The sequence below is a fragment of the Chelonoidis abingdonii genome, chromosome 4 (genome assembly GCF_003597395.2).
Source record: "Chelonoidis abingdonii isolate Lonesome George chromosome 4, CheloAbing_2.0, whole genome shotgun sequence".
NCBI lineage: Eukaryota > Metazoa > Chordata > Testudines > Testudinidae > Chelonoidis > Chelonoidis abingdonii.
This window is the reverse complement of record NC_133772.1, coordinates 111,326,851-111,398,939: the sequence shown is the minus strand read 5'-3', so window position 1 is coordinate 111,398,939 and position 72,089 is coordinate 111,326,851. Positions and strand designations below refer to the sequence as shown.

Sequence of the window (72,089 nt, the reverse complement as noted above, 5' to 3'; positions counted from 1 at the left end):
GTATAAATAAGCTAGTTTGTGTCTTGTATGGTGCTCACATTATCTGGGTGTATTAGCAGAGGGCTGTGCTAATAAAACAGAGGGGTCTGACAAACTGTGAGTCCTGAGTCTAACTTTGACAATATCCTTCAAACAGCTGTAGGTAGTTTCCCCCTTAGTCATCATTTAGCCAAACTACATATTTAATGCTTTTGATCTTTCCCTCATAGAACAATCCCTCCAGCTCTCTTATAAGTTTTGTTCTTTAACTACTCTCCAAGATTCCTCTATCTTTCTGCCACTGCAGTGCATAGACTGGCAGTCTTATCAGAATTGTACTGAGAGGGAGTATTCTACTCCACTGGCTCCATGAGGTGCTACTTCTGTGTGCAAAAACAAATCCCATTCAAAGACTAAAATTCACACTTACATTTTTTGGGTCTCATGCTACAGTGCCAACTCAGATCCTATTTGCTGCTCACAATTATTGCCTACCATTAGACCTTTACTGCTTTCCACCCATACATCTGTTATTAGAATATTTCCCCTACACGTATGTATATTCCAAAAGAAAGACAAAAAAGCCTCCATTAAACAGTTATGGTTGACACCAACATAGTTATCTGTATCATGTACAAATCCAAGCACTTAAAAGCAAGGAGATGCATAGTTAAGGAAATAAAGGGCTGCATCCTAAATTGCTGTAATTTGGCATAGCTACACTGATGTATACCAGCTGAAAATCAGCTTCCATAAGTATTACACAGCACACATCATAAACAGAACCATGTTATTCAAAGAAAGTACAAAGAAAGACATATTCCATCACAACAGCCATATGTCTGACACATGCAGTTCATTTACATGTATTATTTTGGCTATTTTGATTTCAGGATTTAAGTATTTTCTTTTAAAGGATGTGGTTAAATGGGAAACATTATCAATTCAATGTGTTTATCAGGTGACAGATTTTTTTTTGTAGAATATTTACAATTGCTCCTTTAATGAACTGTAATTTAATAAAGAGAGGAATAAGTGTCAACTTATGATAAAACTATGAAGGTAAGTGCACCTGCATTGGAGGCTGATCAATAGATGTCATTAATGGGTACACACATACAGTTGGTTTTTGACTGGTCCTAATGCATTACCAAGGGGAGTAACCTCTCCCTTCCACTCCCCCCGCACATACTGCCCCTGCATGGCAACAGGATGGCAGCTTGCATCACAGCTTGGATGCGGGGTGGAGGGTACAAGCAGAAGCTGAATGGCCAAAAATCCATTTCTTGTGAGCAAGTGGATGAGGAGGAAGTGGAGCTCTTTCCTCTTCCCCCTCCTCCCAACCCCCCCCCCCGGGTTGACCTTTCCATACATATATAGGTGTGCTGCAAGAGCTGCCCAGGCACAGGAGAAAAAGCAAGCAAGCTGCACTGTAAGATGGAGAAAAGTAACTTACCTCCCAATTCTCCCTCACTGGGAGAAGGAGAGGAGCACAGGAGTTGTGACTGAGTTACAATAATTCTCCAGAGCTCTTCCTGGGGCTACTCACCTATGCGCTGCCCCCATATCCAGGGCAATGCTTCAAGCTGCAATCTGGCCTATGTTTTTGTTTCTTTTTCCAGAAGGGCTCTGTGTAGGATTTATGTTTTGAGTTTACTGATGAAAGAATCACATTTTCAGGGTCAGAGTTAGGTTGCTCTGTTGTAGTTTAATATGCATTTATTTTTCCTTGGTGTGAATAATGTACGTATGTTGTTATTTATATAGATAGCGCAAAATGCATTATGTCCTTCTCTCTTTATTTCCTTGTTTTTAAGACCTTGGCTTTTATAAAGTATGTGATTTGCCACTTCACTGTTGCCAGTTATTCACCTCAGTTGGTTTCTTAAACAAGGTCTTATTTGGGGGATTTCCCTTTTTTAAAACATTTTTTCTTCTTTCGAACAAGTAACTAAAGACACAGTTTAGATAAGAGATGGAAGGGTCACTAGATTATTGGATTAAAGGGAATAAGTGGCATTTACCACACCAACACTAGCTGGAAACCAACATCATTCAGTGAGAGATTTAAGAAGTTCAATTTAGCTTATTAAAGAGAAGGCTAAGAGGTAATTTGATCACAGACTATATGGGGGAAAGGTTGCTGATATTAGAGGGCACTTTAACAGAAAAAGGCAAAAGACCCTATAACTGGCAGTTGAAATTGGACAAATTGAGACTAGAAGAACTAAGGTGCAAATTTTATAGGGAAGGTAATTAACCACTGGAACAATTTCTCTAGGGGCATGCTGGATTCTCCATCATTTGAGGCATATCTGCGCTTCAAGCTGGGGGTGTGATTCCTGGCCTAAGGAAACATCATCATGCTAGCTCTCATCAAGCTAGCATGCTAAAAATAGTATATAGCCATGGGAGCTTGAGTGGTGGGACATGCTAGCTGCCCTGAGACCCAGCATGCTAGCTTGATAGTAGCATGAGTATGCTGCCTCAAGCTGGGAATCATACCCCCAGCTCAAAGTGTAGGCATACCCATGGAATCTTTAAATCAAAATGAAATGTCATGTTAGAAGATATGCTCTAGCACAACCAGAAGTTATACAGGAATTACTGTGTGATGCCAGAGGCCAGTCTAGACTACCACAGTGGGCCTTCTGGGCCTTGAAAACAAACAAACTTTGAAATTGTTGTAGAAAGCAGTCATCTGAGAGAGTGCGATGTGTACAAGCTATACAGTATCTTTGCTTCGGTCAGTTAAAGGATTCACCTACGACAAGGCTGTTGGAGAACATATCCATCATTTCTTTATTTTTCCATCAGCTTCAATTATGAAGAACCATGTCTAGTTTTCATATAATGGCAATTTCTTGAATATTTCACTATCTCTGCACTGGAAAATTGCCTGTTTATGCCAATGAGAATATCTGTCTAATCTATCAGCATTTCTAAAGCACTTGGATATCACACTGCTAAATGCTGTACAGTACATGGATTAAAAAAACCCTGTGAGACTGATCAGTAAAATTCATCCATGTTTTGAGTTTTGTGATGCCATTGGGCTGGTAAAACTCTGGAAAATATTTTAAATATATTAAATATTTTAAAAGATCTGCTCTTTTTACTCAAGCTTTTCAGAACATGTACCAGTGGTCAATGAGACTTTACCACTAAAATTAAAAAAAAAAAAAAAAAAGATTTTGTTTCCCTTTTAGTTATAAGACTAAAGTCAGCTTTATCACAGGACCTTAATTGTAAATCAGCTAATTCCATAACCTTGCCTCTCTGTGCCACAACTTCTCCCATCTGTCCAGTCTCTCCTTTCTTCTTCTTCTTATTATTATAATAGTTAATATTTATATTATGATAGCACCCAAAGGCCCCAAACTGGGATTGGGGTCCCATAGTCCTGGGTGTCATGGGCTAGGAATGGGAGCACGGACCCAGGTTCTGGGCAGGCTTGTACAGCCCAAGGTGAAGTCTGGGCCACCATGTCTTCACTTGCGGGGAAGGGAGAGGTACTGAGACTTGGCAGGGGGAGGAGGAGGAAGAAGTTGGGCAGCGGCTCCAGGCTAGGAAGGAGACTCCAGGGAGCCTAGATAAAGGCCTGTTTCAGCTCCTCTGGGTTCTCTCTCTATTCCCCGACACAGTCCCAGGCCCTGCAGCCGCTGCTCCAGCCCCTCTAGGCCTCACTCCCACCTTTGCCCAAACCCACAAGCATGCATGTGTCTATGTGGGAGCAGGGTCCCCACCATATTTCCACTGGAAACATGCACAGGCTTCATTTACTCCCTGCTTCTCCTACAATCAATAGTTTCAAAGACCCCTTGTCAAGGTGTTCAGATGATTTAAGGGGGCAGGTTATCATTCATCCTGGCGCCACCTGCTCCTGCCTCAACTTCACTATTTGGGGGCAGGTTATCCAGGCATTGGGACAACACTACAGATACAAGCAAGACAGGAAGGAAGCTGACCTTGTGTTGTAAGCTTCCGGGACAGCTCCTCCACTGGTGAAATACTGCTGCATCCCAGAAATAAGGTCCTACTAACAAATTAGCAACTTGGCTTCTCTCTTCTCAGAAACGAGTCTTTTAACAGAGATGCAGCAGCTCGCAAATGAACAGGAAAGCAGCAGCACAAACTCCCACTTGGTTGCATTTTAAGAGATGCCTCTAAAACATCTTCTAGTTTAAAAAATTTGTGTTTGTACAATAACAAATCAGCAGCTATTCATATTTACCTAACATTTCAGCTGGGCTCAGAAAAAGAGAGACATACGTGGCTTGGTATGGAGTATAAACAGTAGTGTGGCCCCCTACCACTCCTAACCTGCCAGGACCATATCAGGTCTTTGAGGACTCCAAACAGGATCTCACACTATTAGAGATTCAGCTTTTTATTCCAGTCAGGATGAGGGCCCAGATGTGCCAAACACTGCACAGACCCACAAAAGTAGAGAATGTCCCTGCCCTATAGAACTTGCAATCTAAATTTGAAACAAGATACAAGGTAAGTGTAACAATCAAACAAGGGGGACCATAGGGTTAGGGGGGAGTCAATTCATTCTGAAAGTGTTATTTTTCTTTTCTAATGAAATTAACTGTTCCTGACTGCTGCCCAGCCTAGGCAGCAATGGAGAGCTCAGACTCTGGACCCAGTCAAAGCAAAGGAGGGATAGCTCAGTGGTTTGAGCATTGGCCTGCAAAACCCAGGGTTGTGAGCTCAATCCCTGAGGGGGCCACTTAGGGATCCAGGGCAAAAATCTGCCTGGGGCAGGGGATTGGACTAGATGATCTCCTGAGGTCCTTTCTAATCCTGATATTGTATATGCCAGCGTTAAAGAAGTAGTTCAGGAGGTGCCTTATTCCCACAGTCTGCTCTTAACCTACCTATAGAGCACACAGTACTAAGCACCAAGAGACTAAACTCTTCCTAATTACCATTGCATTTTGCATAGAGAGCATTGTGAAGGGGTCACTTTTTATAGGAGCCTCATCTAATTGTTGGAATTTTTAGTTTTTAGCATTAGACTTTGCGACAATAAAATTAAATGTATTTATTTTCCATCGTTATATCAGTGCTTTACAGGGCCCAGTTTTCAAAAGGCCTTCAAATCTAAACCTGTAAAATTCACAAGGGCATCTGTTTGCACAGACAAAAACAGCATTTGTGCTTACAATTACACATGTACGTGCAAGTGAACAACTATGCATCCACAGTGTGTTACTGGAGAAACTAGTGTGCTTTAAGCATGCACTTCTAATAGGCCCATTTTAAAGCCTGGCCTTAAATGCTTATAGCACTGTGAGAGTAGCTGGATTTGTGGCTTGTCTCAGTAGTCAAGGTCCAGAACAGGAGGCCTGAGCTTCATAACCCAAATAGAAAAGCCTGGGGAGACTGAGTAGCCCTCATCTGGCCCTTCTCTCACCTTGAGCAACTCCAGTCCAACCCAGCTCCTTTTTCAGAAGCCATGCTGCCATTGGCCAAGTCTACCCTAGAGCTATGCAGTAAGTAACCCTTGGGAAAGCAGCATTAACTCCCAAGCAGAAATGTGCAGCATCAACCAGGGAGGACAGCTGGTTTCTAGCCTCATCTACAAAACAACACAGAGGGAAGACCCAGTGAAGCTCCCCTGGTGTCCCAGGCAATCAGAGGGGGTACGCTATTCTGTTGACACTTACCACCTCCATCCCTCCAGGCACAGAAGAGAAGGGGGTCATTCATCCCTTACTGTCTGTAAAGCAATTTGAAGATGAAGAGCTCGGTCAGTGCCTGAGGTCGGGCTACTGACACACACTCTTAGCAAGGGATGACAGCAGCAAAGACAAGGGCTGGAGCAGAATTAGGTGCTTACAAGTATTTGGGAAAACTCCCCACACCCTGCTATGCAGAACTGCAAGTCTGTGAGAGCCCTCCTAGACGGACCTCTTGAAAGTTGCTACATTTTGGAAAGTTGTCTCACTGATACCTGATCCATGCAGCAGCCTCAGCAATGTCATTTTAGAGGAATGACACTTGCAGGGTGTGGTAACAATGTGGAAAACACAATCCTGACTGCCCCGCCCCAGAGGTGGGAAGGGAGATGAGAGGGACCTTCACATACACAAAGATGCTCTCGCTACCCCGGCCGCCCCTCAAAGCCAACAGAAGCACCACCAGTCTTCTTCCCCTGACCAAGAGGGAATAGAACAGGCATCCCTTCCCCATCCTACTCCAGCCCCCAAAGGATTATAGAAGTGGTACCTTCTTACCACACAGCTGAATCCTTGGCTGTGAAGGTAAATTTTTTCAGCTGCCCCAAGACACTCCTGTTTTACAGAAGATGTAGGTATGGATAAGCAGCAAAAGAGCAGGAGATCATCTTCTGAGTCTACACAGGCTAATAGCAATAAGGCAGCTGGCTACACTGGGGAAGAGGAAACCACATGACTCTGAGTTACTATCTTCACCACAGACACAGGCAGTCACTAAATGCTAACCATGTGCGGGGAGAGGTTGCTTCCTGTGAACATTGATTCTGTGAATGTTCATGGCCTTCAAATTCTCTCCTACTGAGGCTCCCCTTCTTATGAGTGGAACCTCTTGTGCTCATCTGCCCTCCCTGAATCCCATTTCCCCTCCATGTGGCAAGGAGCCCTGGGCTGGGCTACAGCTAAAAGGAACATCTTTAAGCTTCACCATAGAGACAGTAGTCATTCAAAATCAAGCCACCCTCCCTCACCTGCATGCAGGAAGCATGCTTCCAGAGAACGTAATGCTTGAAGCTACAGGGAATAAAGATCCTTCCAGAGATAGGTGTTCACTTGGCTGACATTGTGTAGTTCACAGCTAATTCAATATTACTCCATGATATGTGATTCAGCAAAGCAATACACCTTGGCCACAAGATGAAAACCCATCAAGTGACTGAATCCTCCATTTCAAACCTTCTGTGGGCCTGTACAATGTGGAAGCGGGACATTTTTCATTGACTGAAGCCCATGGCTGCCATGTAACCTGCACGTGGGTACAGATAGCAGAGAATGCTGTAACATACCACCTTCATGCTTCTAAGCCATTCCTATAAATGGTTAACATGTAAGGAGAGGGGCCCTAGGATACATGTGCCCTCCAAATACCTTTGCAATGGCCAATGAAGATTCAGCCCACGCAGTTGAGGAGGGGAAGACACAGAGAGAGAACAAGTACGGTATACTCAGCTTAAACTCATAGTCTGTGCATAACCATCACCCCATTCTCACTCTGGGGCCCTGTACTGTTTACACCGTTGCAGCACATCTATACTAAGAGTTTTCATGGATGCAGGTACACTGCTTTAACTATACCAGTATAAAAAAAATCCAGTGCAAAGATAAGGCTTTGCCCTAGGATTAATGTATTGCAACTCTGTAACAGCACATCACATGTGCACGCAATAAAGCTATTAGCGTACGAAGTGATGGCCAATGTACTACTCTCCCAGAGACGTTAATAAGGGAAAAGGCAGCACTGTAGCATAGGAAAGCAGGGTTGGCACATGAAAGAGTTCAAGGACACAGAGAACATGGAAAGCACTTTGCTTAGCAGAAAGAGCAGAGGTGCTAAAGGAATTAGAACTAAAATAACTAGGTGATTCTACATAATCATGTCTTCCTGGCACTGTTCCCCTGATCCGCCTTCTCTTGTTCCTTCACTTTGTTTATTGTACCCTCTGGTTGTGTCTCCTCTTAAAATCAGAATGTAAGACCCTCAACCCCATCTTTTATTATGGCTTTGTGCAGTCCCCAGGGCAATAGGACCCCGATCCTGATATAAATGAATAAATAAATAAAAAACACGATGACATCAATCGTTGTGGCTTGTACCAATGGCCTCAGTCACAAGGTGGGAATCTTTACAAATACAAAGGAATGAGCAGGGCCAGAACACAACACGGGATTGAGCAGTGTTTCTCATTCATTTCTTAACATGTTATAACCATGGTGCAGTACTACGTGCTCTAGGAAACGCACTACTGCCAGCTCCAAACATGCAAATATCATAAGCCGCTGCCTGCCCCCCAAAAAAGTCACAATATTGTCATGAGATTTTTAAAAATAGATATTGGGCTGTTTTGTTTTGTTGCCTTCTGATTTTTGAGACTTTAAGATTCATGTTTTCTCTGCAACAAGTGCTAGCAACTTTTTTTTAAAAAGCAAAAACAGATTTTCCCATAATCACTTGTCTCCAGGAGCTGAGGCTTTAAATAAAATGTCCAATATTGCAATAACATCAAAGAACTGACAACACTGTACAGTGCAATACAGAGACATAATATATAGGGCAATTACATTTATTTTTAAAAAATGTATAGTGAGCAGCTGGTATGAAAAATTACAAAAGCACTTTACTTTGGATTAAAGCACTCTCTGGTTTTTGAAGAGGATTCTGCAACAGTCAAGGTCTCTGCAAATAGCACATATAACCGTCCAATCTAGCTATAGGCACTTGTGTGAGACCGGAGTGAGTTTCTTTATAACCCCAGGAGACCATTTGAAAATAAAGAGGTTACAAGTTGACAGTGCATGTGCAGGGAATAGAGGAGAAAGGGGTGCAATGATCAGTGCACAGGCCTTTCAACTCTGAAGACAAGAATTCAGCTCTTGTGTTAGGTTGCAAATGAAAGTCAGCTGGGTGGAGAAGCACCTGGGGTGGTTGCAAGTCAAAACTGGGGCACATTGGCAGTGCTGTGTGCGAGCTAGGACTGAGATGCTTCAGCAAAGCTGTGGGAGAGATGCCTTCACAGCCAATTCATTTGCTATGCCCTGCTCTCCACCCCTCACTTCATAAGCACTCACATTTCACCTGTGAAGCTTCTTCATAAAAACAGAGACAAGCAGCAAAGCCTGTGGCTGCCCAGGATGGCATATATCTAGGGGGAGCCAGTAGAGGAACAGCACTTTCTCTTCATTAACCTCAGCAAACAGAAGGATGGTTTTGGTACAAAATCCCCTAAAGTGATAAGAACAGCACTGTCACTTCAGTGCCAACTATTTCCTGAAGGATCAATAAGCCAACGCAATCAATTCTCTCAGACAGTCCTTATTCCCTAGAAGATGCCTTAGCCCTTATTTGCTATCATTTAACCTCTTCAGAGAAACCACAGCTTTAGAGCCCCTCCTGTGCCTGACTGAGGCTCTGACATCAGAAGGGATGAATACACTCCCAAAGTTCCTGCTGACATTTCATAAAAGGTAACATCGGGAGCAACAGCTGGGGTAGGGGAGCATCACAGCAAGCCACAGCACCAGGGCCAAAACTGGAAAGAAATTGGGAAAGAAAGAGCCAAAATTGACATTTATTGCCAGGCAGCAAGGGAGGAAGTGGGAAGGAAAAAAAAGTCAGGCAGAGAGGAAAAAGGAAGTGTTCTGGACAGCACAAAATGGGATACGTTATGATAGGCAAAACATACTGGAGAACTCAGAGTATAACAACAATGCTGAGCATTTCTATGGGGATTTACACCTCCAAAGTCCTTGTTCATCCTTACAGACTTCCTGGGAGATAGGAGAGTATTAATCCCATTTTATGGATGGGCAAACTAAAGCACAGAAGTGAAAGGACTTGACCCAGGCTGAACAGGGAGACAGTATCAGAGGTGTGATTAGAACTCAGGAGGTCCTGGTTAAGGGAACTGGACTATGGGAGCACACTCCAACAAGGGAGAAACTGGAAGGAAACTTGGGTACGAATCTGCTCTCCAAGAAGGGGAGCAAAAGTGCCACATAAAAGCTACAAAGGAATGCAACTAGCGTATAAAGGAATTCAAGAGTCATGTGGATTCATATCTGGAGAAGGAGAGGACTGAGGGTTTTGTTGACAAAGCAGAAAATGATGATTACGATCAAACAAATAGGGGAGGCTGGCTTGCTGAGCCAGGTAAATCTGTCCAGGCCATAATGCTGGTGAACATCACTCTCCTCTCCTGGCTTTGTGAGCATCACATAACTCCTCAGTGAAACACCTGGGCTGTAACTCTCAGCTGCCGGTCAAGTGGTGGAGAGAAGGGAAATGGCAGTGGTTCCCCTAATGAATGAAAATAAAGAGCCAATTAAACTTCCCTCTGATACATGTGAGATTCAGACCCTGGTTAGGCACCTTCTGTTCTGTATCCAAAGGAGGAAGTTTAAGCAAACAGGAGTGGTATCCCATTGAAAGGGGAAATTCCCAGTGGGACACTAAGTGCTTTCATCTAGATCTTGAGATTTCAGACTGTTAAATTGTGACATCTTCCTGATTGTTATTGCTCCCTCTTAATTCTGTACAGTTGGATTCATGGCAATACTGTACTTGGCTTTACAGAGGGAGAGATAAAAACCAGTCCCAATAATTTTTCTTAAAATAGTCTGTAACATATATGGCATACATACCTTGAGACTGTGTGTTCTGTAAAGGTTTAAGTGGAACTGCATATGTATTTTGTGAAACACTTCAGGGTGAAAGGCAACACATATTCCTAAATTCTTCACAAAATGTACACATGCACAGCTCCACTGAAATGTTGCCACCTCTCGGGTAGAGGGCAGAAAGCCATCCACAGAGTGCTGTACACAGCAGTGGAGGGAGAAAGGGAAGGAAAATTTTGGCTAAAGGACACCAAGGTAAACCCCTGCATTTACAGAAACTGCCAGGCAGGGATTAAAATGGATTGAAACAGGAGGGGAAGTTCTTCCTGCACCAGACAAGAAGCAAGGGTGCTGTGATGGGGAGAACAAAAGAAAATTTAAGACTTTACTGCAGTTTAGCCACAGAAATCAGCCTTAGAGCTGTGAAAGGAATACTTTGTAGCAGATCTGCCCTGGGTGCCAATACTATGGCGGGGACAGAAGAAGGCAAAGAGAATGATTATTATATATATTCAGAATACACACACACACGTATCAATGCAGCGTTTAGATGAATCTCAATATTTATTGTTACTTATGGTAAATACTGACATGGGCTTCACCTTAGTAAATACTTACCTCTTGGATTAATAAAGCTTGAGGTTCATCTTAACAAAAACCATTTGGACAAATTGTTGATCTCAGATCTCATGCACAACTCCACTGAGAGTTATACCAGGGCTGAACACAGCTTGATATCTATTTGCTTGTCATACGATGAATGTTTAGATAATAAAGTTTTTCATCTACCTATCTTAGATTATGGATCAGCATCATTATCCCTATTTTACAGCGAGGGAAACTGAGGCACGGGGAAGGGACATGATTTGGTAGTCAGAGCCAGGAAGCACACCTGCTACTAAAAGACCCCTGCAGACGGGAGCAGAGAGAGACTTTCACAGCACCAGCTCATTTCTTATACTTCAGTCTTTTCAGGTTTGGTTTTTATACCCAACCTAGGCCAGTGCCCTTCTGTCCTATTTTCCAACATACCAACACTTAGCAAAACAGGGTTGGGTCCTACCCCAATGAAGTCAATCAAAACACCTATTGTCTTCAGTGAGACAAGGCTCTATCTAAGCATTTAAACCCACCACCAAAGCATTGATTTGTCCCTGAGGCAGCGATTCTGATTTCTTAACTATACTATTTGACCCAAGATTCCTGCTAACCTGAAGAGTCAAATATGGCCCACTAACAAATCTGCCTGGAGAGGTAGCACAATTTAAGAGTTGACCAATCCACGTTTTTAAAAAACAAAGGGTTGGTGAAGAGACAAATGGGACCAAAACTAATCCATTAAAACATTCAATCGAGTCTTCTAGAAACTGATAAAAGGACAGCTTTGCCCCTTCTCATAAACACATGGCCCCCACCTAACTATACATTAGAGGAGAATTTATCTGGAGTTTTATTAGGTCTCTGCATGCACTCCATACATCTTGCCTACCTACAGGAGAGCTGTTCTGAAGCATCACTTGACTTTGTTTTAAATAGCTCGCTACAGTTTCCATTTTAGCTTTGTGAGATGATTATTTTTTTCTTACAGAATTGAAGTTGTACAGCAGCTGAAAATGTTGATGGCTTAACTGATTTCATTTTTTTTCCATAGCAGCCCTAAGGGGTTTTAACTCTTTCTGTGGCACTGAAATCCTGCTTTGGAGTTCAATGTTTAACTCGCGCTGGGAGACTCATAAATATTCGGAGTCACTCTCTCCCTCTCTGTTTGATTAGGAAATGAGCCTTTAACTCAATGTAATCCCCAAGCCATTAACAAAAAAGCCCTCAACAGCTCCACTATTAGAATTTCACTCCTAACCCACAGAGGATTGAATTAGATTAACATAACTACCCGCAATCTGAGTTTATTTTCTGTGCCAGATAGAAATGTGTTTTCAGGAAAGAAAAAGAGAGTGAGCCAGAGAGCAAGCATGAGCATAATGAAATGTAAAAATAGAGGGATCAGAAATAGCTGGACAGATGCACAGGTGAAGAGAGAAAAGGAGAGAGAGAGAGAGAGAGAGAAACAAACAAAGATAGCTACATAATAACTATTAACTGGCTGCTGACTTTTGGGCATAGGATTATTAGGAAGGACCCTAACAGCACAGAATTGTTTTAGTAAGGACAGAGTTTCCCCCTAGGTGTTTATTCCCAATTTGCAGAGATTTACAGGTATATACACCTGGTATGCTGCATTTCAGACACCTGTATAGCCCGTTTGGCACAGGTTTTATTCAAAATTTCCAGGAAGTAGTATACACAACAACAACAAAAAATAGAATGTACGTGTCAATTACTTTGCAGTCAAATGAACAGAAAAGGGTGTAATGAACAAGATTTTTCATTCCTCAAAAATCACAAACAGGCCCTGACAAATTACGTTTAAGGGAATCAGTTTGGAGGAGATGAGGTTAATGGGTGCTTAGTCCACATAACCTTAATTGTTAGTGAAGCAGAAACTAAATAATAACAGGCTGCATTCTTCCACACAATGCATCAAAGTTTTTTCCAATCACTTATCTAACCATGCATACAGATAAGAGAGAAAGATGTCCCATAATCTATTGATCTACAAGCTATACAGCAGCAGGCACTTGATCATTTTTCCAAATGCAAGAATAAAACAAAGAATATGCAGATTATACAAGAAAAGATCCACTGTAGCGAAAAAGGGAGTAAAGTCCACCAGTTTCATGGATACAGTCAAGAAATATTCCAAAAATCCTTAAGACTAAAAAGATAGAGGGTTTATTGGGAATACTTCCTCAGGAATGTTGGGATCTCTGCAGAAATGTTTAATCATGGATATTTGCAGTCATGTCTGAATGTAGGCATGTTGGATTTTTGCTGTGTACATGGTGGAGAAAGAGGTTGCTTTTTTAATTTTAAATTTTTAAGAGGATCTAAAACTAGTTGTAGAGTACCTTCTTTGTTTAACTAAAACAATCAACAATTTTGAGTTCTTCAGTACATTTTAGGATAACCTGCTCTCTCATTTGAATAATTCAACTATAACAGGAAATAAACAGAGAAACAATAAATGTAATATTGTGCCAAACAAATGTTAAAAAAATAAATTAAAGAGCAACAGAAAGTGAAAAAATCTTACCAGTCAAAACTGAGCTTTCTATACTGAGCATTGTCATGCTGAGAATTCTATTTGATTTGCTATTTTGGAGGAAGCTTTGAGTTACAATTATCATTTTAAACATTACTAACCTATGGAAAATCAACATGTTTATCAATGTTGTCCTTCTAGCTGTGCCTCTACAATTCCAGTTTGTTAACTTCAGTCATTACATGGATGATTAAAAAACATTGCATATAACAATTTGGAATAAGTTCCAAAAGAAAACAAAAAATACACTTGCAAGTCAAAGACTTCGGGAATGGTAAAATTTGCACTGAATAAAAAGCCACATTATACTATATGATGTATATTTATAAGACGAGATCTGGCCTGTTCGTCACCTTCCTTCAGTCAATCCAGCCACAACAATCTTCATTTATTGATTAGTACTTGATATTTGAATCAAAAGGCAGCTTTCCCTTTGTTCTGTTCATATTTTCATTAGATCTTTGTTCAGTCCAAATTATTTCAAACCAAAAACAATTTGTGTTCTCTTTGTTGCTTTCAAAATGTTAAAATATTTGCCGTAAAAAAAAGTTGCCAGAGTGTACTTTGGGAAAATGTGCCACACATGGAAAAACAAAAATAAAAATTGTAAACTTGATTTTTTTCCTGTGAGACATTATAAATGCAAGAAATTTCAAAGAATCCACATATATTTATAATAAAGATTGTTCTATCCCTTAAAAAAATTATTAAAAGTAAACAGTCAAAAAAACCAAGTCTTTGAGCGCAAAATAAGAAACAAGACAAACAACTTCAATTATTTCAGTTTTTGACCAAAGAAATGTTTACATAATGAATAAAAACTAGTTTGATTCATCATTAAACCTTTGTAATTAGAGCATCTCCTACTTCTTCCTTTAACAAAAACCACACCAAAATACACACCATTGTACGAGTTTTATTTTGCATTTTAGATACCTTAGAGCAAACACCTCACACAAGTGAGTTCCTCCTTTGATTCTCACTATGCTGACTTCTCAAAGTCCTGCACCCCTCTATTGTCACTGCAGAGGCTTTAGAAATTAAGTTGTTCGGGGACCTTTAAAATTAGACAAACATCAGCTGCTCGATGCCAAACACCTTTGGTAAAACAAAATTTCATTTTCATGTGTGTGCTAGAGAAGGTGTGAGCCAAAGCTAGGGGTTTTGGGGGGTGGTTGGGAAAATGGTTGTTTGGTTCTTTTAATAACTGGTTGCTGAAGTTTCCAGATACGCACTTTTTATACCAGCAGTGGGGAAATATCACCTGTCCTTGGTAAGCCCTTAAAGCAGAGTTTCATTATACAGTGGCCTTTTCAGAACACCAGCAAAGCTGACTATTTCCATTCCCAAAACAATCCCATTCTGCTCAAACTTTCATTTGTTTGCTTTAAGAAAAAAAAACAATACCCAAATAGTGAAAATGACTGATTTACATGAAGTTCTGAAATCATCTTGCCTACTTGTGGGTCACTCTGACCTTCCTTTGACAGTGTGAAAACAGGAAAAAAAAATATTTAACCACATTGAGATGCTGCCATAATTTTAAGCCCAGATAAAAGGATTAGTTCAGGGAGACATTTGGATCCAAAACACAATAAAAGGTAGAAGTTAAGTACTTACATGCTGCAGGTTGAGAGATGAAGCTCAGAGCTGGAGCAGAATTTCCTTTGCCCTCAGGTGTTTCTAATTGCTGATTAAATATCTTTTGGTTCTGCCTGCACCAGCCGACAGTCCTCTCTGCCTCTCTTTGTGACTAGGACACAGTACTCTGAATCCCAACCTATAAATAGATCCCAGCTCTGTGATTGATATAACAGGCAGCTGACAAAAAAAAAAAAACCCCACCACACACACACACCATAGGTCTTAAGGAAAGCAGCAAAAGCTGGGCTTTCACCTCTACACTGCACCCAGGCAGGAGTCCCCCACAGTCACCACTTCCCCCCAGCAGCATTACAGCAACTTTGGGCACGTAAGCAAGTGAACAAAATTCACTGCACCAAAAGAAGAAAAGGAAAAGTACAGATGCTGCTTTGGATTTGACTCCTTTACACCCTGAAGTTTAAAAAAAAAAAAGTGTGAGCTGAGTACAGTTTTGAATTGTATTTTATTCCAAACTCTTTCCATGAAACTTTGCATTCCTGCTACAGAATAAACTGGGACTGACACCTGGGTTAATAACGGCAAGGTTAGCCAGCTTCCTGAGGGACTCTGCAAAGAGTTCAGGGATTGAGAATGAAGTTACTGTTCTCCATGAACCATTTGATCAGGACGCTCCCTGACGGCTAGCACCAGGATAGTGACAAAATTCCCACTTTTAAAGGAACCCCCAGACCAAGGAATTCCTGGTTGGCTAATGTTAGCTCAGAGTAACAAGTTACTAAACTTTGGGGGATTTCTATAGGGGTTTGCTCAAGTCCTTGAATAATTGGAAAAACCTCCCACTGATAATGTTTGTACCTATGGAATTGTCTTCCAAGGAATGGGGTGAGCCCTGTTCTTTGGGACATGTATGCGTGACTGGATAAAGCCCTTGAGGATGAACTGTAGCAAGCAATCCTGCCTGGCCCCCATTGGTAAGTGTGGGGATGGTCTAGATGGGACTTTACAGGGCTTTTCCCTCTTACACTTCTATGATTTCTTCTACTAGCACCCAAACCAGTCTCAATAGCAGATCAGTTGAAGTCTCAAGCATCTGTAGGAAGTGGCTGTTAGCACTATTCTCCACGCCTTCTCTGACTCCCAGATGCTTAACATCATTCCTGACCTCCATGAGGAATACGTAGCTCTCCATACCGATTGGACTTAAAGGTACGGCCCAATGAGTTGCAACTGCAGCTGGGTATAGGGGGATACAGAGAGTAGAAGGAAAAGCTGAGGGCATAATGACCTTCTCTACATTAGACATTTTGGAGGTCTCTCGCAGTGTGGTAACTAGGACCAGTTCCGCTCTAGTGGTACAAACAAGGTACCAGCACTCAAACTTTTACTACCATGTCATCTAGATTTCCTCTGAGCAGGGTTAGGCAACATGATGTTCAAAAACTAGTGTCCCACCTACACTACTGCTACTATATCCATAGAGTTGCACCAGTGCTAGTGCAGCTAGTGCAGTGGTGGGAGATGTCCCCAAATGAGCCTAGGAGAGACACACCAGCATGGCTCAGGTTTCAGGTTACATCAGGTAATTATTTATGTAAATAACTGAAAGCAATTTCCCTACTTTAAGGCCAAATCCCTCAGTGCTGACACAGGCAATGCGTTCTTTGGAGTCAATGGGCCTTTTCCCTAAGTAAAGAGGACAGAATTTAGCCTTCATGTTTTTCATGAAATAAGAATTATATGTCATGTCATTTCCTTAATATTTTAATTCTTGCAGCATGGTCTAGTAGACGAAGCAGTGGACTGGGTGCAGGACACCTGGGTTCTGTGCTTAGCTGTGCCACTGCTTTGTGTGATTTTTGAGCTAGTTGACCTCTGTGCTTCAGTTTTCCCATCCATAAGGCAGAGATAATGATGCTTAACCTCCATTGTAAAGCACTTCGGTATCTACAGATGAAAAGTGCTATACTTAGCATTATCATCATCCTATGATAAACAAACAATGTGCCAGATGCAGCCCTAGTATAGTGCCCATTGACTTCAGTGGAGATGCACCCATGCCTTTCAACTGAATTTGGCCCTTTGATTTTTGCTGAGACAAACACCAAGTCAATATCTAACTGAAGGGAAAACAAATTTCAGCAAAAACACAACCATGTTTTCATGAATGTGCTCTAATTTTGGCTGCCTAAAGGGAGAGACCTGGGGGTCAGATTTTGAGAGATGTTGAGTATTTGGCTCCCACATACTGTCACAGAGGTGCCACCCCAACCCACCCCATCATGGGTGGAAGTGGTACTGTGGCAGCCTTTCCTCAGTTTCCCCAGAGTCTTCTCTGGCCCACTCTGGCCATAGAAGTGACCTGGCCTCCAGCCAATCCATCGAACAGAATCCAACCCCTTCCAGGCTCTCAGAGTCCTTCACTTGAAGTCCAACAGAAAATAACAAAACAATTGAATCTTCAGCCCAGCTGGGCTCAGCTGCTAGCCTCCTTCTTTTCAGGCTAATCCCAGCTGCAAACTGTACCAACATTGACCAAGTTTCTGGCTTTCACTCTCTCCGCCCCCGGGTTGGCACACACTTTCCCTTCTCGGGGTTTCAGACAGGCTACAGTTTCTGATCAGCTCCTGTCTCCACCGAGGCTCCTTGCCCACCTCAGGATAGTGTGTCTGGTCTGCTTCCCCACCAATCCCCCACTTCCGGGCTGCCTTCCTCTTAAGTCCAACCCTGCACAGATATAACAGGGCAGGAGTAACTGAACTAGGCTGACTGGCCCCAAGTCTATCCTTAAAGGGGGCAGGCTACCCTATTACAGACTTCAGCTGGAATTTTTAGTGCTGAATACTTCTGAAAATCAGGCCAAGGTGCATCGAAGAGGCTCCCAAACACTAAGGCACTCAAATCCAGCAGCCATTTTTGAAAAGTTTGACCTTAATATATGTATAGTTATATACATTCTGAACCGAATAAATATAAATGCCACCAACTTGTTCCTTGCCTTTCCATATCTCCTATCTCCAAACCCTTTACAAACATTATTTAATTAAGCCCCATGCAAGGTAGGCCAGTATTATTATCCCCATATTGTGTTAGGGAGGGGGAATCCAAGACACAGAGATACCAAAATATTTGCCCACACTCTCTCAGCAACACAGTGGCACAGCCTTGAACAGAGCCCAGAATTCTTTGAATCTTCATCTCCTCTTTTACTAGAGCACATGAATTTAGTTGTTACACTTTGGGAGAAAGAGAAGTCAGAGGTCCAGAAAAGACTCTCTCCTTAGCCTGAAGCTGATTCTTTACACAGAACTCTCATGGCCCTGACTCAGTCAATTCCTATGTGGAAGCTCCTCTTCATTCCAGCAGTAAATTATTTGTGTCAGGCATGGACAGACAGGGAAAAACCCTCTAGCAGAGGAAATCCTGCATAGACTTTACACCCACCATAACACGCTGCAGAAAGGAGGCCAGAAGATTGCAAAAAATCACCTCAAAATACACTTAAAAATAAGCTACTTGTAGAGCAGATAAAGGTTTAATATATTTTTCTTCAAACACCCAGTTTAGAGAATTGCAATCTGGAAAACTGGGACTGTAGCTGAGCAGTCTCTCTCACTTGTTATTTGCTGTTGCATTTGTTATTACAAGGTGCCTGTCATTAGTACCTACTGTAGTTAAAGTTGAAAGCAGCTTCCACTATAAACTGCTTCACAGGCTCATAAATTCCCCCAAACTATTACTGATGAATATGAAATGTCCAATGATTGACTTCTGCTCAAGGGAGAGGAGTATGGGGGAGAAGGCAGGAAAAGTGTAAGTGTGTGGGTGGGTGGCTGGGAGGGAGTAAGTGTCAATTGGGCAAAACCCTTTCAGCCATTTGTAAATTATTATGGAAGAATGAAACATACTATACTTTTTCTCCAATGTTAAAAAAGAAAAGTAATCATACTTAAGACAGGCCTACAGCAAATATATATGAAGCTTGCAAAATGGCTGGGACAGCTAGCTGGGATCTTAGAATGATAGAACCATAGAATGTCAGGGTTGGAAGGGACCTCAGGAGGTCATCTAGTCCAACCCCCTACCCAAAGCAGGACCAATCCCCAGACAGATTTTTGCCCCAGATCCCTAAATGGCCCCCTCAAGGATTGAACTCACAATCCTGGGTTTAAGCAGGCCAATGCTCAAACCACTGAGCTATCTGTGCACCCCCACCTACCCCCGGCCAATCTTCCTTTGGATTGAGTGTATGGAAAAAAGTAAGCACCCAAAAAATTACCTCTATGCATGCTGAGTATGTCTGCCATGATTTTAGCAGAGCCCAATGTAACCGTACCTATTTTAATGTCAAGGAAAACATAAGGATGTACAACAACTACAAAACCAATAAAAATCAGATCCATAGTTTTAAAAAAATATTGTAGAATGCATCAAAAATAGGTTTTTTTTTTAAACTTTCCCAATTAGGAAGATTCAGTTGTCATTTTAATATAATCTACAAGAGAACTTTCAACAGCCAAAAACTGCAGGATAGGTGGGATATCATCTTATAAGTCTCAGTGAACTTCAGAGCCTTAAAATTGGGACCATTTAAATACTAGCATTAGTATGAAGCAATATAAAGAAAATTAAATAAAAACCTATGTTGAGGCTGCCTGGTTTACACCACTAAGCATGACAGAAATGCAGAAGTCAAGGCTCCAACAGCAAAATGATTTTGGGTGCATTGCCTATATGGAGTATTTTCCAGATCTGTTTGTGTGTTTAAAATGGGTTGTTTAAATACACTCCTCCTACACAGAATGCACAAGACAGTGGAGTTGCTGATGCCAGTGGAAGCCTAGCTACCGTGTTTCCTGACTTTGGGGGAATTTTAATGCTGTAACCTTAACATTACATTAATTTACATTTTTCTGTGTAATCTGTATTCTCAACAGGGTTTTTCTTGGTGTCCTGTGAATAAAACTCTGTGTCCAGCACTTTCCCAACAAACTCTAGAATCATGAGATAGGACATTGCAGGGTGCAAGACTTTGTACCACTAGAGAAAGTAACATCACTGACTCAGTGCAGTTTTGACTTTTATTCCTTCTTTAGTTTCAATATATTTTATTAATTTTCAAATATTTTTAACTGTGGCTGTCCAAAGGCAGTTTTGCCATTGACTTTAATTAAGAGTATTTGTTGTGCCTGATCATACTCTTATCAATTTATTTACCGTTGAGTTCACCAATATTACACTAGTGATCCAAGGTTAGGTTTTCACAGTATTGTGTACTCATGTTAGATATTAGTACTTAAGTGGAGTGTATTCAGAGAATTCAATATTTCTGAATTTGTACAGAAATAAAATGTATGAGGCTCTACCTAAAGATTATTAGCAGCAGGACAATCATACACTGCAATATATTTAAATATCCCTCATAAACACTTAATTCTGAAGCATTGCCTCTGACTACAAAAATTAGTGAGTTTATGAGATTTTTTTAAATGTGAACTTCCTAGATATGCTCCTTGGGGAAGGCACCTGCCTCATATGTTTTCTATATATGATAACAATATCTATGTACTTCTGTGAAGCACCTACTGCACTTGTCTGTTACTTTATCACACCGACAACAAGCACACACCTGTGCAGACAGAGCATTAACAGAACACTTAATAGCCTGCTGGTATGTTTGAGATTTGTATAAGGTCAGCTTGAGACAAGCGATACTGTTTCATGTTCTCAATAACCTTGGGGGCAGGGAGAGAGAACACGGCTAGTTTTATAGCAGACATCTATTGTAATAATATCCATACTAACTTTGATAGCAGGGAAAGGGGGAGGAACATAAAGAGATTTAAACCAGTTCTAGTGCCAAAGGAAGTAGAGAGAAGCTGAACAGCCATGGACATCGTAATACCCTTGCCTAGGTTGGTTTGTTTGAGAACAAACTCCCTTAGAGCATCTCTAACAAAAACAACACCACAGTCACTAATGGGCCCAGCCATTATATTTGGCTCCAGATCCAAACATCCAGAATGTGTGAAGGCCTTTTGATCTGGAGTTTTGGTTCAGCCCACCAGAGAGATTAAAATAAGCTTCCAAATTCAGACTGGGCTTTTACACTGAAATAAAAATGATACTCTCCGCACACTCTACAAACGCTCTAAACAAGTCACAGTCATTTTTAAGAGATCCGAAAACAAAGAGCACCAGAAAGTGGTGAAGTCCCCCTTCTATGGGAGCCCTAGAGCGGGGCATTCCTTGGCAGCAAACACCATTTCTAGCTAATGAAGGAACAAACAGTTCCAGGAGTCCCCCCTGCTTCACAAAGCTTGAAAATCAATAGATAAATGAGACTCAAAATTACTTGCCTGCTTTCTGAGGTCTGCTGGAGAGAGCCCGATTCTGCAGCCCTTATTCACATAAAGGATAAGCTCCCTGATCAGCGATAACCAGATGAATCCATGGAAGGAGGTAAGTCACCAGCATGAATTGCCTGGGTTTCAAAAAAAGGAAAGGAAAGAATTTAAAGCAAGTCTCTTGTGGGAGGCCACAGGGCACAAAGCTCATCTCTAAATCAGTGCCAAGAATTTCCTGCCTTGCCCAATATCTTAGGAAAGTCACTAACTTCTCAACGTCTTCCCCTTACTTCGAGGCAGAGCCCTCTCCTGGGTCTCTGATCCAGAGCTAAAGTTGTGCTCTCCTAATCAAAATTAAGGAAGTGTCACTCTTAGGGCATTTCATTAAAGAAAAAGAGACCCCTATATGTCATACAGGGAGCATTTTTCTGTCCTTGAAGGCCAGCAAGATGGCAAAAACAGCACTCGCACCCAGAACTTCTCAAACCAACATTTTGTCAGATCTCCCATACCAAGCAGGGTCAAGGCCAGTCCGTACTGGGAGACCTCCAAAGAATATCCGGAACAAGGAGTGGTGTTAATGATTCAATAAGGGCTACTCTTCCCTCTAAGGCAGTAGTGAACCCCAGCATCAGCATGGAGTCAGAGGAACTGTGCTGCTGGAGCTACTAGTTTACGGATGAGACAAGTCAAACCATTTTACAAACAACTGGGGTGTTAGAATCAGGGCAAGACACTGAGGTTATCTCAGGAAATTAAATTCTACCTTCCCAAAATTCCCCCTTGCATTTTCTGCTCTATACAGTATTTCCTTTTCCAAATGTTTGTGTAGGGCTGCTGTGCACCGTTAAACCGCTGCTATGCACCACCCCAGAGGCGGTTGCATTTCAGTTGTGGGTGAAGTGATTTCCATCTCTCTACACAAATTCTGCTAGTGTCTCTCAGTCCTTCCCCACAGCACCCTCTGCTATTCCAGTCCTGGTGCTTGAGTCCCTCTGCCCCCCGCCACACACACATTCCAGCTTTGCCAGTTCACCTCAAATAGCTCTACCCATGCACTCTACTGTAGACTTATAGCAATCCTGGTTATTGCAGTCCAGCCCCCAAAGACAGGAAACCTTTCATGTGTTAGAGCATTTCATCCACATTAAACAAAACTCTTTTTAAAATCAGATTGTAGTGCATTTGCTATGAGGCAGCTTACAGGAAATTCCCAGGGGGAGTCCACACTTCTGTTGCTCTGTCTCTGGCAGACAACAAGCACCTCCCTTTTCTATCATGTCAGGCATGCACCTGGATACCCAGAAGAGAGCTAATTCTCAACAAGATAATGGGAGCAGCACATGCTGACTAATGCACACACAGACCATCAGGAAGCTGCATGTGCTGCCCATGCTACTGTCTGGGTTCTGTTTACCTTTTATCACCCCTACCTTGGTCCAAAGGTATTTAAAGCCAAGAGCAAGTAGAGAAAATGCCATAGGTATCACAAATCCACAGACACAGCAGCACTGGAGACTGTCAAGAAAACATATTTGGTGTGCAGTTGAGGAGACACTGGAACTGCCTCTCTCAGATGGGCTGAACTGAACCCTAATTCCAAAGATGCCAATGTTTGAGGGCATTGGAGGGAAAACATGGACTCTAGCAATCCCTGACTACCAGGTGATAGTAGCTACAGCTGAACTTGTACTAGCACATATTCCCACACAAATGAAACACTAATGTGGTAAAAGTGAAGCCTGTAAACAGTTGAATCTTTCCCCTTTCAAAAGCCTATAGATCTACTAGCATTAACAGTGCAAAGAAACTGCTAGCCAAGTTCTGTAATCTAAAGTGAATTTACCCAAAGTCCCCTGCAAATGGCTGTCCTACGAAGCTTTCTGTGGGATTCTTGATTCAGATGCAGATTCTTTCTTTTTAGCTGTGTTGCTCTGTCCCTCGTTATCGCTTTATCCAGCACTTCTCCTGCTGCTGAGTCTATCGCAGCCTGGAATAACCAGTCCCTCCCATTGCTTCTGCCCACAGCCTTGTTGCTGTTTGAAGGTAAGGTTCAGCTCTTTGCCAGTCCCACCCTCCAGCAGGGTCACTGTCATTCCCACAGTGCACACACACGCACATGTTCCAGCTAGGACGGCCCATAACAGAGGAAGTAAAACTATTGGTTGAAGATCCCCAGATCATTAGAATAGCCTCTCCCCTGGCACACCGAACACCAAGCAACTGGCCCAGGAACTTGTACACAACTTTTAAAAGGCATCAGTAGAATTGAAAGACATATAGTAACCCTTCTCTAGCACCTTCTGTATGGGGATCTCAAAGCTCTTCACAAAAATTAATGATCCGATTTCCCTCACCCCTGTGAAGTACGCCCCTGCACAGGGAGGGGAAATGAAGTGGGATAGATTAACAGTTAAAAATAGGACCATAAACAACTGGCGGAAATTTTAAAAGAAAAAAAGAGAGACCTTAGGCATATATATAATTTGTTTGCGATTCAGTGGCATAAAGAATGCTCTCTTCATACAGCTGTTTAATAAAGAATAATGCTATTCCTATTTCTTCACTAAAGGCCTATATTTCTGCTCCACACATCACTGACAGGGAAAGACAAGAATCTAAGAACAAGTGAGGGTCTCAGTGAGAGGAGAGCCTAGAAGAAGATATTAGTACACTCTCCTAAGGGTAGCATATACTAACACTGTTGCATTATGTCTGAGTTTTTATCTTAGGTAGGCCTCTGTTTGTCATGTACAATTTAGAGGAATGCTGCCCAGTCAAATTTCACAAAATTTAATTTTTTGTATCAAAACAGGTTCTTACAACACTTAAGACACATGGAAACTTTTCCATGTCTTTTTCTTAAAAGAAACAGTTTTTAAAAATATATATATAAATGTTCTTTATAGTCTCTCACTGGCTGCCAGTCCATTTCTAAGTAAAATGCAAGACATTGGTCCTCATCCACAAACTTCTAAATGACCTAAGCCCAAGTTATCCAAGACAACTCCTCTCCCTTGCCATACCAGAGATGTCCTTGAGAAATACTTTATATCTCTTGCCTTCGCGTGAAGCTCAAGCGAATCCTTCTCAAGAGCAAGCCTTGGCCTCTGGAATTTTCTCCTGCTGGAAATACAACTGAGCCCAGATTTGGCCAAGTTTAGAAAATGCACCTGTTTCCAGCAATGGTGGGCTCTGGCTTGCTTTTTTTCCCCCCTCTATCACTGTCCTCAAACACTGTGAAGCTCTGGGGGACTATAGTGCATTTCTTCATTATATTTGGGTAAAGTAATGTGCTCCCATTTTAAACAGTGATGGACAACCTCACAATGTTCAACGTAATAAAATTTACAAGCAAAATCCATTCAGCCATTTTGGAGTATTATGAGCAAGTAAAAAGTAAGGAACTTCCCCAACCAAAAATAAAGTCTCATTAAGGCCTTGACACAACACACCTGACTATGTAGTTAATGTTTAGTAATTGGTTAGTGTTTACAAGTCCTTTGTAGATTAACATTATTAGTACTACTAATTATAGACGTACTAGGATGACTCTATAGCTACATCTATAATTCCCTTTCCATTATTATGTAGTAGCTACTGTACGGTAACACCCAGAGAATTTATCTACCCTGTAATAAAAAGTTCAGAGCCCTGAGTCTCAGAGCCCAGGTCAGCTGAGCTGGCCTCACAAAGCTCAGGTTGAGGGACTAAAAATAGCAGTGTAGACAAGACCCCGTCAGGGGAGAGAAGGCCCGAGCTCCGAGCTCTACCCTAAGCCTGAACATCTAAAGTGCAATTGTCTAGCCCTGCAGCCAGAACCCCATGAGCCCAACTCAGCTGACCTTGGTCAGTCACAGTCATACCGGGGGTCTTTTATTGCAGTATTGACATATCCCCAGAGGCTTCAATCAGGACCAGGGCCCCTTTGCGCTAGGCAATGTACCTCCACCTATGAAGATATAGTCCTTGCTGCAAAGAGCTCACAATTTAAGGCCTGGTCTACACACAGTTTTTGTCCCAATGTAATTATTTCAACTAGGGGTGTGATTACATTTTGATATAGTTCAAGCAGTTCAACATCCTAGCATGCATAAACATGAATATATGGGTACAGCTTATTCCTGTAAAGAAGCTATATTGGTATAAGCACTGTATACAGGTATACCTGCATCCACACTGGGGGCTGAACCAATCAAACTACATTGGTTTTTAAACCAATAGAGTTAAAGTGGAACAAAAATTGTGTGTAAAGCAGTACTAAAAAGGCAGGAGTCATGATGACAGGTAGAAGAAGAGGGATACAATCGAGCATAGACTTGCAATTCTAAGCCTAGTTTTCAGTTTTCCTCCAGGCAGAATCCTTTCTACCTGAAGTTTTGTATTTCCAATCTAGTCAGATGCTTTTTAAAAAAACTTAAAGTTTGAGATTAATCCATCAAGGCATTTCTGACAAACAGGACTTTGGGAAATGAGGTATAATCCCCTTTTTTATATCTCCATTAATGATTTTTAAAGGCCTGTCCCAAAGAAAAAACTTGTCCTGGAATCTCCACATTTATTTTATTCAACATTTCTTACATTTAACTTTTATTGCACTCGTGTTCTCCACTTGTTCAGTCTGCCTATCTGCTTCTTCTCATGACACCAGCTCCTGTCATGTCTGTACTATGCATAATAACAATCTTTTGCATCTCAGGTTACATCTGCAGTGGCTGCAGATTATCTGATGGAACCAAACATGAAGGTGCTTTTGCAGAATTTTGGTAAATTTTGCTTCTTTTTATGGCCCCTTAGAGACTAACAATTTTATTTGAGCATAAGCTTTCGTAGGCTACAGCCCACTTCATCGGATGCATAGAATGGAACATATAGTAAGGAGATATATATATACACATACAGAGAACATGAAAAGGTGGGAGTTGTCCTCCATGTCCTTTTCATGTTCTCTGTATGTGTATATATATCTCCTTACTATAGGTTCCATTCTATGCATCTGATGAAGTGGGCTGTAGCCAGGGCCGGCTCTAGGTTTTTTGCCGCCCTAAGCAAAAACATTTTTGGCTGCCCCCCACCCCACCCCTGGGCTCTCACCACCCCCGACGCCAGTTCGCCTCCTCGGCAGCCTAAACAGCACCCTCGTGGCCAGCAGAGGCGGGGCGGCGAAAAAACGGTAGCCGACAACCTGCCTCCCAGCGCTGCGCTACTCCCCCACACCCACACCACACCGCTGCCGTCCCCCGCAGTCATGGGCTGCCCCCCCCCACCCAGTGGCTAGAATATCTGCCCGCTCTCACAAGAAAAACACTTGCCCTCCCAGCGGGTCCAGGTGCTGGCAAAGAGTAGGGGTAAGCCAGCGGGGCTCCTGGGCATGCTCAACCGGTGCGCCTCCAAGCGGGGCTCCCACCCCCAAGACCGCCAGACGCTTGGAGGAGAGAGCCAAGGGGACTAGCCACGGCAGGGGAACTGAGGAAGCTGGGGCAGGTAGCCCCAGAAGAGCGGAGCCCCCGGAGGGCGGGGGACGTGGGCCCCCCTGCTGGCTGAGCAGCTTCTAGCCTTCCCCTGCCATCAGACCCAGCATGGCGGCTCGGGCTGCTTCACGCACAGCGCGCGGCTGTGGCGCTGGGGGCGGCACCCTGCGGCAACCTTGCAGGCAGCTCGCTGTGCCGGTCGCGGCGTGGGGCATGGGTGTCTCTGGCTTGGAGCCTGTCTGGCCCAGCCACAAGGGTGACGTGCTGCTCCCACTGTGGGTCGTCTCACCAGAGCACCGGCAGGGCGCCTTCCCATCGCACGCACGCCTAGGAATCAATATTTGTGCTGGAAGTGCGCACACACCGACACCACGACGCAGCCAACCTGAAAATGTGCCGCCCCAGCTTGGTTTGCTGGTGCCTAGAGCTGGCCCTGGCTGTAGCCCACACAAGCTTATGCTCATATAAAATTGTTAGTCTCTAAGGTGCCACAAGTACTCCTGTTCTTCTTGCGGATACAGAATAACACGGCTGCTACTCTGAAACCCTTTTTTATGAGACTTTCTACCTCAGCCCACCTCTGCTGGCTGTTGCTCACTTAGCAGATTCACATGGTTTTGAAGGGATGAAAAGTTGCAATCTGGAAGATGTTTTTCCCCTGTACACTTCTTTATGCCAAAAAGAATGGGTGGGTCCCTTGTGTGCCCAGAATCCATCATCTTACCAGACAACTTTCCTTGAATAGGACACTGATGACAGTTGTGTTCTGTTGAGCCGCACCTCAGGACATCGTTTTATTGTGTTGGTACTTTTTAAAGTATCACTGATGCTACCTCTTTGTATTACAAAGCCCTGAACAAAGCTTCTGTGAACTCCAACATTTTCCTCAGGCTGTGAGGGAGCCTCCATTGATATTTTTAGGTAACCCACTTGCTCAATTTTCTTTCCCCTCTGTGACTAGATTCCTGACTTATTCTAACTCATGTTGCCAGACACATTTTTCATCTCTTCCTCATTCCTGGTCCTCTTTGTGTTTCTTTCCCTACCCCCATCCCCATGTTTAGGTCAGGAGTCACTGTTGTTAGTATAAATAGGGCTAGTACACTTGTGTAACTACATTTAGTGACTACATTCTTCCATTGCTGGAAAGGAAGAGAAAATAAAGTCGCCAAGGCCTCGCCCTCACTCCCTCTCTCCCCTGAAGCTAGTAGAGGCTCTGCTCCAGCCAGTAGCCAGGGGCTGGGGTGGTCAGGGGAGGTTTGGGCTGTCTCAGTGCTTGGGCCAGTGGCCCGGGGCAGCTTGGGCTGGCTGGCTGCCCAGTGCTCGGATGGGCCAGCTGCCAGGTCGGGCCAGCTGGGGTGGGTGGGCCAGGGCTCCTCCAGCCACAGGGGTGAAGGCTTGGGCCGCAGGGAAGGGCTCGGAGCCTTGGGTGGAAGGGGAGGGGCTAGGGTTTAGCCTCCCCGAGTGGGTTCACCAGCCCCCCATGTCCCTTATCTCCTATTCTCAGTGTAGTGTTGTGATAGGAAGCATAGAGGCATTTGACTGCAGTTCCACCAAGGATATAGAGAGAACTATGGTGAAAATTCCAGTTAGTATTACTAATCAAAGCAGATTTAGCTCCCATTTCAATGCAGGTGAAGATATTAGAACCAGTCAGCAAAGAAAGGTAGCCTGTGTCCAGGGCAGCTTATTGTCCAGATTCAACCCTGCCTTACATGTGTGTAGAGTGAGTGTAAAACACCACTATTCTGATACTTGGAGTGTTTTGTGCTCACTTTGCACAAGTGTAACTGACTGGACTTGGTGCAAGGCAGGAAATAGTCTGACACCAAGAAATTAGTGATTCCCTTGAGTAATTGCATTCAATCAATTCTAGTGCTATTTAGGTTTCCTAGGAGTTTTCCTTTTTGACCTAACTTGCATTTTGTTTCTCATTCTGCTGTTCCCTTGTCCTGGGGCACAAGCAGCCTTTTCTTATTCAGCCCTCTCATTTCAGCCTGCCTTGTCTTGTCCTTCCCTGTGTCCAGTCTCTTTGTCTCATGCTTTTCACTCTTTCCTTCCCCAGCCCCTCTCTTCCTCTCTTTTTTTATTTTGGCCCACAAGCATCCCCCAGCATATCAACAGCAGTGGGAAGTAACCTAATTACTAGTTACTTGATAGACTAACCACTCCCAATATCCCACTGGCAATTCAACAATCCTTTCTGCAGCTAGGAAAATATTTCCATGCTAATTAACAACAACACAGGGAATTTCTGGGCGGAAGGAACTGGGATTCCCATCTGGGCCCACGTGTCTCAAGCTGAGTTAGCAATTGTACCTCATAGCATATTTCCATACCAAATTCCTATCTTATTCCATTATTAACTGTTTACACTGCCCCCTGCTCCTAAGGCCTTGTTAGTCTGACCTCTACTTTTTGTAAACAAACTCAGGCAAAATTACTTCTGTGCCCAGCTGTATGTCATCTTCTGTATTTGACACTTGCTCAAGCAGCCACATAACTTCCCTTTTCTCTCACCATTAGGGCTCACCTGAGTGGGCTCCCACCCCAGGTTCTCAGTCCTAAAGGATAGAGATGATCCTAGATCTATTTTAAAGATTGTTCCAGCAATGTGCTCTGTCTCCATTTCAGTCCCAGCCATTTGCTGTCCAAATAGGACTGGACACAGTTTCCAGGAGTCCCGGCTACATGTCCCTTCGATATAACTAAAATCATTCCCTAGACTCATAGCACTAGCTATGCACTTGGATTTACAGAATCAGTGTTTTCAGGTGGTGATGGCAATCAGTTATAGTCAGGTAGCGATGATGGGTTTTGTGAACTGAAAAGCTTTTTATGTCATAAGAACCAAGCTAACATCGCTCATCTCAATGGTGACCTGCAAAAACAAACAAAAAAACCCTACATAAAATGGGGGTGAGGAAAAGGTCTTTTGCAACTGTTTGTTTTTTAATAATGGATAAAGGAAGTCTGAAAGGTTTTCTTTAAAAAAAATGGGATTGGTGATTGGGAATTGTTTAAGAACACTTGAGTTAATGGCCCAAAAGCCATAATCCTGCATTCAAGTAGAAGGTCATATTGGTTAAAAAAAAACAAACAACCTGGGTTAGAAGGAAAGTGAAGGCAGTTATTAAAAATAAATAATAATAATAATAATAATAATAATAATTAAGAAGAAAGGGGAAGTTGATAGTAATATAAATATAAATCAGAAGCAAGGAACTGTAGAAAATTGATAAGGGAAGCAAAGGGACACAACAAGAAATCTATGGACAGCAGAGCTATGGAAAATAAGGAAGGTGGTTTTTTTTGGCGTGTTTTTTTTCTTTAAGTATATTAGTAACAAAAAGAATCCTAACAATGGTATTAGTCCATTACGAGATGGAAATGGTAGAATTATCAATAATAATGAAAAAGTGGCATAAGTGTTCAATAAATATTTCTGTTCTGTATTTGTAGACAAAAACCCAGATGATGTAGTCCTAGCATGTGTTACCACTCTTTCCATTTCACTAATCTCAGGAGGACTGTAATACCATGGCCATCATCTGCCTCTATTTCCCATTCACCTGGCCCCCAAAGAACTCAGTTTCCAGCCACCTTCTCAACCCAAAATCCTTTAATTCACTCTGCACCAGGCTGGCAACAGAATTTGTCAAAACAGAACTCAAAAATTCCCCAAATACACACAAAGTCTTTCATCAGTTCCAGGTCTACTCAGTCTCCTGTTTCCTAGGGTTCCCTAGCTTACTGCTAGACCTCCTGCCTCTGACCGTTGTAGTTACTTCACTCAACCACACACAACCCTGCAGCCTTTTATATTTGAATCACCTGATTCCTCTTGGTGGGGCTTATTCTCTAATCAGGGCTAACTTAGCCCCAGCCCAAGAGCAAGCCACTCTATTACAAGGATATTAAACAGAAATTACTAAAGTTAAATATTTTTAAATCACTATGGCTGGGTAATTTGCATCCAAGAATTTTAAAAGAGTTGGCTGAGGAGCTTGCTGCACCATTAATGTTAGTCTTAGAACAATGGGGAAGTTCCAGAAGACATGTGCCAATGTTTTAAAAGGGTAAATGAGATGACTTGGGCAATTATAGTCCTGTCAATCTGACATCGATCCCAGGCAAGATAATGGAGTGGCTGATACGATTCTCAATTAATAAAGAATTAAAGAAGGATAATATAATTAATGCAAATATAGAGAGGTTTGTGGAAAACAGAACCTATCAAACTAACCTGAAATCTTTTCTTGATGAGATTATAAATTGGGTCAATAAAAGTAATACTGTGGACTTAATATACTTAGACTTCTGTAAGGTCTTGGACTTGGTACCGCATGACATTTTTATTAAAAAAATAGGAAGCTATAAAATTAACACAGCACACATTAAATGGACTAAAAACTGGCTAACTGACAGGTCTCAAAATGTAATTATAAAGGGGGAATCATCATCAAATGGGTGTGTTTCCAATGGAGGACTCATCAGGATCGGTTCTTCACCCTACACTATTTAACATTTCTATCAGTGACCTGGAAGAAAACATGAAATCATGACTGACAAAGTTTGCAGATGACACAAAAATTGGGGGAGTGGTAAGGGGACAAGTCAGAGGACAGGTCAGAGCAATTTAGATCACTTGATAAACTGGGCACAAGCAAACAATGTATGTTTGTGTTAGCAGATCTGATTACATCAGGGCCACGGTGTGGCCTTTGGGCTCTAGTAAATTACAGATGCAGCCTTAGGCTTGGTAAAGCTTGATGCCCACTGTTGCAACCATCACCTCATCCACTGATTCAGAGGCAAGCTAAGAAACCCTCTTCATTCACCTCAGTCAGGTTTCTATTTATCCTGAACTGAAAGGTGAGAGCGGAGGGTGACTGGAAATTATAGTAAAATCTTTTTAAAAACCCTTCAGTGGCGTTTGTCATCTCTAAATCTCAAGAGTGGAAACAAGCTTTTCTTTTGTGCTGAGGAGAGCTCAGGTCCAGGCTCCAGCTGGGCCCCAGAGAACCAGAGTCTAGGCTCTGGCTGACCAATACAGTTTAGGTGCCAGATAGGAAGCAGAGCAGTTTAGTGGCTGAAGCCCAGGAGTGGCAGTCACATGATACAAGTTCTAGACTTGGTTTGCCACCGACTCACTGTGCCACCCTGAGCAAATCCTGTCACTGTTCTATGCCTCAGTGTCCTTTACTGTAAAGTGGGCAGTAATGATTTTGACCTATTACTGTAAAAGCACTTTCAGAGCTAGATTGAAAGCACAATGGAAATGCTAAAAATTATTAGCAGAAAGTGTGGGTGAAGGGTAAACAACTCCAGCTCTCGTAGGGATGGTGAGCGGAATCACTCTCTGAAGTCAGTGAAGTTACATGCTGAATTAATTTGGCTCTTCCTGATCTCTTTCCCTATGAGGGACTCTTGCAGGGCAGGTATACCCTGTCACCCCCACAGGGGGGCATTATGGGCCTGCAGCCAAGTTCAATGGACTACTCCTCCCAGGGCAGTATAGCCTAATGGTTAGGGTCGGGGGGGGGGGGCTATCTTTAGGCTCAGGACAGTCTGGCCTAGCAGCTGAAGTCAATGGGACCACCCTCCTCTCTGCAGGGCAGAGGGGCCTAGCAGCCAGAATCAATGGGGTTGCCCTTCTATGCAGGGGAGTGTGGCCTAGCGGCCAGGGTCAGTAGGACTGCCCTTCAGGGCAGGGTGGCGAGACCTAGGGGCTGAAGTCAACAGACAGGACTACCCTTCCAAACGGGGCAGTATGGCCTAGCGGCCAGGCAGGGGGTGGGTTGCCACCCAGGGGTGGATTGGCAGCTGGGGTAGGGGTGCCATGGCCCTCCTTACTTCACCAGGTCCCAGCCCAGGGTCCTAACAGAAGCGAGAATATCTGCCACTGAGACAGCAGGAATCCCTCTGAAACATGGTGACTCTGTTCCCGGTTCCACAACCAGATCAATGTCTGGTTCCCCTGGGCTGCTTCCTACTCTGTCTTCTTGCTCCATAGTCCACAGTTCATCTGGGGTAGTCGGCAGGTGAAGTTCCCAACAACTCCTCCCCCTCGTGGGCATCTGCAGACAGCTGGGACTTGGTGGGTCTGGCCTCTGAGGCCTGGGGCTCCGATAGCTCCCAGGCGGGAGCTTGCGATGCACATCCACTCTCCTCTCTGCTCAGGGCAGACTGAGCTGAGCTGCTCCCATGGTTCCAGTTGGAGCATGCTCAGCAGAGGTGAGGGGGAGTGGCTTCTCAACCCACAGTATGGGGTTAACCTGTTTCTGCCCTAGTGCAGCGCAGGTATATCCTGTCACAGGGACTGAGGCCAAGAGAAGTGGGGAGCAGGATGCATGATGCTGGAATATGCAAGGACAGAACAGCTGAAAAGGAGGCTGCATAAAAATGTAGAAGCTGGGAGTCTTTTCTCCCATTCAGGACACTGGAATTCAGGCAAACCTAAAGCAAAAAGTGTCACAGGATAGAGCTCACCAAAAATAATGAAAAACTTGGGGGTTGGGAGAACTCAGCAAAAAAACAAGACTTCCTAAAGTTAGACTTTCACCTACGGCCAGGGGAAAAGATCTATGCAGAGACTTCAATAACTGTAGCTTCCATGATCACCCCAAAAGCACAGCCATGCATGTCCCAGCAGAAGCTACCTACCAAAACTAATCACAGCACCTGAGGGCTTTGCATCGTATATCGCGAGCTCTCATATCATGCCAACTATGTAAAGACAGTGTCACTGCACACTAGATCCAGGAGACTGGTTTCCAACACCGCCATCACCCATCAGTCACAGAGACACTGCTCGTATGTGTCCAACCCAAAAGAACAAATTCCTTCCCTCACACCTAATTCCTCATAAGAAGCTCAGAATATTTGCAGAAGGCTGAGTGAGAAGGCACAATGCCCATGAGATGATGAGCATCACTGCTGTGAAATAACTTCAAGAAGGGATGTCTGAGAATGGATTTATCCATCCCAGACTGCAGATTGATTGGCCATTATTTCAATCACATCAGGGAAAACTTGCTACTGAGCATAGCACTGGCAAATTTCATAGGTATTCTAGGCTTTTATGCCCACTACTCTAGGCTTCTCTTTCCTACCTTAAAGATAAGCTGCTGTGCTGGGCTGTGCACAGAGATTAGAGGGAAACTAGGTGCTGTTCTCCAAGCAGACTGCACTATAGTATACACCACTACAGGTTATACCATCTTTTAATAGGAGTGATCACTCCCAGTTTCCACAGGAAGAAGTAGGAAGAACTTTTTGACGGTTACATGGAATGATGAGATTGAAGAGGAAGAGAGGGACCATGTGAAAAATTAAGACATCCCATCCTGGATTCACACAGAAGAAGAACAGTCATGTCTCCCAATCTGGTGATGGCCATAGACAAACAGTATAGGCCAATTACCTCCTTTACATCTCAGTGCAAAAAATAAAACAAAAGCAAACAAAGCAAAGGTGAGAGAAACACCAGCTGTGGAAGTTAGATCCAGTCACTCACTGGGGGTTCCCATTAATCTTACTCACATGGAAAGGATTTGATGGAGCAACAGAAAACATAGGCATAATAATTTCTAAAAGTCACTTCTAACCAACACATGGAATCATACCAGGAGCCATCAGAACAGACCAGAGGCTGCCAGGGCTCAGCACATAGACTAAAGGCCACCAGATCACATTGGCCCTCTCTAGGAACCAATGGGATCTCAACAGACTGCACAATGGCCCCAGCACACAGGTTGATTCCAGACACTCAGATCAGAAATCGGGGGATTGGCTCATCTTAGTGATCAATAGACACCAAGGTGTGAGGCACCACAGAAACAGAGAGAAAAGACAGCAATAGCAACATAGGCAGGGGAGGGGAGAAAACACTCATTTCCACCATCCTGGTACTGCCTGTGAAACTACCCTAACTCGAGCCTGAGTACGGCTCACATAGTCTGGCCTCCCCAACACCCACGTGCCACCTGACTCAACTTCCCTCTCTGGCATTGCAATTTCTGCCTGCTGAGCCCCAACCCCTGCACCACCTTCACTGTCTTCCTCCTCTCACTCCAGCGCTTCCCTGGCTGCCTTCTCTCTCTGCCCCAAGCAGCACCTGCATTGCATCACAATTCTCAAAAGCATCCTTTTGAAAGGAAGCCTTTAGCCCAGGTGCCACATGATGCTCCAATCACAATTACTGGAGAAGAGGCCAAGGGAAGGATGGAAGGAGGAAAGAAGCACACTTAGAGGAGGGGGAAGAGAGAAAGATGGAGATAGAGGCGTACAGGAGGGAGAGAAAGGGGCCATAAATTTCCTTCTAATTCCAAATAATTCCGATTACACGGATGAGTAGTTTTCAATCAGAAAGATAATCTCAAAGATAGATGGCAGGATAATTGCTCGTCGGCGCGACGTAAATATTGTGTCGTTTCTATTAATCTCAGCGAATCGGGTGTCAGGGCTGTCACTCATTCATCAAAACAAATTAAAAAAAAACATATTAAGAAAGAGAGGGAGAGAGATGCTGGAGGAGGGGGATGTGTATCCAAGGAACAGCCAAAGGCCCAGGGCTCAGTAATGAATGCTCCTTATGGGCTATTTGTATTCTGTATTTTATAAAAGGTAAAGGTAACCAAGGCTGTAGGTCTTTATTAACCTCCCTGCAGGGAATGAAACAGGTACTGCTACATGCAGAACAGAATAATGAGCCACTGCACAGCAGGATAGTGGGTGGGGAGGAGGGAGACGGAAGAGTTCAAGAACAATCTCAGGTGTTTGGGCTGAACAGTTTGACTGTTACTCATGTGCAGGTCCTTCTGCCTCAGAGATGCCTGGGATAAGGAATTTTATGCAGCCTCAAAGCCTGTGCAAGAAGCAATGTTACCACGTGCCATGGATTAGGGGCAGAGAAATGGGGAGAAGTGGTAGCAGGCTGGGAGAGGTAGAAGGACATATAGGACATACACAGGGAGAGAGAAACACAGGGATGATTTGCCTGTGGGACTAGATCATGCCATCCCTAGGTGCCCTGTACTGAGCGTGAGTAAGGGTGAGTCCCCTCTCACCTCACTGGGCATTCTGTTCATTGTACTTATTATTTACTTGTTAGGAACAGTTAAAAAGCTCCTCGTCTCCCCACCCCAACCTTCCCTCCGCCCTTCCAAATTCCTCAGGTCTGCTTGTACCCGAGCTGCCTTCTCTTCCAGCCCTTCTTACGGTGGGAAGAGAGTACACTGGAATGTGGCCCTTTCATCAACAGCTTTAGCCACTCACCCAGTAAATCATCTGTGTTTGCCCTCTGACCTCGCAGAGATGAGCTGCTGGGGAACAGGAAGAGATTCTTAGCAAAGCTCCATTTGCAGCAACTCTGAAGTCACATGTCCTGAGAGTCTGGCACCTCTTTCCCCAAAAAACACATCTCCTCACTGCCCACAATCACATCCCTCTCTACTAGAAAAAGGACTGAGGCCACCAATTCATGTCACAACAGCCAACTACACAGCTTTCTGTCACTTCTGGGCCAGGTCACATTTGAACCCATGACCTAGAAGAGAAGGATGCCTATGCTGTTCATCCTTCCCCAAATAAATAAATCATTAATAATAATTTAGTTTTCTCAGTGCATGTCTACACTTACCATGGATTGACACTGTGGCAATCGATATACAGGGGTTGATTTAGTGGGTCTAGTGCTCTGCCGTCGACTCTGGTACTCCACCAGAAGGAGAAGCATAAGGTAAGTTGATGGGAGAGTTTTTCCCATTGACTCACGTGGTGTAGACACTGCAATAAGTTGACCTAAGCTACATCAGTTCCAGCTACGTTATTCACATAGCTGGAGTTAGGTATCTTAGGTCGACTTAACCCTATAGTGTAGACCTGCTCTCAGAGTGAAGAATGTGCACTAGACAATGAACTTCCAGCCAAGCCACTCTGTGTTGTAATCTCCCAAGAGAGCATGAACAGAGCTAGACTGGATCAGCTTCAGGATGAGAAACTTGCAAGCAAAACACAGGCTATATCCACATTTTGAGTCAAGGGTATGATTTCCCTGCTTGTGGGTACACATACTCACACTAGCTGTCATCGAGCTAGTGCGAGTATAAATATCAGTGTTGCCGCAGTAGCACAGGTAGCAGCAGTTGGAGGCATGGCTTAGCCATGATGAGTATGTACCCAAGTTTGTACTCAGCACAGCTAAGCAGGGGAATCACACCCCTCGCTCATCATGTAGACATAGAATGTAAACATTCAAGTGCTGAGTTATCTGGTGTTAGTGGTGCCATGCTAGAGACAGTCTTTTAGATGAGATGTAACACAGCTTCCAATTGCTCATGGTCATTAAAGGTCCTGTGGCACTTTTCATAAAAAACAGGGTGTTGATGCTCGTTTACTGTTGTCTAGACTAGAGTTTCTGTATGGCTGCTAAACAGCTGCCCCTTTTCACTCCAGAGGTGGCAGCATTTCAGTGGTCGCTGAAGTGATCCCTACAGCTTGCACATTAAGTTAAGTTTCTAAAGAGCTTTAGGTTGAAAGATGGACTGGAAATGCAGGACATCATCATTTTAGGCTATTTGAGGGCTAGTCACTTAAGAGTTTTGCCGTCCTGAGCCCTGGGAGCCAACTGACAGGTTTTAGCTGTGAGTGAACTTTCTGCTTTGCAAACAGTTTCCTACACAAGGATCTGAACTGTTCCCAGGGGCTTTCTTCACTACAACAGATTTGAAAAATGCTAATATTTCACCCCTGGACTCATCATGGTTTCAAATGATTCATCAGCATTCATTGTTTGCCACGATTATTATTATTATTATTATTTTTTAACATTTATCTGATAGATCCCAAGAGAGAGCCAGAAACAAACTGTTCTGAGCTGTTCCCACATCAGGCTGTGGCTTAGCAGGACTGAACATTGTTATTTAGGCCAAGATTCAGTTGGATGCATCTCTGTTCTCACTAAACACCTCTCTGAGAGGGAGGAGGAAACTTGTCCCTGCTGTACTTTTAACCTGTCAATCCAGCCAGCAACGCAATATCCGCTGGGGGATTTCAGCTGCCTTTGTGCTCTTTCCTTATCTCACTACATCCCCCCGCATGCCCACCACTCGGTGAAATGTCTTTTCTCTCTCCTCTTCTCCCAAGATGGAAGTGAACTTCTGTGCCTGGCAGGGAGGCTGACAGACATGAGCTGAAGGACTGTCAAGGAACACTGAAAACTGTCTGGGCCACACTGTGTCAGATTTCGGGGTCTAACACTGCAGCCTTCTGTCTGCTCTGTGGCCAGCTCTAAATGGCACCTTTGACGGGCAGCCAGGCAGCTGTCATCAAGGGGCTGGCCTCAGAGGCAGGACTCAGATGATATAAGCACCTGGAAAGCACATGCCAGACAGAAGAAAATAGCAGCAGCATTGTAAGGCTGGGTGCTGCAGGGGAACCAGAAACATAAGAATGAGGGGAAAAGACTGAAGTCAGATGATGGGCGACATGAAAGTGCATCAATTCTCAACTCCCAGAGAAACAGGCCCCACAGAGACCTCTCAGGCCCTATAAAACCAGCCCTTGTGCTAAACTCCCCCAACCCTCTGAGAAACTGGCTGGAGGAAAACCACTCAGGACTGAAGAGTGCTCTAGCAGTTACGTTTGATAACTTTCCAACCTCAGACAGGCAGTGTACAGCGGTTCCAGCTCTCATGTGTGGTGCCTGTGATGGGCTTTGAGAGCCTAGTTAGGGTCAGGGCATGAAAATATAGCTTGTTTCCTGAGGCAGGAAGGGATGTCTGTACCTCCCCCTTCAGTAGTGTGCTAAAGCTGCAGATGAGCTCTTGGAAGAGTCCTCCTTGGAAGAGGACTGAGCTTCCCTTATGACAGTGATGTGAGAGAAATCATTACCAAACAGAAGCCAAGTGAGATACAGGCAAAACTAAAGTGAAATCCCCTAGTCCACACCCCTCCCTTTGTTGTGAAAGAGAATGCGCAGTGTCCTTGTCCCGATACCCCATGTATGTCTAAATCCCCATGAACTCAGTGTCTAGAGTGAAGATGAGAATGTTACTCTGGAAGCAGAGTCAGTACTTAGCTTAGAGTCAATGGAATTGTGTGAGCATATCTCCAGACTCAGGGATAAAGGAGAAACTTGTTGCCATAATTTATTTGTACTTTTGTCATAAATAGATTGCTAAGGGTTAATGTTTCTTTTACCTGTAAAGGGTTAACAAAGAGAACCAAACACCTGACCAGAGGACCAATCAGGAAACCGGATTTTTCAAAGCTCAGGGGAGGGAATGTTTGAGTCTGTGTCTTTTGTCTGGTTCTCATCTATGAGAGGGGTCTTTCTATCTGTAAGCTTCTAATCTTCAGTTTCAAAGTTGTTAAGTACAAAGGTAGACAAAACAATAGGCTGTTATTGGTTTTTTTTGTGTATTTACATGTGTGTAGTTTGCTGGAATGTTTAAATTGTATCTCTTTTTGAATAAGGCTGTTTATTCATATTTTTCTTTTAAGCCATAGCCCTGTATTGTCACTTTAATACAGAGATTAATTTTTTTGTCTTTTTCTTTCTTTTTATATAAAGCTTCCTTTTTTTAAAACTTGTTGACTTTTCTTTTTCTAGTTATGGCAAGGGGATAGGAATCTCTGTGCCAGGATTACTGTCTCTCTCAGGGAAAGACTGGGAGGGGGAAAAAGAAGGAGGGGGAAGGTAAACTGTCCTCTCGGTTTTGTGTTTCAAGGGATTGAAGCAGGGAAATCTCCTAGTATACCGAGGGCGGGAAAATCTGGGAGAAAGTAAAGAGCAGGAAGAGAAATGGTTTATTTCTCCTAGTTTTAAGAATCCAAGGGATTTGGCTTCTTGGGGTCCCCAGGGAAGGTTTCGGGGGGACCAGAGAGTACCAGGCACTGAAATTGCTGATTGGTGGCAGGCTATCAGATCTGGACTGGTAATTGAGCTTGGAGGAGTTTATGCTAGTACCTCATATTTGAACTCTAAGGTTCAGATTGAGGAATTATACTACGACAACTTTCTAAAGGCTTTTGACAAGTCCCTCAGAGACACTTCTAAGGAAACTCAGTAGCCTTGAGGTGAGAGAATGTTCCGTCATGGATTAGAAACTGGACAAGATTGAATACAAAGGATAGGAGTAAATGGTTGAACTTCAGCATGGCAAAAAGTTAACAGAGGAATGCAACAAGGTGCTGTACTAGCACCCACATATTTATCAGTGATCTGGAAAAGGAGGTGAACAGTGAGGTAGCAAAATTAGCAGCTGACATAAAATTATTTAGGTTAGTCAAGATTAGAGAGGACTGTAAAGGAACTTAAAGCTAGTGAATGGGCAGCATGATGGCAGATGGGATTCAATGTTGGCAAAAGCAAAGTAATGCAGTTTGGAAGGAATCATTTTAACCACTCAGACATATTACTGGGCAAATTAACTACAGACACTGGAAAAAAAGACCTGGGTACCATAGCGGACAGTTCAACAGAATTTCTCAATGTGTATCAGCGATAAAAATATAAGGGGTATTCCCCAGAAGCAGTGTCTGCCCCCTTGCTCCATTGCCACCAGAAATGTATAAAGGGACCACAGCTCAGAGGAGAATCAGCTCCAGCCTGTTCAGTTCTGGTTACCTTATTTGAAAGAAGATATAGTAGAAACAGGAATCCTGAGATGGGCAGTGAAAATGATTGGAGGCCTGCAGAGATTACCTTTTGCCCTCTCTCATAACACAAGAACAAGGAGGCATTCAATGACTCTGAAAGGCGACAAATTAAAAATAGGAAGTGGAAAAAGCGATTTTATACCATGCCTAATTGACCTGTGGAACTCACTGCCAGAAGATAACACTGAGGCCACACAGTTAGCAGGATTAAAAAACAAGGGTCAGTCATGTGGATAACAGAACATAGTAATTTTCATACTAAATTAGAAGAGTGCGACATCCAGTCTGGTGTCCTGTCTCTGACAGTAGCCAGAACCCAATGCAGCAGAGGATGGTACAAAAAAATCCCCACAGCAGGCAGATGTGCCCCTCCCTGCTGAAAGTCTCATACTACCCCTAATAGCTGGAGATTGTTTTAAACCCTGAAGTATGAGGTTTTGCATCCCACCCAAAATGTTTGTTTTCAACATTAGCTATTATAATCCTGGTTATCCTTGTATGAGAATGAGAATAGCTACAACTACATCAGATAGGATCCAAACAGAAATGCTTCAGGGCCCACAAGCCAATCGCTAATTGGCAGGGACAGAAGAAACTCCCCTTTTGGACTGATTATTCCATAACTGATCATTCGGAAGCATCTGATACAGGTTACCATTAGAGACAGGATACTGGAGTAGATGGATTACTGTTGTGAATTGGTCTGATCCTTCCTATGTTCCTAAATTTATTTTAGATCGTTTGGTTGGGGGGAGATGAAATGCAGGGTTGCCCTTTGACTATACCACTTCTGTCCTCTGATTGTCTTTAATCTCCCTCCCTCTGCCTCCTTGGATGACGAGATAGGTGTGGACTCCAGAGGCAGTGGCCGAGCACAGCGAGATAAGCCTGCCTTGTTATTCAGAGGCAGCAGCCCGAGCTGGCCATGTGAACTCAGCTTACAGAGGTCAGGCAGGAAAGCACTGCAGGGCACAAAAAGCCATCAAGGAAAACTGATAAAATTCCTTTCCTCATTACCTTCCCTTGACCTTTAGAGATGAGTGCCCCCACACCACCCTTCAGAATCCCCACTACTGTACTCCAAGGGTTCCCCAAACTCAGTGTCATAGCCCCCCTCAAACTTTCCAGCACTAGACTACTCCACGCTTTGGTGGCTGGACCTCCTGTATACCGTACAGTATTTATCATTAGGCTATAACACAGAGCTAATTTTTAAAGCAGTTTTAGGCCAGCACTTCCTAGGGTTAATATTAACTATGTGACACAGCTTGCATGGGTCTTACCTTTAAGTCTTTCTTTGCATATGCTCTACTTCACTTGGAAGGGGGACAGTTACAGCAGACTATATCAAGACACCCAAATCCTGCAAAATGCACAGTAGAAGTGTGCTCAGAGGGAGGCCGTATTTCTACCCTTTTCATCAGTAAACCCACAACTGAGTTCACCGAAGACTGTGTGACAACTTTATTGATGACCCCAGCACCCCTTCTGGCATTGCTGACCCACTCCCTGCAAAGCCTCAATGCAGAACAGTGCAGCACTCCATCGCTGAACCACCTGCTAACCTTGGGTGGGCAGCAGAGGAAGACCTATAACAGAGGAATTGATTTTAAAAATGCCCAGGGACCCCACTCAGACTGGCCTGTTATCATGAACCACTGGCACCAAAAGGTGAAATTTCCATGCACCCCAGATGCTGAAGGAGGAAAAGTCCAGGGATGTAGGGTGGTATGAAAGGGTGTAGCTTACAGTAATGGGATGAACTGAAAAAAAGGAAGAACTGAGGATAAACTCCCTGACAGCAAGATGGTTCAGGTGGTGGAATCATTGCCTAGTGGAAGGGCAAGGAGCCCTGTCACTCAGCTCAGGATATCTAACACTAAATTGGGTAAAATACTAGTGAATGTGGGAGGCAATGTCTCTAACGGGTAGAGTAGGGGACTAGGAATCAGGATCTCAATCCTAGCTCACTGATGTAATAGATCAGCGGCACTAGCTAAGTCACTTCTCTGTGCCTCAGTTTCTCCCATCACAAAACGGGCTCATACAAACTTTTCTCCCAAGGGAGTTGTGAGGATCACTCCACTCACATTGGTGCAGCGGCTCTTCTGAGTTCCTAAGATGGAAGGTGGTGGTGAAGGGCACACGGCACAGTTATTAATTACGTGCCATGAGGAACAATCTTACTGCTGATTCCATTCTGCTTTCATCAGCTGTTTCCCCCTTTATAGTTTGTTTCTCCCAGGGTTTGGGTTACCACGTTAAATGATGGAACTTTCTTCCTTTTCCCAACACCATTCCCTTCACTCAGATCGCCTTTTAGACACTACTGGCCCAATCCAACAGTCACTGGAGCCAATGGGAGTCTTTCCACTGTATTAGGCTCATTGTGTCCATTGAGCAAAATGCCAGATTTCCCAGCGTTGTCACACCACAGGCTCTTAACTCATTTGCTGTTCACTATCATCTCTGGGTCTCTTTTTGCCACTATTACTTTTCAGGCTTCTCTCCTCATTATATCATCAGTTTCAGGTTAGTTTTTCTCCAGCTTATATTTGTCCAGGTTGAACATAGTTTTATTTCCTGCCCTGCCCATGTTTCTAATCTCTAAATCCCTTTGCATTATTGCTCTCTCCTGTTTGGAACACTCCCAATTTAGTATCATCTGCAGACTTAATTAATGGACTGTTTACCTCCTCTTCCAGATCACTAATGAAGAGGATTAATCACACCAGGGCTAAATGCTAATCCTTGCCCCACCTCACTGGCCACCTCCCTGCCACTCAATACGTTACCATCACACTCTTTCAACGGTAGAGATGTGCTAGATGACCAGGTCTTTTAATCTCTAATTATTATGATTCTTCTAGGATCACCATTACCTTTGGCCACTTCTCAATCCCCATGCGCCAATCCAATCTCATCTAAATGAATGAGTAGAACAAGATTTCATGAAACAGGAACAAATGTTTCACTAAAATTCAGATGCATACCCCGCATCAACCCATGGCTCCTTTCAACCAGTAGTCACTAGCAACAAAAAGTGATCATGCTGGCCTGGCTTGGCTTGTTCTTTACAGACATCTAGTGTTTATTTCTTATGATGCCATTACCCTCTACAAGCTTGTGAATGCCACACTCCCCCCTCCATATTTCCTAATCACTCTTTTCCATCTCAGTTTCCTATGCTATACCTCCACTTTATGAACCCAAACCCCTAATCTAGGCTATGGCTACACTTGAAACTTCAAAGCGCTGCCGCGGCAGCGCTTTGAAGTGTGAGTGTGGTCGCAGCGCCAGCGCTGGGAGAGAGCTCTCCCAGCGCTGCACGTACTCCACATCCTCTACGGGTGTAGTTTGCGCTCCCAGCCCTGCGACACTGATTACACCGAGGCTTTACAGCGCTGTATCTTGCAGCGTTCAGGGGGGTGTTTTTTTCACACCCCTGAGCGCGAAAGTTGCAGTGCTGTAAAGCACCAGTGTAGCCATGGCCCTAGACATCCCTACCATACACCTCCAATTTGGGAGAGGAAAAACCATTGCCTTTTGTCACAGACCCCTTGGAGGAGGGAGTGTCTCCTACTGCAAAGAATGGAATTGGGGACAGAAAGGTAGAGTTTGAGGAGCTGAGCTCTTCTACTTACAAATATCTGAAGACATCTAAGGTTGAAAATACTTGCGTGGTCTGACAGCCAGAGGGAAGGCATGGCTGTGGAGTAGGGTGATTGGATTTACTCTGCCCAAGGATAACCTTGATGAAAAGGACCCTCATTCCAAAGTATGGGTTAGAGGGGGCATGCAGTACAAAATCACTCCTGGTCTTGTGAGAAATCAGAGAGGAGGAATGCTACTTTCAGGCAGGGTGCAGGGCTCACCTGAGGCCCCTGCACTGACAGGCTAACTGACAAAACAAAGCAACATCTGACACTCAGCTGAAACCTGCCCTCTTGCCCGCAGTACAGCCACCTCTTTTCCTCTCACCCTTATCTCCTCAATCCCTGTGCCGAGGATGGAATTATCTTTCCAAATTTCTTGCAAGAAGGAAGCAGCTGCAGAGAGCTCTCAACGTCCAAAGGAACTTTGCAGCTTTGGTTACAATTGCTCCGTTTAAGCACACTGTCAGTCAATAATCACAATGCTGACAGATGTAACTTGAGAAGAATGAGACAGATACTCCAGGACACTCTGGCCAAAGACTCACTCAGAGACTTGCAAAAAAGAGACCTATTTGTCTTGGTCTGAGTTTATCTCAAGACAGAGCACAAGATGAATGCAACCATTTGACAGTCAAGAAATATTCTGGGTTGAAATAAAGTTTTGCTTCCTTCTTAAGGAAGAAAAGAGATAGGAGACAGACAGACACAGGACAGATGCCCAAGCGTAAAAACAGATCTCTAAGTAATGGGCAACCAGAAATATACAACACAGAGTTGGACATAAAGGGGAGGGGGATTCAAACAAGCTAAATTGAATGTCAAACCTGTCCTCATCAAAGAGCTTCGTTTCTATTTAACTAACCCTCTCTGCTGCAAACTGAGTACTTCAGTAACTGGGGAACAAGTGGCAAGCCTTGAGTCTCAATGTCCATATGCCTATGACTGAAGGGTGAATCGTAGTTAGGGCTTCTGAGTTTCAGTTTTAACCAACAAACAAATGCAATACCACCATACAAAAAAATGAAATTGGCGTTTATCCAATAAACACTGGAGAACACCTGAAAGGGTTACTTGTATCTAAGGGCTTGTCTAAACAGAACACTAATGTACATTACAGGGGTTCGATTTCTCAAGTACACTAATGTGTTGTGAATTAATTGGTTTGTGTAGTCCACAGGTGGGCATAATATGGCTCCTGGGCCGCATTCGGCCCATCAGACCTTGCCCTGCTCCAGTGCACCAGCCAGGGAGCACGGTCGGGGGCTTGCTGCACAGCTCCTAAAAGCAGCTGCATGTTCCCCTTCCAGCTCCTACGGGTAGGGGCAGCTAGTGGGGTCTCTGCACACTGTCCCCACCCCAAGCGCCATCCCCCGCAGCTCCCATTGGCCAGGACCCATGGCCAATAGGAGCTGAAGGGGTGGTGCCTACAGATGGGGCAGCATGCAGAACTGCATTGCTGGTGCCACACCTCCACACAGGAGCCATAGTGGGGCATGGCACTGCTTCTGGGAGCTGTGGGAGCGGCACCTGAAGACAGGGCAGCCCACAGAGCCACCTGGCCGCTCCTCTGCGTAGGAGCCAGAGGAGGGACATGCCACTGCTTCCAGGAGCTGCTTGAGGTAAGTGCCGCCTGTAGCCTGCACCCCTGAGACCCCCCATGCCCCAACTCCCTGCCTCAGCTCAGAGCCCCCTCCCACCCTCCGAACCCCTCGGTCCCAGCCCGGAGCACCCTCCTGCACACCAAACTGCTCATCCACAGCCCCACCCCAGAGCCCACACCCCCAGATGGAGCACTCACACACACACACCTGCACCCCATCCTGGAGCCCCTTCCCACACCCTGAACTTCTTATTTCGGGCCCCACCCCAGAGCCTGCATGTCCAGCCAGAGCCCTCACCCCATCCCGCACTCCAACCCCCAATTTCGTGAGCATTCATGGTCCGCCATACAATTTTTATACCCAGATGTGGCCCTCGGGCCAAAAGGTTTGCCCACCCTGGTGTAGTCCCTAGTAGTGCGCATTAAAGGTTCCTAGCATGCTTTAATGTGGTGCTGTGTGATACAGGGCTGTGTTAAAGTCCACTAGGGAACATTACAAAGAGATTACTCATTACACTAGATACAAAGAGACAGCCCCAACCGCCCCCTGATTTTTGGACATCTACATAAAAAATAAACCCTGAAAAATGAAATCAATAAACTCTGAACAAGCCCTAGGCATAGCAAAACCTACCCTCTGCTCTCCCCAGGCATTGTTCCCAAGTCCTATCTGTCTGTGATGCTTGAAGGTAGACAGTCCCACACCCCAAAATTGCTCCCCCCAGACTGGAATCCATGTGCCATACCTCCCCTCATTCTGCCCCTGTTCTTCATTAGCCCCACCCACCCACCCACCGTTCAGACACCCATGTTCTGCGTCTGTGCCTCCGGCCTCCTATCTCACACGCCAGTCCAGTCCCTGACCTAGCCTGGCCCCCCACTGGCCTCTTACCTACCCGGCTAGTAGGGCACAGACTGAGGGAGCCTCTTTCCCCCCGTCCCTTTCCATCTCAGAAGTACAAAAACAGGGACATGCAGGATGATCCTGAGCCCATAAAACAGGACAGCTGGCAGTGCATTGGGCACTTGGACAGGCAGCTCAAACAAGAAGCCATCCTGGACAGGTGGTAACCCTACTGCCACCTGCAAGCCAGCAGGGGGAATAGAGAGCAGTTCAAAGGAAGCAGGCAGAAAGACTGCCTGGCTGCCTTCATATCCTGCTCCACAGCAACCCCCAGGATCCAGGAACAGTAATTGAAGGTAAAACCCTGCTCAGTCCATGCTTGGTGCATGGGCTGCAGAGAAACGTGAAGAGGGCCCTGCAAGTGTGAGTGCTATGGCCCCCACGTGCCACTGGGCAGGCCCACTAGTGATGAAAAGGGTTTTGAACATGTTATCATGCTGTAGAAGTGCTTAGTATCGTTACCCTGTTCCTTAAAGTCATTGGCCCAGTACAAGGATGTTGGTGTATGTCACTGCCCGGAACTGGGAGACTATCCCACAGCTTTTCTTTACTTTAACTGGAAGAGGAATAAGAAGACAGACAAATGTGGGAGCTCTTCATCCTTTACCTTGAAAATGCTCAAGAAAGCCTCATTCCCCCACACCCTGAGCAGCATGTGGAGAAGAGCACACCATGTGTAATATACTGACAGGGGCATCCACTGTCAAAGTGGCTGACTGTCTATCTTCAATGACTAAATCAAAGCTGGCTACCTGGTGAGGCTGTCAGGGGCACAACAGGAGTGAGTTGAGACCTGGGGACATTATCTGGGACAGCAAGGAGCCAGTATTCCTGCTGTTCCCTATAGCTCTGCTCCTCTCAATAACTCTTCCATCTTTCCTTCCAAAGCTGATCAAGGCTCAAGACAGCTAAAAACCAAAAAGTTTCACCCTTCCCAGAAAATAGAAGGGAAGCTGCTTTCAAACATCTGACAAAGCAACAATCTAAGTTCCCCTACCTTGAGAGCTACTGCAAATTCTTCCAAGTGTGCCTCCTACTTGGAAAGACAGGCTCGGAAAGCCCCACCAGGGCTATTCCCTAAAGCAACTGGGAGACTGGGACTGAAGCAGCTGGGAGCTCCCTACAGCTACAGTTCCCATCTGATTTCCTATAGTTCCCTCCTCCTGGGAGAGGTTGGGATGAGATACAATAGGATGGGAATGCTGCATTCAATTCCTGTTGAAAAAGGCTGGTATCAGAGACTCTTTTCTATTTTAAATGACTGTAGTAAAGTAGAACCTCAGAGTTACAAACACCAGAGTTACAAACTGACCAGTCAACCACACACTTCATTTGGAACCAGAAATATGCAATCAGGCAACAAAGATAGACAGACAAATACAGTACAGTACAGAACTGTGTTAAACATAATTTACTAAAAAAAAGGGAAAGCAGCATTTTTCTTCTGCACAGTAAAGTTTCAAAGCTGTATTAAGTCAATGTTCAGTTGTAAACTTTTGAAAGAACCATAATGTTTTTTTCAGAGTTATGAACAATCTCCATTCCTGAGGTGTTTGTAACTCTGAGGTTTTACTGTAGTTTGTTTTGTGCCAAGCAGTGTGATTAGCACTGAACCAAAACCACACAATCCTCTGGAATTTTTTTCTCTTCCCAATATCAGACTGCGATTGCATCTCAATGTTCAGAGCTCAGAGACCCAGTGATTAAAGGTCACTGCCTGATCCACTGAGCCACCCAGTCCCTCGATCACAGTGTTAACAAATCACCATTTATCTGTGTTACTGCAGCAAGTGTCCAAGGCATACTGGCACCAAAGATCACATCTGTTGGGATAACCTATTGATTTGTGTCATATTCTGCCCAATCTCTATTTTATTCTTGTTCAAACAGGGGTCAGGACAGGTTAAAAATAACTCTTTCAGACTGAGGTGTTGGACTGAGGAATTTAAAACCAGCTTGTTCTTCCCCAGGTGGAGGCTACAGAATCCCTGATACATGCAGCAAGAGAAGTAAGATAAAGTCTTGGCACAAATCAACGGCAGAAGTTGGCAGTTGGTTCACCAGGACTTTGTAAGGACTTTTTGTAGCTGTAACCAAAACTAAATGAGATACACTTGAGAAGATTATTAAAAAGAGTGACTAAATCCCTTTAACAATTTCAGTACTGCCAATTACAAACATTATGTATGTATTATATACCTGCACTTATTTTCAGTACCAGTGAAAAATTGGTGACTTTCAAAAAATTTCACCAAAATCCTTGGGGAATTGTGATGAAATCTGGCACTGCAATGACAATATTTCACACAGTGCTCAAAGGCTACTACAGAGAAGATAGTACAAAAGCTTTATAATTAAAAGCCCCTAACCATTACAAAATATGGCAATGACAAGTTAAGATAATGTATATATAGATGCAAATCCTCTTACAATATTCACATTCTCAAGTCAAAATGCAGATGTGCCAACATTAAAACTATTCATTGTCCTTATACCATACTTATTACACAAACTTTTGAACAACTGTATTATACAGGAATAAAAAGATGAAAAGGATCAGAATTAAGATTGCTATTGGAGTTTGTAATGCTAATACTCACATGTCATTTTTGTCAAAGAATGCTCTAGGGATATTCAAATAATTATCTACATTGATGTATCCTATTTCCATACTTTTTAAAGCTTGGGTTTTTTTTTTTAGTTGTAGCATACTGGGTATATTTTGTCTAACATTTATGTTACTTATTGTAGCAAACGATTTTAATTTAATTTTTTTTTATTAAACAGCTCCTTGTTTTTTTAATAAAGAAATGTACAAGATATCAAGTTCATAAATTAGATTCCTACAACCCATACAAGGTCTACTCTTATTCCTGTAATCTTTGGTTTACGGCACATAAAACCTGAAGTTCACGGCTTTCAGCTTTCCTCTGGCTTCAAGATCCCATTCCTCTCCTCAGATTAGAGTACAGATTACTAGGAAAGTGTCTTGGTCTGTTTCTTTTTTCTTAATACCTCCAGTGTCATATGATAATAGTACCAAAGCTCTGCAGGTTCTAGGAAGTCCTACAAGTGAACTGCTCAGGGAAGAGTCAAGACTTGAGATCTATTCCATTTGCCTATCCCCATAAAAACTTATAGCTGAGCGGCCCTCACTTAGTGTCCACACCATTCTAAGAAATCTGATATCAACTCATGGTACGAGGGAAAGAGATTAAGACAATGTATGTCATCTGGAAGGTCAAGCAGGAATAAAAAATTTGAATGAAGGGGAGGAAGAAAAAATCCTACGTCCCTCTCAATTTATTAACTGGACTCTGCCTGCAGAGAGAGGGGGTACTGAGAGCTCTGCAGTATAATTCTTTGGTTAAATCAGAGAATGTGGGGAATAATCTAAACTCAAGGACCCTGCCCTCTCTCCTCCCATGCTAATCAGAGCCGAAGGAGGAAAGGTAAAGAAATAAAGCCTGTACGGAATAGTCCTTTAGTCTGAGCTCAGTCCCTCATGCAATGACAAAAGAGCTAAATGGCCTTTGTACAATGAAGGTGGTGCGGCACATCTCTAGTGTGAGGACAGTGGCATGCATGACCCTTAATGTGAGCCAAATGATGTGGAATCTGTTGCCTGCCAAGACAGTGGTGTGAAGTACCCCGGATGCAGTAACTGAGATGTGGCGTTCTCTTTTGTACAAGGATGAAGATCTGGCTGCAACATGGACCCTTTCCAGCAACAATGCCTTGATCCTGCATCTGACATTCCAGCCAGCAAACCCCAGACTAAAGACATCTCAAAGGGGGAGGAGGGAATTCAGAAGAGAGACTGAGGGTCTGCTGGTCTTAGAGTACCCACAAGAGAGGTGTCCTGGTTTCAGTACCATGGACAGCATCCCAACCCCCACCCAGCACCAGCTACAGCTATAGTGCTATGATGCAGAGGGGTAGCCGATAAGAGAAGGAAGCAGTGAACAAGTGGTGGAATTTGGCACTAGCCCAGAACATTCCAAAATGGAGAAATGGTCTGAAGTAAAAAGGATGAAATTTAATGAGGACAAATGCAAAGTACTCCACGTAGGAAGGAACAACCAGTTGCACACATATAAAATGGGAAATGCTTGCCTAAGAAGGAGTACTATGAAAAGGGATCTGGAGGTCATAGCAGACCAGAAGCTAAATATGAGTCAATAGTGTAACACTGTTGCAAAAAAAGTGAACATCATTCTGGGATGTATTAGCAGAAGTATTGTAAGCAAGACACAAGAAGTAATTCTTCTGCTCTACTCCACGTTGATTAGGTCTCAACTGGAGCATCGTGTCCAGTTCTGAGTGCCACATTTCAAGAAAGATGTGGACAAATTGGACAGAGTCCAGAGGAGAGCAACAAAAATGATTACAGGTCTAAAAAACATGACCTATGAGGGAAGATTGAAAAAATAGGGTTTGTTTAGTCTGGAAAAGAGAAGACAGAAGACATGACAACAGTTTTCAAGTACATAAAAGGTTGTTACATGGAGGAGGGAGAAAAATTCTTCTTCTTAACCACTGAGGATAGGACAAGAAGCAATGGGCTTAAATTGCAGCAAGCGGGGGTTAGGTTGGACATTAGGAAAAACTTCCTGTCAGGGTGGTTAAGCACTGGAATAAATTGCCTAGGGAGGCTTTGGAATCTCCATCATTGGAGATTTTTAAGAGCAAGTTAGACAAACACCTGTCAGGGATGGTCTAGATAATACATAGTCCTGCCATGAGTGCAGGGGCCTGGACTAGATGACCTGTCGAGGTCCCTTCCAATCCTATGATTTTATGACTCCTGTTGAAGCTAATGATGAAACACAGAGCATGTTTTCCATATGCCTGTCACAAAGCTGACCCACCCATCAGTTAACTAGGCTCAGAGCTGAAGAACATGGCTGGCTGACATAGAAAGATTCCTCTCTGTAAAAGCCAATCAGAAGGGCAATTTAACCATCAACAACAAAAGTCTGTCCCAGTTAAAAATTTCAAAAATAATTCCCTTGCCTCTTTTGAAGGCAATTTACAGGCACTGGGATCAGCACGGTCAAGCAGCACCAAGCCTCATGCTGTTAGGAGTTGAACACCACAAGAGTTAACTAGGGACAGCTGTGGCTTTTTATTTACAGGTTAAAAGAGGCAAAACCCCAGAATAGGAGGGAGCAGCCTGGTGCTGGAGACAGCTGAGACCAAATGAAGCAGGAGCACTCTCTCTCTCACTCTCTCTCCCTCTCGTGCGCGCGGTTCTGAGGGCGATTACTCCAGAGCACCCAGCCATACCAAAATCAATAAACAATTTCAACGCTGCCCAGGGAACTTTGCCACACTTAATAAAAGTCTCCAGGCGCAGTTATGGCTTCATTTCACCTTAACATCTTCTTTAACTGTCCCTTCTTTTCAAGATCAATTAGGGGCATGTGCAAAGAGAATAAAAAACAAAACAAGGTCAAACCAAGCAGCTCAGTTCTCCCACTCCCCCAGCCACATACCTGAGGGAAACATGGAAATACAGGAACGGACAGATGACGCACCAGGATGCCTTTTGCAAACATGCCCATCCCAGCCTCTGGTCCTTGGCATTAGGGAAAAGTCCAGTCTCATTTGGGAAGGCAGGAGTGCCGGTTAAATCAGAGGTGAACCTGCAAAAAAAACTTTACTTTTCATGCAAATTTTGTGATGGTGCAAGATTCCAGACTGAAATTCTGTTCATCCTCAGAACAAATATAGCACATGCACCCAGAGCAAGCTTTCTGACACCACAGCCACCCACAGGTCTCAGCTCTACCCTGGAGTTCAGTCTCCATGGCCTATTCAGATCTTGGCCTTTCAAATGAGACTGCCAACAAGGAGTGTACTGGAATACAAGAAAAGAAACTCCTGGGCTTGGGGCATGGAATCATGTCTCCTGCTATTGTCTAGCCCCAGTAAGGATAACAACCAGTCATTTATTGATAGCAAAGGGACTTACTCATTTAGCTCAAAGGGCTGGGGCTTGTGCTTTGAGTTTTGAAGGTCCCAGGTTCTATTGTCCCTGGCAATGATGTATCTGTGCACTGGAGGCCCTACTTCATTACAAGAGCAGCCACTTGTACTACTCCCAAAAAACCTACATTGAAGAAAATTATATAAGGCCAGAGTGGCAGTCTAGAGAGCAGAGGTCAGGACTGGAGTCTATCCCTGGGGCAGCGGTGATCTAGGGGAGCCACTGAGGCAGGGGCTTAGCCTGCATGTCGTTGGGATTACTTTGTGGCTACACCCTCTGAAGCATCTCTAGTCTTCCTCGGCCAGGAGGACTGATCAGACAAACATGTGGCCTTTAAGAAGTTGTAATAAAATGATGGGGAGGAAGCTGGGGCGACTCCCATTAATATCAATTGTGGGGAAATAGCTACATTTCTCCCCCTCTCCATTGTGCAAATGTAGGTGCTAATATTCCTTTAAATATTGTGGATTCATTTTTAAAAACATTTTAGATTTTCTTTATTGGTACTTTGCAGGATACTTGCATGGAGAGGATATGCTGCCCCTAAGCGGAGCAGATGGCAGCACTATATGGAGACGTAGTCTGTAAGGACGGCAGGTCCCAGAATGCAATGCTCCATCTTGTTTTCAGGTGAGGCCACTCAGCTCAAGATAGGGCATTATAATCTGGGACCTGTAGTTTATATGGACTGGCTCAATTGTTACTGCTAGCCACCACTGCTGCATAAATTAGTAACACCTGGACTGAGTACACTATTGTTTGCAACATTTTAGATCAAAGTAGACTCAACCTAGCTCTAAAGCCCATGAAATGGGAACCACCATTAGGCCCTTAAGGGGGGGAATACCAGCAGGTGCTGCTGTAGAGAGGAAAGAGACGTCTCTTGGGAACCCAAGAAATTTGCGTCCCGAGGGTCAGGATTATTTATACAGCCCTGCATGGATACAAAAATTTGGATCTGTATCTGATCCACAGTAATTAAATTGTATCTAACCCATAATCCACAATCCACCTTTTATACGTATCTGCATCCACACTCACAGCCTTTAGAGCAGTGGTTCTCAACTGGACATGCATGACCCCCAGGGGAGCCTCAGGTCAGTTTCAAGGGATCTGTGGGTCCTAGGGGTGGAAGCCCTGAGCCCTGGCAGTCCCTTTAACAGATTGGAAGCTAGGAGCCCCAAGACCTGGCGGTGCCCATCCCCCTGGCTTTCGCCCTGCCAGGGGTGCCAGAGATCAAGACTTCAACCTTGTGGAGGCCCTGGGCTATGGGCTCCAGCACCCTGGGGGGCTTGGGGTTCTGGGCTTCAGCCCTGCAGGAGGCATCAGGATTCAGGGCTCCAGGCTTCAGCCCTGCTGTGAGTATCAAGGCTTGGGACTTCAGCCCCACAGGGTTGGGTGCCACGGCTTGGGGCTCCAGCCCCATGAGGGGCACTGGGACTCGCAGCCTCAGGCCCTAGAGCAGATCCTCTGAAGCCGCAGCCTCCCAGCATGCCACGGACCCCCAATTGAGAACCACTGCTCTAGAGCCCTCGGCAGATAAAAAAAATTGGATCCATCTCTGATTGGTGAGCTGCAAAGATGGTAAACAATGCAACCACATCCACAGATGCAGATATCTGTTGACATAAAGTAGATATCTGCAGATTTGCAGGGCTCTAGTTATTTACATGGCAGTCCTGAATTAAGCATGGGGCTGTGTGGTGTGCAGCTGTCCAGATGCAGCAACAGGCATTCTGCTTTGCAGTGCCTTCTCTCCAGGGCCCGCTCCAGGCACCAGCATTCCAAGCAAGTGCTTGCGGCGGCAATTTGCAAAGGGCGGCAGTCCGTGTGTTTTTGCCCCCAAGCAGTGCGCCAAATTGCTGCCGTGGACAGAGGGGGCAGTCCATGTGCTATTAGGGCGGCACGCGCGTTTCCGCGGTGGCGGCAGCTTCTATGTTCGGCTGTCCGCAGCAAGAAGCTTCTGTCTTCTGGATGAAGACAGAAGGTGCTGCCTTATTGCCGCCGCCACAGAAACGTGCGTGCCATCCTAACAGCACACAGACTGCCCCCGCCGTCCACGGCGGCAATTCGGCACGCTGCTTGGGGTGGTGAAAACAGTAGAGCCAGCCCTGCTTCTCTCTATCTCCACTCACAGACCATCCCCAAATCATTATGTCTTCTCCTTTCTTCTCACTGCCATGGGGTACCTTTGTACCCTCCCCACCATCTAGGGAGAGTGAGTGACTAGAGGGAAAGGCTTGGTGGAGAGACAGAAGATTTGACACTCTCTAAATGGCCTGGATAGGAGAGAGGTTCCTGAATCTGACTCCAGTAGGGAACACCACACTGATCTACCTCTACCTGATAGTATATCCCATGGAAGCACCATTCAAGTGAGTAACATGCCCGGACATACCCCAGGCTGGACTAATGAAGCATGTTTCATTCAATTTATTTCCTGTGTCTTGTAAGAACAGGATCTACATGCAATGTACTCAGAATGATCCCCTGATGTTTCCGCCCATGGTTCTGGAACCCTTTGATTGTGGCTACTCCTAAATGAGGCCTTTTGCTACTCAAACAGGAATGCAGTAACAGACCTTTGGTATTTCTATTCCCCTCACTTTGGTGCTGAACTGCTGGTGACATAGACAAGATAGCCTACTCAGGGAACTGTATGTTACATGATACTTGTCACTCTGGAAAAGCAATGCATAAAAGTAGGGGTGCATCAAGAGTAATGACTTTAAAAGATTCCTTCTTAGTCTCTTCTCTGCTCCCCACTTCACATCTGCTGAGTTTACTGACACCAACATATTGTTACTCCTGTTGCCTCTGAACAGCTATGGCTGAAGGAGCTGGATTCAATTCTGCCCTGCACACATCTGGAAAAAAAAAAATCAGCAGCCAACTTCCTATTACAGAGCCCTTATTCTCCGGGTTAACATAAAAGACAGAAAGAGCCCAGCTGGATTCTCAAGTACCAGCTACAGTTTTCAGCATTGGCACCAGAAGAAACCATCTGATGTGTAATTTGAGTATATTGTACCCAGTTCTGTCCCAGAGGCTGAGAGAGGATAAATATGGAACCTGCTTCATTGGTTTTACAGGTCACTTTTGGGGGAAAATATCCCCCCATGTGTGTTGCTAGGTGCATTGGAAGCACAAAGGAAGAAGGCTGTGAGACACTAAAGGCCAGTACGATGCCCAACACCCTTTCACTGTTACCAGCAAAACATCTATCTAGCAGAGCCATGGATTATACAAGTGCATCAAAACTGTTATCCAGGTCTTCCCTTGCGGTCCCCAAGCAGGAGTTGAGAAAGAGCACACAGAGAAGATGATTCAGGAGCAGGACAAACTGCTGCTGTCCTATGTCAGCTGCTCATCGTCCTCAGCAGAAAAAGGGCAGGCAGGACTTCACCAGTGTAGTCTGGCTTTTGAGAAGGAAACCCATATAGGCTGAAGCTACAATTAATTCACCATGCACCTAAATCATGCCATATTTTCCTTCCTAACATCTGCATGATCTAGCCTTTTCTCTGCATTCAGATGGTAAACACACTCACCCAGGCCCTCTTCATCTTGCATCGTGATTACTGCAACCTCCTCCACTTCGGGCTTGACTTCTGCATCCTTGCTCCTCTACTGAATAGATCATGTCACATTCCCTCCTCCTGCAATCCCCCCAGTGGTTCCCTTTCCTCCCCCACATCAAACACACGTTTTTAGTCAAGGTCTTTCATAACTTATCTCTCCACTGCTTATCTGCCTCTAATCTCTCCTCTTTATGATCCACCTTCTTCAGTCCACCAACGACAGCCACCAGCATGTACATGTCCACATCTCTCACAAGTGTCTTCACACCTGTTTCCTTGTTGCCTGCCCTCCTCATATCAATTTGCATAGCCAATACCTTGTCCTCCTTCAAATCTCTTCCTAAGACCCACCTCTAGCATGGTGTCTAATGATAGTGGCTAGATGAGTGGCCTGTTAGCAATTTATATACTCTCTTTTGCAGTCATCTCATTACTAAACACAACAAAAATTAAGTGCAGGTTTTGTAATCTATGGAACCATATGTTCCTGTTGCTATCACCCAAGTTTTTCCCACCTCCATCCCTTGTGTTCTCCACCCACATCATGTCTTGTTCCTAAGTAGATTCTAAATTTCTTGGGGCTGGGACAGTCTCTTATTGTATGCCTGCACAGCTCCCAGTACAATGAAATTCCAGTCACGGCTGGGGCCTCTGGGAGTTAGTGTCATACAAATAGAGGTAGGGCCTATGATGAGGCCTTAGCAGCTCAAGGCACCATACTGGCCCATGAATTGTTCTGTAGAATGCAAAGAACATTTTTAAGCCACAGACTCTGAGTACCATTTTTCTTTGGTTTTGTTGAATGGCTTCTACTCACACAGCCCTTGCTGTCTCAGGCATTGAAGGTGAACACTACTGTAGCAACCATCGCCTGGAATCAAAGCAAGTTTCCATGCAAACTCACATTGTGGCAGTTCTAACATGTATCAGATGGACTGAAGCATTTCGGTACAGGTTATACAAACCTGCATCCAGTTATATCCTCATAACTGGGGCCCCGCAGGGAACACTGAAATCACCAATATATTAAAGAACACATCAGAAACTAATAGGGTGTTAAATATTTCCAATTGAGAAGAGCCTGCACGGCTGGGAAGAGAGAGCTCCAGCAGATTATATGCTGTAGAGCAGGCCTTCAGCAAGAGCAATAATTTTCTCACCTGCAATATTTTAGAGACTGATCAAGGCTGGAGAAAATCTAGCTTCGTTATTTAAACATGAAATATTTTAGCTATGCCCTGCACTGGGGAATTGGTCTTCTTTCATGTTTAATCTTGTGGTGGTGGTTTTGGGGCCTGCACTAGCAAGAGGGAGCAGAGCAGAGTCCAAGAAATGCTACTTTATTGTAGAACATGACAACCACTACCAAAATAGGAATAAAACACCCTTCATCTACCTTCTGATTTTTATTCTGGGAAGGGGGGGGGGAAGGGAATAGGGGCCAAATAATGGAAACCCCGAACATAGACTCAGACTTTAAGGCCAGACATTTAGGCCAGATCTTTGCAGAGCACTAGGTAAATATCTCATGGGTAGAGCCTGGGTAAATGAAAACCCAGCAAAGGCAGCTCAAACATATCACATGTACTGCTAAAGAGAACACCTGACTAGAGTGGTTGAGGAGGTGGCACTTGGCATGAGCAAAACCTCATAAGCTAACCACTAACTCTTTGGGGCTAGGGGGAAGCTTCTCCCCATAGCCACGTTGGTGCATATTTATCCATACAGAGAGTTTACAGCTTGCTCAGAACTATCTGGTCTTGTTAGAAACAGGATACCCTCAAAGTCAGTAACAGGCCCAGTTTTCTGCAGTCTATCCATGGTCTTAGGGACTGAAAAAAACATAGCTCATATCATTTTGCAGGGATTTCTTTGTGATCTAGGCACCCCCATATTTACACCCCTACCTACTACTGCAATGATTTCTGTACAAAATATGCCTTGTGACTTCCTCTCTTTCCCATGGGTGCTCGACCCCCCCACTGCTCCTTGCCCCGATCCCACTCCACTCCTTCCATGAGGCCCCGTCCCTGCCCCACCACTTCCCACCCATGCCCCACCCCCATTCCAACCCCTTCACCAAAGTCCCCCCCCTCCCTGCCTGTATTCTGACACCTTCCCCAAATCTCCAGCCACGCCTCTTCCCCGCCTCCTCCCCATAAGCACACCACATTCCCGCTGCTCCCCCATCCTTCCCGGAGAGTCCTAATGCTACCAAACAGCTGTTTGGCAACAGCCAGGCCAGAAACACTGTGAGGTAGGCAGAGGAGCAGGGACGTGGCGCGCTCAGGGGAGGAAGAGGTGGAGGGGGTGAGGGGACCTTGGCTGCCGGTGGGTGTAGAGCACCCACTTATTTTTCCCTGTAGGTGCTCCAGCCCCGGAGCACCAACAGAGTCAGCACCTATGCTGTGAGGTATCATTTGAAAATAACCACCACATTGGTCAATAATATCATTGTAAAATATATGTTACAATTCTGTATGGGAAATTATGGATACTCACTGATATTATGCTTTAAAGTATGTGACTAAAAGGTGTTTAAACCAGACATGTCGGGGGAGTTGATAAATAGGTTTTCTCCTGACAAAAGGAAAGAGGCCAACACCTCAAGCCAGGAGTAGGAAATTCAACAGGCTATTCATCTGAATGGGAAGTTGCAGCAGGAAGAGATCATTTGCATAGTAGCAACCCTCAGCAAGGAAGGAATCACCATGGAGCCATATCCTCCAGACAAATGAGCTTTATCTGGGATTACCCTTCAAAAGAATACATTTCAAATTACAAAGAGAGGGGAGCAAACACCTATGTGATCCTTCGCCGTAAGGAGACTGTGATGGGGCAGCTGCCCCTCACTGGCAGAGAAGGGGTTAAAAGCAGTCCTAGGGATGCTGCAGCAGAGACAGCCAGTTAGAAAGAGGCTGAGAAGAGTAGCCAATCATGGCCCGGCAGGCTCATAAAAGAAGGGTTGTAGGGCAGAGCAGAGTTCAGTAGATGACTGGAGCTTGAGTGGGAGAAGATCAGGCTCCTAACAGGGGGAAGAAACCCCCACACCTCGGACAATTCAGTGCTGCAAGCATGGACTGGGGAGCCAGAGAGAGCTCCTGGAGGGCCACTAGGGCCTACAGGCTGAGACCCTGAGGTAAGGGCAGAAAAGGGTGCTAGTGCCACATTGGAAGTGTCCCTGGGACAATGGACTGCCTTTGCCACTGAGGGAAGGGGCTGGGTGGAGATTGCAGGTCCTCCCAGAAGGGGAGAACACAGAGTGTGGCACAGCTGGAGGGCAGTATGATGAAGAGGACACCACGGTCCTGGGAGTGACGTGGATCCAGGAGCAGAGGTGATGGTGGGTGAGACACCACCAGACTAGGGCGTGGAGCTAATTCCCAAGACAGCCAGTAGGAGGCGCCGCAGTGGTGAGTCCCACCCCATCTCAGAGACAAAGAAACCAAGTGATTTAATCTCTGTGATGGGTCCTGGCCAGTAAAAGGTTGGAAAGAAGATGGGGGGCGGGCCAAAAAAACAACCCACACCTTGAACAAAGGGTATGTCTACACTTGGATTATTTGCGATTTTACATAAACCGGTTTTGTAAAGAATTGTATAAAGTCGAGTCACGCGGACAACTCGCCATTATTCGGCGTGGTGCGTTCATCGTCACTGAGGCTGCGTACGATTTCCGGAGCATGCACGTGGGTAGCTATCCTGTAGCTATCCCATAGCTCCTGCAGTCTCCCCCGCCATTGGAATTCTGGGTTGAGATCCCAATGCAAAAACAGTGTCGTGGGTGATTCTGGGTAAAGTCGTCACTCAATCCTTCCTCCGTTGAAAGCAACGGCAGACAATCATTTCACGCCCTTTTCCCTGGATTGCCCTGGCAGACCGCCAATAGCTGGCACCATGGAGCCCGTTTTGCCTTTTGTCACTGTCACAGTATGTGTACTGGATGCTCGGACAGACGCGTACTGCAGTGCTACACAGCCAGCATTCATTTGCCTTTGCAAGGTAGCAGAGATGGTACCATCCCTATAGCACCGTCTGCCATGCCATTCTAATTGGTGATGAGATGACGGTTATCAGTCGTTCTGTACCATCTACTGCTGTCATGGGTGCTCCTGGCTGCCTCGCTGAGATTGGCCGGAGGGCGCATGGACAAATGGGATGACTCCCGGTCATTCCCTTCTTTATGTTTTGTCTAAAACTAGTCGTCCTGCTAGAATATGCGGGCAAGTGTACTAGAGAACCAGAGAGCACAGCCGCTCCATGTCAGAGCCACAGAGATCCGCAGAAATGAAGGCTGCATGCCATTCTGAAGGGGTGCCCTGCACAACCCCACCGTTGCTTCCCTCCTCCCCCAACCCCTCCTGGGCTACCGTGGCAGTGTCCCCCATTTGTGTGATGAAGTAATAAAATGTAGGAATAGAAACACTGACTTTTTAGTGAGATAAAATGAGGGGAGAAGCCTCCAGCTGCTATGATAGCCCAGGCAGGACATTAAAGGGTGGCGGGGGGAGGAAGCCGAGCCTCCCGCTGCTAGGATAGTCAGGCAGTACAGAATCTTTTCTTTGACGTGAGGGGGGTGATAGAGTTCAGCCTCCAGTTGCTATTGAAGATGGTTACCAGTCATTCTGTACCATCTGCCGGAATGACCGGGTCATTCCCATTTTACCCAGCACCCCCGGCCGACCTCACAAGGCCAGCCAGGAGCACTCACGGGCATGATGACGATGGATAGCAGTCATATTGTACCATCTGCCACGGGAAGGGGGCTGGTGTCAGCGCTGCAGCACCCCGTCTACCAGCAGCATGCAGTAGACATACGGTGATACTGAAAAAGGGGAGAAACGTTTTTTCCCCCCTTTTCTTTCGGGGGGGGGAGGGTGTAATTGACGACATATTATCCCGGGAAAATGTTTGACCTTCAGCCATTGGGGAGCCAGCCAAGAATGCAAATGCTTTTCAGAGACTGAGGGGACTGTGGGATAGCTGGAGTCCTCAGTACCCCTCCTTCCATGAGCGTCCATTCGATTCTTTGGCTTTCCGTTACGCTTGTCACACAGCACTGTGCTGTGACCTCTGTCTATCATAGCCTGGAGATTTTTTCAAATGCTTGGCATTTCGTCTTCTGTAACGGAGCTCTAATAGAACAGATTTTTCTCCCCATATAGCATCAGATCCGATCTCCCGTACCATCTATCCTGGAGCTCTTTTTGATTTGGGACTGCATTGCCACCCGGGTTGATCAGAGCTCCACGCTGGCAACAGGAAATGAAATTCAAAAGTTCACAGGGCTTTTCCCGTCTACCTGGCCAGTGCATCTGAGTTCAGATTCCTTTCCAGAGCAGTCACAATGGTGCACTGTGGGATACCGCCCGGAGGCCATACATCGAATTGCAGCCACACTAAACCCTAATCCGACATAGCAATACTGATTTCAGTGCTACTCCTCTTGTCGGGGAGGAGTACAGAAATTGGTTTAAAGAGCCTTTTATATCAATATAAAGGCCCTCCTTGTGTGGACGGGTGCAGGGTTAAATCAGTTTAATGCTGCTAAATTCGGTTTAAATGCGTAACGTAGACCAGGCCAAAGACTATCTTGCTAGATTGTTTTAGATTTTATATGTGCGTTTTCACTTTTATTTGCTTGTAACTCTTTCTACCTTAATCTCTTTTACTTGGTATCACTTAATCCATGCACTTTTGTTAATAAACTGGTTTTACTTTTACTGTAAATGAATTCAGTGCTGGGTCTGAAGGGAAGGATGTATGACCCCAGTTAAATTAATTAGCTGTGATGTACTGACTCTTTATCAGAGCAGCAAACTTACTATCTTCTATGAATGCACAGTGGTAGGGGCTGTACATTGCAGAGAAACACCTGTGAGGAGCTTGGGGGCTGGAATTCACTGATCATTACCGTCTAGGGAAGGTCTGGGCTAGGACTGCCTTGACGAGTTTGCCAGTGAGGAAAAGAGGCTGGTGTGGCAGGGAGCTGACACCATCTTGTTGCCAGCCAAACTCATCCTAGCTGAGACAGAGAGGTAATAGTGGCTCACAGCATGTTACGTGTAACAAGCCTTGGAGAATGTAAGTGGAAATCAGCCAGTTATGTAGGTACGGCTACATGTAGATGCTTTGATGCCTGAAATAAATTGTAATCATTGGCCAAGCACTTGGGGAACACCCTTAGGACTACAGAAAGGCGGAAGGAAAAGTCTTCACATCAGTAGTGTCTTGTCTACACAGAAGTGAAGCTACTTTCGGTGAGCTGATCTGAAGGAGATGTAAAAAATACATGACAGACCCAAGTCAGTCTTGAGTGGAAAGGTAGAGATAATAGAAGCCGGTGATCAGCAGGTTGAATTTGCACCTCCTGATGCAAATGTTCAACATCGACTCATAACAGGACTAAAGCAGTCTCTCATTTCTGAAATGAGCAAATGCCGGAGTAGAAGCACTTCCCTCTGTATTGCCGTGGCACTTTGATAACTCCCATCTTCAACAGAGAATCCCCTTCTGCAGCAAGAGGGATCCCAAATCCCAACACCCAACAATCTGTTGTAATTCCACTGTATGCCGCAAAGGAATGGGCCAAACTCTCTCTGAAAGGGAAGCAAAGGGGACAAGGTAAGAGGAAATAGACTGGATTTAAGCTACAAAGTGACATGTCACATCTGCTGGGCAGATGAAAATAGATGGGCAGTGGAAGAAGTGTTTTTCTTTACCCTAGTTCCTCTGCTGTTGGCAAGGCTGGGTGTTCTGGAGAAGAAGATAGAGAGAACAAGATGAAGAGTCTGGAACCCAAAGAAAGATGAAGCTGAGCTCCTCCTCCTCTGGCTAGGGTGAGACTGCCCTAGAGGCTTAACAGAGCAATGGATCTGATTTTCTTCAACTTTTCAAGGATCTCATCAGCTTTAGTACTTAACATGATCCTCCTAGCTAATTGGAAGCTCTTCTAATTTTTCTTTTGCTTCAGCTAAGAAAATGGAATTTTTAAGCCTGGAATACCTGCAAAGAGCAATTTCTGATGCTACTGTCCTTGCAGAGGTACTTGAAGCATCATAAAATGCAGAGAAAGCATTAGCTGGCAGTCATGCAGTCCTCTATGGCAAAGTCCTTTGCTGCTTTCTTCCGCTCCTCGGAGATAGTCTAACAGAAGTAGCATCTGATCAAACAATTGGAATTGCTGTTCTTGCACGAAGATGTGATAACTGGTGATATGGTTCCCCAAGATACCTGCAGAACAGAACTTCCTAAGAACTCGATCTTAACTGTATTTTTCTCAAATGGAAAAGATACAGCCAGCTCTTGGGCCTTTTAATTAGCCCAGAACCTACCAAAGATCCAGGAGTAGGATAAATAAAGAAATCTGAAGCTCCCTTCTGCTGAGAGTTACCTAGGTCAGCCTCTAAACCCATCTTGGATGGCTCTAGAGCCAATCCAGGCAATCCCCAGAAGAAAGAGTACAAGGCAGGAAAGTGAACCTTCCTCTCCAATTCTTGTGCAGAAGAGTGGGCACTCTCTGGCAAGCAGACCTGTACCAGTGCTGAGTGACTAATACACCCTCTAAAGAGAGCAATCCTCCTGGAGTCTTTAGAATCAGTGGCACAAGAATGTTGGAGATGCTTTTGGACCTGACCTGGTGGAACCTGTGCCTTTGATATGCCTGGACATCCCCTGGATCTGTGGGGGTTCTGCTTCTCCTGTTGTGGTGCAGGGTTCAGGACACCAGACCCCCTCCAGGACTTTTTCCTCTTGTGTTTAAGAGGAAAAGCAGAACCAACGCCTCCAGAAAAGCAACAGTGTCCTCTTTAGATGGGGCTTCTTTGGTCCTGAGGAAGCCCCCAGTACCAAGAGCATCCCACCATCACCTGTTTCCTGCTTGAGAGCAACATCCAATAAAGGTCTCGGTATCAAAGACAACTTGCTACCAATAGATTCATGCCCTGGAACTTGTTCTCAGGAGTAGGAAAGCCTCTGAAGCCTAGCAGACTTGGCCTTACCAGCAGAAGATGGCCCTGGCACTGAGAGCTTCCAGTTCCCCAGTTTAGAGGACTCTGAAGTCAAAGGGAATTTTACTCCCTTCAAGGTAACAGACCTCTGATCCAAACATGGATCTAAGGATCCGGGCCTTAAAGCCTCAGTCAGAGAAGATCTAGAGCCACCTGTGCCTGTCCTTATAGATCCTTTGGTCATTCTATTGTAGTTCCTTATAAGCTGCATACCTTCAGGAGAGATACAAATGAGAAGAAGATAGGGGGTGGAAGAACAGAGATGTTTCTTGGACAAAGGGGAAGATGGTGTTGCTGAGGCTGGCATCACTGGCAGATTGGACATGTGCAGTGGAGATAAATAATTAAAAGTGTGGGGGAAAAGTGCCCTGTTCTTATCCTAACGTGCTAGCCAACCTTTCAGAAACAAAGGGAGCAAGCTTATTGTGCCTCACTCCATCCAAGATCTCACCCTCTTCTAGCAAATTGAGAACTCCGAGAAAGTTCTCCATATAATGGTTCCCCTGCAAACAAACTTCCACTCACCCTCTTGCAAGAGAAAATCTTCTGCAAAAGGCAGCCACTTTGCCAAGCAACACCACAGTGTAGAGAAAATTCCCACAAGCAGCTTTGTTGCGACTGAAGCAGCAACCTTGACCAGTCACTTCAGAGCCCAGTTACATCCATAATGATACTGTCTCCATCTTTCCCTTCCCCCCAGCATGAAAAATGAGTGGCTGTGTGGAACGAGTCCCCGAGCTGTGATGGGAATCGGTCTCGGTTGGCTGCAAAAAATATATATATCCCGGTATGGCTGTGATGAATCTTTTCATTATTCATCTGCAATAGCCCTGCTGCTGCTGCTTCCTTTCTCTCTCTCTTCCCCCCCCCCTCTTATTTTTTAAATAAATAAAAATGAAAACTGATTAATGACAAATGCTGACCACAATTACTTTTAAACATCCAGGCCTGACTGTGAAAGAAGGGAGAGCATGAAAGGGGTGGACACAGTGAGAGATGAGAAAAACCAAGCAGCAGATGGAGAGAGAGAGAGGCTTACCCCCTCTTGGGCTAGCAGACTGATCACTGGAGCAGGAACATTTTGATGTAGCAGGGCTCAGTTTGTTGCAGCCAGTCAGCTCTGGGCTAGGAGAGAGAGTGCTTATCCAAAACATTTGGGACAATTAGCAGCCCCCACATGTGTGGCTGATTTAAAATGGAGAGGTTCACAGAGATCTCAGTGAATAAGGAGGAACAGCCACAGGGCAAAGGAGGAAATGGCAACATGAACTCAGGAAAGTATAGAGGCTAGCATTCATGTTTATTCTTGGTTGGGGGCTGTCCAGCATTATCTGATAACCTCTCGGACCCCAGAGCAGCTCATAGTGATGAACCTGCTCTCTCAGACTAGGAGAGCAAGGCCCCAGTCCCTTCAGTGTAGCAAAAGCCACACACATTGGAGGCTTGGTGCATATCAGTGAAATCTGTGGATAGTTTGTGACCTATTGGGCCATGGGTTGCATTGGTGAGTCAATGCATCTGGCAGGAGGAGAACCTGGCCTCGTGACACCTGCTCCCTGTCAGTTTCACTAACCAGAGAAATATGACAAGCCGTTTACTCTCACAGCTCTCCAAGATGTGGCATTGATTATTCCCACTTAATGCTTCCCCTGTTAATGAAAGGAAGGGGTGGGAGGGAAGTGGCAGGAGGTGGTATCCAGGCCCCCAAGAGGCAAAATCAACTCACTTCAATGTTACATCTCATCTAAGAATAACTTCTCCCCAGGGCTCCAAGCAGACAAGTCACCACCTGCTTCACATAGGCTCCAGATACGGAGGCCTTGCTCAGCATGTGTCACTCACTTGGTTCCCAAACTGAATCCCGCCTTTGCAGGTCCAGTCAAATCATTTCCTGAACCTGTTTGGATGGCTGAACATCTGCTGTCAGAAAGGGGAGAACTTAGCCAACTCTGACTGCAGCCCAGGCGTTCCCCTGTGGCACCCCAAGGGCAGGAGTCAGAAGTGACATGGATGGCAGCAGTCATCACGGCATCACCCTAACAGCAAGCCTGGACATAATACTGTATACTTTCAGAACGCTGTACTATCATTAACTAATGGATGGACTCTATTCTCTCCCAGCTTGCACACAGGACTCCTTGGTGGGAGGGGAGCGTGTAGAGGCTCCTCATGCAATTATACAGACAGTGCCTCCCTCTTGTTCGTCACAACTGACAACACCACTGGCTAGCAACCCTTTCGCCTCTCCTCCTCCTATCTCTTCTTCCTTCACCAACTCTCTAAGCTGTTCTCACTTCTCCCCATTTCTATCCCCTCACACTCCATCTCTCAAATCATCCTCAGTCACCCCAGCGACCACTCTCCTCTCCTAGCTTCTGCACTCCCCACCTCACTGCCCACTAGATTAACACAAGTGTAACTCCATAGCCTTCAGATTCACAGTGGTGTAAGATAAGAATCAGACCCACAGTGGGTAGCATGGTGGAAAAAAAATTAATCTGACTCCACTCCCATGGGCCTTGTGCCATCATTTTGCACCTGTGCCAAGTGAGTACAAAATGCTACCCAATCAGAAGGGTGATGTCTTACACCTGCTTAGCACAGGTATAAATGATGACACAATGAGACAAGAGAGAATCAGACCCAATGTGCCAGAGAGCACAGCTGAGGGACACTGGACATCTGCTCTACATCCAGATGCTACATGTAAAAGCCTAAATATTTTGATATTTCATCTCTGAATTGAACTGTGTCAGTTCTCATTAGAAATTTTAACGTATCAGAGGGGTAGCCGTGTTAGTCTGGATCTGTAAAAGCAGCAAAGAATCCTGTGGCACCTTATAGACTAACAGACGTTTTAGAGCATCAGCTTTCGTGGGTGAATACATGCATCTGACGAAGTGGGTATTCACCCACGAAAGCTGATGCTCTAAAACGTCTGTTAGTCTATAAGGTGCCACAGAATTCTTTGCTGCTTTTAGAAATTTTAAGTTGCTCTGTAAAATGATCCTTCACACCTGTGTCTGACATGACTTATATAAAATCTCTGGAGACTGTTTACCAGTTCTTAGGATAGGCCCAGTGCTGAGGAGCAGGGAAATAGGATAGTGAATGGGAAGCTAACAAGACATTTAGATGACTTTTCATAACATTTTTCTACTTCTTTTTGATGTGCTTCAGTCATGTATTTTGCTATGGTTTCCTGGTTGCTCTCCAATCCCTCAGACACTGTTCCCAAAATATTCATGCAGATTCTTGTTTTGCCTGTTTGCTAAATTCGGTGCCTGTAGGCAGTCTTTTATTTGTTAAATATCAATTGAGTTTTTCTGAACTGTACAAAAAAACAGATTAAATCACAGTCACTGTTTTACAGCTTGTTCTGCAAAGGAAGAGAGTAAGGGGATGACAACAAGTATTGGCACGGACCAGGAGAATGCATTAATCTGGCATTGCCTCTGGTGTATGGCTTAAAAAAAAATTTTTTTTAAATAGGTATCTCCACTCTCTGAAGCTGTCTTAAACTCACCTACTTCTCCTCTTCTGGTTCAGTAGCAGCCAACCTGTTTAAACAACAGATTCTCTTGGACATTGTGATTTGGGCTGCTCCTCAGCTTTCAATTCTTCAGAAATTCAGGGAAATGTAGTTATTTCCAAGGAGTATGCACATTTTTAGGAAGTCAAAATTTCCTGTAAAGAAATCCCAACATGTAGAAATGCATGCATGCATATATACACAAAAAAAAAAAAATCCCCAACCAACCACAAAACCCTATGTTAAATGAATGTTATAATTGCAAAGACAAGCACTCAGAAGTTAGGAAATACCAGACATACAGTTAAACTGTAAAATTGGCAACCTTAATTCATGCCTCTTGTGCATGTATTGTGATACAAGCTTAAGTAAGATCACATACTATTTTGCCACAAAACTCCTTCCTTATTCAGTCCATGGAATGGACCACGGCTGAGATGAACCAGAGTTGTGTAGTGAAGGAGGCTGTCTGTAGAACCTGTCTCATTTGTTGCACAAGTTAGAAGGTGTGTAGTGAATGAGGCAGGGGACTGCGGGATGAAGAAGGTTGGTCTTATGGTTAAGGCACTTGAATGATCACCTGGAGACTGGATTCTATCTTTGCCCATGCCACAGAGTTCCTATCTGATGCTGGGCGAGTCACTTAAACCAAAATTTTGATAGGTGGCCACTGGATGGTCCTCATTTTCTTGGTACCCAACTTGAGATGCTGGGGTCCGATTTGCAGAAGTGCAGAAGTGCTGAGTGCTCACAGCTGCAACTGAAGGCAAAAGGAGCTGTGCTTTGACTATATAAAGGGTTATAAAAATGCTAAATACTCTGAAAAAAAATCAGGCCATACGTGTCTCAAGTTGGGCCCTCAAAATTAGTAGACATTTAACAATTTTGGCTTTAATCTTTTTGTGCCTCATCTGTAAAATGGAGATAACATTAGCACCTTAACTCACAGGGATTTTGTGATGATAAATTCATTAATGTTTATGAAGCACTCAGATACTCTAATGATGAGTGCCATAGGAAATAAATAATATTTTATTCAGAGTAAGGTTTGGATGATGTGCTGTAAATAAGACATAGGACTGGACACTGATTAATGAGGGCGACAAGAAATATTGAATAGCTGATTGTTCAGTGAGTACCATCTGAATGAAGGTGTCCTATGGAAAAAAATATGATGTGATTAAATTAAAAGCTGTATCATAATGAACACACAAAGGGACTAAATTAAAGCAACATGGGCAACATTAATGTGCCATTTCCCAACTTTCAGTGTTTGGACTTTGTAGCCTTAATACTCTTTTAAAGTGTTTTTTAAAAGGCAACTGAAAAGACAGAAATCCCTTCATGTGGAACCATACTGACCTCTGTGTGGGTCATCTGCAATGCTGGAAACTTTTCAATCTACCATTTGAGTCAATGGTTATCCTTTGTGAGGAACAGCTGCTACAGGGAGATGAGAGGCACACTTTGCCATAGGTTGCTAGATAGCAGAGGAATGTTGGGATTCAAGAATCATAGAAATGTAGAGCTGACAGGGAGTTCTAGTTCTATTCCAGGTTCTGAAGGCAAGTGTTCCAAGCAATTATAGACCCCTCTGCCCCATACCCCCCAGCCTGCCCCATTCCCCCTCTGCTTCCTACTTCTCTGCATTAGAGTCAAGCCATTTTCACACTCTCCTCAGGTCTGGTGTCTGGCACCACAGTGACACTTGCCAGCTAAGAGGAGTAATTGAAGGGAAAGAACTGCTCAGTCCCAGCCACTCTGCTCTACAGCAGTGGTTCTCAACCAGGGCTACATGTATCCCTGCAGGTATGCAGAGGTCTTCTAGATATTTGCTTAGTTTTACAACAGGCTACATAAAAAGCACTAGCGAAGTCAGTACAAACTCAAATTTCATACAATGACATGTTTATACTGCTCTATGTACGATACACGTCACTACAATATTTATATTCCAATTGATTTATTTTATAATTATATGGTAAAAATGAGTCAGCAATCTTTCAGCAATAGTGTAGTGACACTTTACTTGCTTACAAAATCAGACATAAAAATACTAGTTTTTAAGTGAGGTGACATTTGGGATATGCAAGAAAAATCAGACTCCTGAAAGTAGTACAGAAGTCTGGAAAGGTTGAAAGTCACTGTTGAAGAGCATGTTTCAGTCCAGATGAAATCTTCAGATAATTTAGCTGCCAGCCTCTAACAAATCTCTTCTAAACATGTGCATGCAGCAATTTTTTCAGACATCAAATGTGTTGATTTTTACATGAACAGAAAAGGGTATTTGCCTGACCCTAAGATAATGTTCCTGCTAAATTTCAAGTCCCTACTCCAAACCACAGAGGTGCTAACGCATCTCACTGAGACATTTGTAAGAACTGGCTCAACCATTTTTGCTGAAACTTTCCAGAAAATATCAGTCTGAGGCAGGCACCTGGCATGGAAAATTTTAGCCTGAACAGTAAAAGTTTGGCAAAATTATAAGCAACTGAAGGCAAGGTGTTATAATGGAAAGTGTCAGGCAACCTAAACTAAAGATGTTACTGTCAGCTCCACCTAGAACATCTTAATCCTGTACTGGCAGGGAAATGGACTTGGTGAGCTAATAGGTCTTTTTTGCTATGGTTCTGTGTATCCTTTGGGTCACTGCATTGGTCTAACTCCCAGGAAATTCACCACGTAGTTCTTCGTATTAAAGACACTTAATTCCTAGATTTGGCCAGATCAGGGGTAAAGGGGAACTTTTTAAATTTTCCCACAGGAAGTAATCCAGGTCCCAAGAAAACCCTAGGGAATTGTAGGGGACACATGCATAGTCCCCACGTAAGAAGGAACTAGATGATTCCTACCTTAATGTGGCTTTCCCATCTGTAACTTTATTTTAAAACATCCAAACGTTTGTGTTTTGCACATTCCAAATGCATCTTCCTAAAGAGATCTGCCCTTATTCTTGCCTTTAGAAATAGCACTTTTACATCCAACACTGTCTAACTCACTGTAGCATTTAGAAACCCTCCATATTGTTTATCACTAGAGAGTCTTTGTCAACTATTTGCCTGTAGTGTGAAATTGCTAGACCCTGGTGTGGAGTATCCTGACACTGCTCTGGATTTGACATATCAATTTGTTTAAATGAGTGTTCAGTCCTTGAGTTGGCATTGGGTCAATTTGTATGCATGTTTTTAGTTGTGTACATGAGCCCAGGAGTGATAGGTACATTTTATAATTAAAATAAATGATTTATAAGAGATGTTGATAAATGTCAAAGAATAAATGAAAGCCGCTATTTTTGTGGGCCACACAAAAATATGTGGACATCTCTAGTGCTGGCTCTGCCACAAACTATTCAACTGCTATTCTAAGAGCAGTTCCCAACCTAGCTGACATCCTTGATGCTTCTGGTTTAAAATCAAATAAGTAAATAGAAGTGGATCAAATTAAGCAACTTCTGTATTTAAAGAAAACCACTGTTTATCAGATGAGACACTTCATAAACAGAAATGCACATGTGGGAGTGGAGGTGAAACAAGCTACCACTTATTTTTCTAAGTTTGACAGTAAACTTTTATTGTCACAACACTGACAATATTTATTAAGTCAAAGTAATACATTCCTAAATAGAGATTGGCTAAAGAGTTAGCTCCCTCTTTTTGTTTGCAAAGAGAAGAGAATGTCCAACATTCATCCCAAGCCACACACTGCAAATGAACTGAGAAATTCTTAATTGACAAGGACTCTGAGAAATAGGATTCTTAAGAAAAGTACCCTGCAGGAGTGCTGCAATCTCAGCAAGCCCCATTCTGGCCAATGGGTTCCATCAGGACCACTTCACTGTCATCCACACTGTGCCTCTGCTGCTCATCTCGTTTACAAGAGGTACAGTTTGCAGATAGAAACAAAAACATCAAGAGCCTTTTGAAATGATTCAGTTTCAGAAAGAACACATCAAATATTATCCAAAGTATTTTTAGGATTTTTTTTAAGTGCTTCATGATTTCTGTGCTATTGAAAAGTGCTAGATTGATGTGATAGCCAAAGTCCTATAATTTATACCTACAGCAGCTGATGCACAGGGGAATTTCCTACATGTCTCTCCTCACAGATGGCCTCAACCTCAACTTTTAGAGACCATCATATGTGACAGAGGAATTCAATCTCCAGGCCAACCTTGGGCTCCCTACAGAAACGGCTGAAAACCAGACTAATCAGTGCTCACAGTGAAATAAACAT

General features: G+C 44.4%; 1 protein-coding gene and 1 long non-coding RNA gene across 2 annotated transcripts in view; both read right to left on the bottom strand.

Moving 5' to 3' along the window:
• ESRRB (estrogen related receptor beta) overlaps positions 1–15,271 on the bottom strand; it is a 175,715-nt gene extending 160,444 nt beyond the window's left edge. Inside the window, exon 1 of the mRNA XM_032802045.2 lies at positions 15,118–15,271. Within this exon, the coding sequence (XP_032657936.1) occupies positions 15,118–15,119 (2 nt within the window). The 5' untranslated portion in view covers positions 15,120–15,271. The remainder of the gene's footprint in view (positions 1–15,117) is intronic.
• Positions 15,272–21,463: 6,192 nt separating this feature from the next.
• LOC116837534 (uncharacterized) lies at positions 21,464–69,079 on the bottom strand. Its single transcript, XR_004376714.2, has 4 exons — positions 68,437–69,079; positions 67,851–68,011; positions 52,241–52,390; positions 21,464–21,583 (listed from the first exon to the last, which is right to left on the bottom strand). It is a non-coding gene; the product is annotated as an uncharacterized LOC116837534 (long non-coding RNA).
• Positions 69,080–72,089: the final 3,010 nt, after the last annotated feature.